General features: G+C 48.6%; 2 protein-coding genes across 2 annotated transcripts in view; one reads left to right on the top strand and one right to left on the bottom strand.

Annotated features, from left to right (window-relative positions):
- Positions 1–12,463: 12,463 nt before the first annotated feature.
- Positions 12,464–45,664, top strand: Muc5b (mucin 5B, oligomeric mucus/gel-forming). The gene is made up of 51 exons (XM_035441602.1): positions 12,464–12,517; positions 12,834–12,904; positions 13,069–13,139; positions 15,085–15,156; positions 15,475–15,543; positions 15,921–16,182; positions 16,324–16,435; positions 16,886–16,976; positions 17,205–17,311; positions 18,379–18,580; positions 19,050–19,175; positions 19,555–19,672; positions 19,759–19,897; positions 20,126–20,236; positions 20,512–20,581; positions 20,871–21,008; positions 21,385–21,549; positions 21,735–21,829; positions 22,655–22,781; positions 23,037–23,292; positions 24,461–24,516; positions 24,807–24,907; positions 25,144–25,295; positions 25,560–25,698; positions 25,797–25,910; positions 26,774–26,953; positions 27,327–27,566; positions 29,366–29,522; positions 29,853–29,981; positions 30,136–30,280; positions 30,408–30,451; positions 30,529–30,726; positions 31,135–37,815; positions 38,048–38,229; positions 38,528–38,696; positions 39,473–39,729; positions 39,991–40,177; positions 40,283–40,508; positions 40,608–40,786; positions 40,872–40,941; positions 41,084–41,184; positions 41,659–41,690; positions 41,940–42,120; positions 42,445–42,549; positions 42,680–42,717; positions 43,108–43,224; positions 43,744–43,830; positions 43,926–44,048; positions 44,191–44,236; positions 44,774–44,888; positions 45,475–45,664. Exons 1-51 carry the CDS (start codon positions 12,464–12,466, stop codon positions 45,662–45,664), a joined length of 13,197 nt encoding a protein of 4,398 aa, XP_035297493.1.
- Positions 45,665–61,657: 15,993 nt separating this feature from the next.
- The window catches only part of Tollip (toll interacting protein), a 21,148-nt gene continuing 11,237 nt past the window's right edge, over positions 61,658–71,568 (bottom strand). Inside the window, exons 4-6 of the mRNA XM_027408915.2 lie at positions 71,374–71,526; positions 69,942–70,032; positions 61,658–64,607 (exon numbers count right to left, since the gene is read on the bottom strand). Of these exons, the coding sequence (XP_027264716.1) occupies positions 64,393–64,607; positions 69,942–70,032; positions 71,374–71,526 (459 nt within the window). The 3' untranslated portion in view covers positions 61,658–64,392. The remainder of the gene's footprint in view (positions 64,608–69,941; positions 70,033–71,373; positions 71,527–71,568) is intronic.

Raw genomic sequence — 71,568 nt, 5'->3', positions numbered from 1 at the left:
GGAAGGCAGAATCAGATTTTGGATTTCTAGAGTCACCATATTCTTATAGTGAAATCCTGGCTTTCAACAAAAACATTCACAAGACTTAATGAAAACTGATTTGAAGATGTGGCTCCTGGTAGGCCAAAAAAAAAAAAATGCTCCAGTGATGGCCTCATATCCAAGAGTATATGGGAAGTACAAGCCAGTTAAGAAAAAAAAAGTGATCATGAAATTGGGAGTGGGGGTAATGATGCATGGATTTGAAAGGAGTTTGGTGGCAAGGTGGGGATTGAATATTATCAAAATATATTGTATACATGTGTGACATTCTCAAAAATTAGCAACAATATTACATAAGACTAATAAGGCTGATAAAGAAACAAGGAAATATAGGCTGTTCAAAGGAACAATGTAAGTTGTCAGAAACCTTGGTAACGTTCAGACGCTGGGCTAGTAGACAAGACTCTAGAAAAACTACCCTTCAGAAAATAGGGAGAAGTCAGATTGACAAACATTGAAGAATCTACTGCCACCAGACCCACCCTGCAAGAAATGCTGCAGAGGTCCCCAGGTTGAAATAAAAGGCCATTAGACACCAGCTCAAAGCTGGACCAAGAAATGAGTAACTCCTGTGGAACTAAACATGTGGACAAATGCAAAGGTCAGTATTGTTATAATTTTAGTTTGTAACTCCATCACTCCACGTGTATCTTCAGCAGGCTCTGGAAGACAAATGCATAAAATAGTTATAAATTATTGAGTACATAAGGTTATGAAGATAAAATTATGAAATCAGTAACAGAAGACAATGGATAGAGTTTCATGGGATTCAAGTTAATTTGGCGCTGATTTGAGAGGATTACAACTTTAGGTGCTAAAGGAAGCAAGCACATGACTAAGTAAGGAAGCATACATCTACAGAAAAGGAGATGAGAAGGGCGTCAGCAAGTGCCACCTCAAAAGTCCGACTAAACACAAAAGACTGACAGAGTGAGGAACAGCGAGGCCAGAAGACAGCACACAAGGGAAGAAGAGGGAATGCAGTGGAAAACTCAAAAGGGAGGTGCATGGGAGCTAGAGCAGTGACCAACAGAGCAGAGCACTGGCAAGCAGAGCGCTGGCACCCACTGTGAAAACCCTCAGTCCACTGTGAAAGGGGCTCTTGGAGAAGAACAGCAAATCTTGGGTTAGATTTAGCTACAGAGATGGGAGAGTAGAAGAGCTCTCAAAATTAGAGGGGAAAAAAAGGTTTTGCTACAGACTTTACAGAAATGAAAGTGGTAAGGCAAACACTATGAACAATGTATGCCAACATCTGATAATCTAGAATAAACGGGCAAATTCCTAGAAATACACAACTGGCCTGTGAAGGAGCTGGTAGGTGAATAGACATACCTGCTTCAGATCTTGTGAGGAAACCAAACCTTCTGAAGAAAGCAAAGCTCCCTGGGACCTGATGGCTTTACTGGTTGAATTCGACAGTCTTCATTTGCTTTCTCTTACTGTGATAAAACACAACGGCCGAAAGCAACCTGGGGGAGGAAGGGCTTATTTTACTTACACTTCCACATCACAGTCTATCATTGAAGGCAGTCAGGGCAGGAGCTCTAGGCGGGAACCTGGAGGTGGAAACTGAAGCAGAGACCATGGCAGAGTGCTGCTTACTGGCTTGCTCAGACTTCTTTCGTGTATCATTCAGGACCACTTGTCTAGGGGTGACAGTGTCCACAGTGGGCTGGGCCTTTTCATATCAGTCATTGGTTAAGAAACTGCACCCCAGACTTTTGCCGCAGGCCAATCTATCTGGTGGAGTTATTTTCTCAGTCGTGGTTCCCTTCTCTCAAATGACTCTAGTGTGTGTCAAATGGCATATGCCTGGGCAGCACGTCTACCAAACGTCTAAGGAAGAATTAATAGCAATCCTCCTCAAACTCTTCTAAGATACTGAAGAGGAAGGGACATCTTGGATCACCCCATGAAGCTCAACATCTAAGCTGGAAAGGGTACCACAGTACAGGGAATCTAATTATGAATTGTAAAAAAGATTTCAAAATGTTTCTATGTCTATGAGTGTATGCCTGCATGTATATCTGTACACCATATGCTTGAAGTGCCTGCAGAGGCCAGAGGAGACATCGGATCCTTTGGAACTGAAGTTACAGACAGTTGAGAGCTGTCATGTGAGTGCTGAGAACAGAATCCGGGTCCTCTGCAAGAGTACCAATACTCTTAGCTCCTGAACCATCTCTCCAGCCCACCCTACTGATGAATCTGTTTAAAAAGTTATTTGTTTATTTATTTACTTTGTGTGTGTATGAGAGAAGAGAGATAGATAGAGATGGATGGATGGATGGATAGATAGATAGGTAGATAGATAGATAGATAGATAGATAGATAGATAGATAGATAGATAGATAGAGGCTTTCTCAGTACCTCCATCCCCGTGCATGGGTAGAGTACTGGAGGGAGGAGAGGGGTTTATCACACCCTCTCTACTCTCTGGGAGCCCAAATCCTGTCAGTATGGGTTCCAGGGTGAAGAAGGGCTAGCTCTTCCCACCCCAAGGGCCCTCCTCCATATCTCAGGGCAGTCCCCTTCTTGGAGAGGTTCACAATCGCACCTGGACAGCCACATAGGAGCAGTGTCCATCAAAGTCATAGTGTTTTTCATCTAAGGTGATGTAGTGGCCACTCCCATAGACAGAGCAGGTGCTGTGGCACGCATACCTCAGTATGCATACACTCATGCGCTCCCAGGTTCTTTTCTGGCAAGTACTTCGGAGAAAGCGCGGGGGGGGGGCAGAGACAGAAAGAGAGGGGCTGTGTGTGCAGTTCTTCCCAGAGGCCAGGTGTTAAATCCCCTGAACCAGGAGTTATAGGTAGTTGTGAGCCAACTTATGTGGTTACTGGAAACTGAATTACAGTCCTCTGCAAGAGTAGTACCCACTCTTAACTACTGAGTCCCCCAAGTATCCCATTATGAATTTTGGTGTAAAAAGTTTTCCTGACAAAACACTAGCCAAGTGAATCAGGCAGTCCTGAAAACAACTACACAGTAATGGCTTCACACCAATGGACATTTGGGTCGTAATTGCTGAGGTCAAATACCTGACAAGAATCCACTAAGAAACAAAGGGTTTGTTTTGTCCCATGGCTTGAAGATGCACTCCATCACGATGGAGACATGATAAAGTTGGGGGGTGGAGGTGGGGGATCCCCATGAGGAGTTGGAGGGAGAGATGAGGTGTATGATCAAATTACACTGTAGACATGTATGATATTCTCAAAGAATAAATTACAAAATTTAAAAGAGAAGGATTATACATCGTGACCAAGAGCTTCATTCATTCATGGGATGCAAAGATGGCTCTGGAAGTGAAAAATCTATCAGAGAGATATGTCACATTCATAGGATGAAGAACAGTAACTGTGGTCGCCTTGATTGAGACAGAAAAAACATTCGCAACATTTCAAAACTACTTTCTGATTTTAATCACATACTCAACAGGGTAGGAACTGGAGGGTACAGCTCAGACATAATGGAGATCATGTGTGAAATCCCCTCAGTTAACTCAGGGCAATGAAACCCCTCCCCACATTCATTTTTTGTTTACTGTTGTGTTTGAATTTCTGGACAGAGAAAGGCAAGAAAAAAGAATTAAAAGTCACCAAACTGGAAAAGAAGAAGTGAAATTACTTGGTTGATAGAAACATCAATTTACAGACAAAACCCTTGAAATCCCATCACAGAACTATTCAAGCTGACAAAAGCAGAAGTTGAATGCTACCAAAAAAAGAGGTAGAGAAGGAAATTGAGAAAGTGATTTTGAGGTTGGAGAGATTGCTTGTGGTTAAGAACACAGGTTGTTCTTGCAAAGGACCCAGCTTCAGTTTCCAGCAGTCATGATGACTCACAATTGTCTGTAACTCCAGATCCAGGGAATAGCATACCCACTCTCGCCTTCATGGCATTGCATCCATGCAAACACCCACACACATAAAATAAAAATTTTAAGAAAGTTTAAAGAGAAATCAACTTCATTTGCACAGCATCAAGAAGAATAAAATGTTTAGGAATAAGTTTAATCAAGGAGGCTATACTGAGAATTGAAAGACCCAAAGTGGAAAACATTCACAGTTGTGGATTTCAAGACTATATTGATGTAACACTACTCAGAAAAACTTGTAATTCCATATGATCCATATCAATTTTCCAATGGTGGGGACTGGAGAAATGGTCCAAGGGTTAAAAACTTGTTTTCTGCAAGAGCAAGGACCTCATTTGAATCCCCAGTACCCACTTAAGTGTTGTGCAGGACTGATCTCTGGAGTAAGCTGGCCAGCTAGACTAGCTGTGGGAAATGCTGAGTTCACTGAGAGACCATGGCTCAAGATACAAGTGGAGAGTTGTCAGGTAGTTGCTTGGCACCAACCTCTGGCTTCCATGTGTGTGTGCACACACTTTCATGCATGTGCACACATACACTTGCAAACACACACATACGTGCACACCACACAATACTATCTTTTTTGACAAGCTGAAAAGCCACCCTAAATTCATATTGAATGTCAGGAAACTCCAAGATGGTTCTAGATATGTGGAAACAGTATGAACAATGTATACACATGTAATACAAAATGAGAAATATCCACAACCAAAACAGCGTCATGCCATCATAGGGACAGACACATAGCTAGGGGCTGGAACTGAGCACCCAGAGGCAGGGTCTCTTTGCCTACTGATGGTTGACATGTGTGTCAAGAACACTGGATCTTTTTGAAAGATGGTGCTGGAAAAACTGAATAGATAGAAATTGACAGAAGCCCAAGAGTGAAGATGGATCCTTACCTCTTATTAGTCGCACAATGGCCTCCAAGTAGATCAAGGGCATAAACATCAGAGACAATTAACCAATATTACAAAGTGCTTAGGAGAAAACAGAAAAACCCTTAAACCATTGAGTTTGGCAATGATTTACCTCCATAGCTCTTTTGTTGAGACAGAATCTCTCTATGTAGCGCTGGCTGACTCTTTATATAGACCAGACTGGCCTTGAAGTCACAGAGTTCCACTTATCTCTGCCATTTAAAAAATGTTCCACCATACCCAGCTTGTACAACATATTTATGTAAAGCAATGTTCTAAGCTTTGACTATTTTAAAATCAAAGCTATCAACTAGCTCTAAAAACATCAAAGATGTTCTATGTCTTGCAGTATCAAATATTCAGCCAAGATGCAATTCTTCATGCAAAAATAAACAGGCATACCTGGGGCTAGAGGGACAGCCCAGTAATTGGGAACATTCACTGCTCTTCTAGAGGATCAGAGTTCATTTCCTACCACCTACACCAGGAGGCTCATAACCACCTTGTAACTCCAGATTTAAAAGCCTGGACACTCTATTCTGGCTTCTGAACACAACACATACACACATGTTCACACACACACAGACACATACATACATACATACATACACACATAACACACATGTATGTGTGCACACATACACAATTAAAGTAAAATTAAATACTTAGTAAAAACCCAAACAGCCCATCTCATTAGCATGCAAATTTGCTTTTATCTTTAACACATGGTAAAATTTCATTTACACCCAGGACTTTTTTTTAAAATAAAGATACTATTATATATATATATATATATATATATATATATATATATATATTTCCTCGAGAAAGGGTCTCTCTGTGTAACCTCTGTGTCTGCCTTGGAACTCACTTTGTAGACTAGGCTGGCCTTGAACTCATGAAGATCTGCCTGCCTCTTCCTCCGGAGAGCTGGGATTAAAGGCATGCACCACCATCAGGTCAGGAATTGTTTTTCAATAAGTTTTCTTATGATTTATCATCAGCAATTATTTGATTTGTACCAATTTAATATAGCCAATGTCTCATGTTACACAGGCACAAAGATTGTAGGAACCAAAGCTCAGGGAATGAAAGAAAGGAGAGAAGTCAAATGTCATCAAAATTGAAACCTGTTGCTTTTTTCAGAGATGCTGTCTCATGTAGCCAAGCTGGCCTCAAACTCTCTATGTCACTAAGGCTGGCCTTGAACTGTTGATCCTCCTGTCTCCAATTCCCAAGTGCTGGGATTATAGGCCTGCACCATCATGTCTACTTTATGCAGTGCTGGGGATGGAACCCAGGGCCTTCTGCATGCTGGGCAAGCATTCTAACAACTGAAGCAGAGCCTCAGTCCAAAGTCAGTGGTTAAGAGCACTACCTGCTCTTGCAGAGGACCCAGGTTTGGTTCCCAGCACACACACAGTAGCTCAAAACCATATGTACCTCCAGATCCAGGGAACCTGGTGCCCTTTTCTGACTTACAAGGGTACTGTATGCTTATGATGCACAGACATACATACATACATATAAAATAAACATATAAAAACATTTATACATATAAAATAAAAATAAATCCACTTTCTTCAAGTGTGAAAATATAAGCACAGGATAGGAAAAGGGTCAATCACATGTTAAAAGATTAATGTCTAGAATATGTAAAATATCGAGTAACAAAAACAATAGACAGTTGGGAGAAACAAAGCCAAGAAACCCAAGTTAGCAATAGACAAAGGATACCAATAGACGTTTTCAAAGAAGGTGTATGATGGTCCAATGAGGACAAGAAGAGTTCTCACTGTCACCCACAGACAGGGAAATGCAAACTGAGCCACAGTGAGACACTACCTCACACCAACAAGTTGGCTGTTACCAGGGGGAAATATTAGGAGTACAGGGTTGGAAAAGTTACAGATAAGCTGCAGCCTAACACATGCCTGGTGGGAACCTAAGATGGCACAAATGCAGAGAAAAACAGTCAGGGGGGTTCCTCAAAAAGTTCAACAGAGAGACTATGCAAAATCATCCTAAGCCCAGCAACTTCCTCTCTTAGTCTTTATCCAAAGGACTAGAAAGTACTGATTCAGATACTTGGGCATCAGCATCCATGGCAGTGTTGTTACTCACAACAACCAAAGTCTAGAGCCAGCCAAGCATGTCCATCACAGATGAATGGACAGGCAGGTGTGGACCAACCACACAATGGACTTACTCAGCCTTAAAGAGGGAATAAATTCCAGTGCATGCCATTGTATGGATGAACTTGGAGGACAATATACTCAGCTAATCGAACCAGTCACAAGAGGACTCATGCTGCCATATCTTCTTCTGAGGCTTCCAGAGCATCAGGAGGTGAAGGATGGCGTCTTAGTTAGGTTTTCTATTGCTGTGAAAAAGCACCATGACCACATTATTATTATTAATAATAATTAATAATTAATAATTAATGGTATTATAAAGGAATACATTTAATTGGGCTTGCTTCTATTCCCTGTTAGCAGCTCTTACTGATAGGTATCCTTTGACTCTGGCATCTCTAACATCTTGGGGTCTCCAAGGCAATCTAAGCTTCAACTTCACAGCTTCACACAATGGCCTCTCCATTCAGGGACACCCCTGACACAGGCCTGGCCTCAGTGGCTTTCTTTAGTCACAGAGACAAATTCCATAACCAATTTCTTCTATCTTTAACTCTAAAGCCAGAACTACAAGGCTAAAGCTGCCAAGTTTTGCTGCTTACTGGGGCTGGAAGATGACCCCTAGTTCAATTACATCTTCACCATGTTTCTGTCCTTCACTGCCTAAGATTGGCTGTCCTGAAACTTGCTCTGTAGACCAGGCTGGCCTCAAACACAGACATCCACCAGCCTCTGCCTTCCGAGTGCTGGGATTTAAATTGTGCTCCATCACACCAATTGAAGCATTTCTTTAGTTCCTTTTCACAAGTTGGAAATTTAGCTGGGTGGGATCTTGCCCTGAGGTCACCACTCCCTTATTCCATTTCTTAATCCATTTATTTCCTTGAACAGAGAATTTAGCTGCATTCCACTTCCTGGTGCTCCTTTTTTCCTCAAAATTTTCATTTTGCAATTCACCCTGCTCAGCTTGCTTCTTTTCATTATAATCTTCATGAAAGTTATCGCTAGTAACCACACAACAGTGTCTGTAGTAGGCTGTTTTGAGATTTTCTCTGTCAACAGAATTCATCCAAAATTTTTCCACTTTAACCTCGGGCAGACTCATTAGACAAAGGAAAAAGGCAGCCACTTTCTTCACCAAAATATCACAAGAACAATCTCTAGGCACCATCCTCAAATTCTTCTCCTAGGAAACCTCTTAAGTGAGCCCCCACAGTGCATCAAATCACACTCAGTACCACTGTCTTCCATGCTCCTACTAGCATGGCCCATGAAGCAGCACTTAAAACATTCAACTGCTTTTCTAATCCACAGGCTCAAAGTCATATTACTCCAAACAAAAGCATACGAAAGCCTATCACAGCAATACCCTACTTCTGGTACCAATTTCTGTCTCAGTTAGGGTTTTCTATTGCTGTGAAGAGACAGCATGATCATGGCTACTCTTATAAAGAAAACATTTAATTGGGGTGTCAGCTTACAGTTTCGGAGGTTCAGTCTATTCCCGTCATGTTGGGGAACATAGCGGCATTCAGGCAGCCATGGTGCTGGGACTGAGAGTGCTACATCTTTCAGGTAATAGGAAGTCAACTAACATGCTTGGTGGAATCCTGAGCATAGGTGGTACCCTCAAAGCCCATCCCCATAGTGGCACAATTCCTCCAACGAAGCCATACCTCCTAGTAGTTCCACTCCCTATGAAATTATGGGGGCCAATGGACATTCAAGCTACCACAGATGGGTTGTCAGAGCTGGAGGAAGTGAGATGGAGAGTCCATGTTCAACTGGACAGTATTTAGTTTGGGAAGACTGGAAGTTCTGGAGGGAGATGGTAGAAATCCCTCCATAGCACTATAAACATGCTTTATGCTCCTGAGCTGTATGTTTAGGTGTGGAGAACATGGGGAATTTTATGTTAGATCCGTTTTATCACACTCAAATGTCATGTAGTTCTGCTTAAATATTCCTGTTAATCTCAACTCCACTAACTAGAGAAGAACTCTGAAATCCCCCCTTACCTGCCCTGCCCATTTATCTTGCTCCCTTAGTCTGTGCCTTAAAGGCTCCCTGAAGCAGCTAATCCCTGCCCTAGAGTCTTTGCCCTGATGTTTAATCTCTGGTATCACCATTCCCTAATTTTCAGGAGGCTGCCCATCACATATGTGTTCTCAATACAACAGGTGACTTTCTCTTGACTCCTGGATAACTGTGCTGCTATCTCAAAGGTCCCAATTTGTTGTACGATATTAAGTGACACCATGGATCTTGTCATACCCCTGCCTGGGTCAGCACCAACTCACAGCTAGGTTCATCAGTTACAGAGGGAAAGATAAACAGAACCAGGAAGCATCTGTGTGGGGTTCATGGTCGAGACCAGGGGAATCAAGGTCTTCGGAGGAGGCAGGGGTAGCCAGGCACACCCTTGAAGCCTGGTACAGGGTTGGGGGTGCATACTGAGTATTTCTCATGTGGCAACAGCTCAGAGGACCAGGATGCTAGAGTCAGTGTGACCTGTCCAACCCCAATAACTTCTCCAGTGTCACCATACAGCATCTTTGGTAACAGGTTGGAATTTGGAAACCATGAAAGCCATGCATTCTCTTTTTCCTCTTGGAGACCAGTTTTACTAGAAGCTTCTGAATGTATTGGGGACATGGGCCTGACCATGCTGAGTCAACATGGGCTCTCTGTGGTCCTGGAGAACCTTTGTCCATAGGGACCATGTTCACCCCTGAGCTCTGTGTGGCCCAGTGCCGTTCCCTTTGTCCTGGCTGGCCCTGGACTCAGAGGCCAGGATGAAGGACAGGGTCCCGCCCCAGGCTCTGTGGTCAAAACCACAGGGCTGGTTCCTGGCATAGCTGAGGCACCCACACACACACTCTGCACTCCAGGAGGCGGCTGGCCAACCACTTGCTCCCCCCACCCCTGCCAAGCAGGAACAACCATATTCCTCCTGTCCCTCTCCTCCCTGTCCACAGCTTCCAACTCCCTCAACTGTGAAGAGGTAAACTCTGAAGGCTGTGCAAACAGGCTGGGTGGCCACCGCATCCGGGATGTCTCAACAGCCGCGACCCCAACCAGCTGTCACCCTTCCATCCCAAGAGATGTGCTCAGTGCCAGAAAAAGGGAAGGACTTGGGTGGGAGCTGCAGCTCCCCCAGTTCAGTGTGTGCATCTATTGGGTGCCTACTCTGTGCTGTCTGTGGGTGCAAAGGCTACAGTGTTTTGTTTTGTTTTTTCTGAGTGAGGATGGACAGGAGTTGGCAATGTCAGCTGATCTGGGGGTGGATGAGGCTCACTGGGTCCGACTCAGTGAACACAGGGTGCCAGGTCCTGGGCAGGAGAGAGGAATGGTAATGTATCCAGCTTTCCAGGCAGTGGGCACTCCAGAGGTGGGAGTGCTTGGGATTCTCCTGCGGCGGGCAGCTTATCAGTGAATTAAGTGCTATTGAACACCAGTTGTTGTCCAGCCTGTGCGCAGGTAGGAAGGCCAAGGAGAGCAAGTTGCAGTAGAGGTCTAGGCAAGCCACTGCTGGTGACACAGAGCATCTAGGAAGGGGACATTCCACTCTCCAGACCATCTCTGGGTGTCCTTCAGCAACACCAGTTAGCAGTGGGACATGAAAGATGACATTACCGATCTGAAGACGTGGGTGGGCAGCAGACAGAACTAAGGTCTGATGTGCCATCCCAGACCCAGCACCAGGTCTCTAAGCAGGATCCATAGGCCCATGTGCCATACACATTAATGTTTCTGGCATTAAAGAAACTACAGACAAAGGTAGAAAACAGGGTCAGCTTGCCAGCCAGCCTTAGCACACCCAGGTACCTGGGGACATCTGCCATGCCAGGAGTAAATGTGAGCAGACTCTTGAAATCATTATCAAGATAAAGTCCACATGTTATATTTTATCCACCCCAACTACATCCAAGGCCAAAGCTCAGCAGCATGCACAGCTGCCCACATCCACCTCTAGAACTTTGCATCTTCCCAGGTGACACCCTATTCGCATTGCACACACACTCTTCAACCTCTGGCATCCCATCTCACTTTCTGTCTCTGCGGCTCTGACAACCCTGGGGTCCTTCCAATAGTGGAATCCTACAGGACTCTCACTTTGGAGACCAGGATCCTCAAGGTCCACTCAAGTTGCTGTGGGTATGAGAATGCCCTCTTTATTTAAATTTCTATATACTTTTCCACTGTAGGGATGGGCCATTGCTTGCTCAGCCATTGTCCAAGCCATTGGGGTACTCCTGTTTTAGCATCCATGGACAGGTCACTAGATCAGGGGTGACAGTATTAGTCATTGTTTTCTCTTTTTCTGGGGAACGTACCGAAGAGGAGAACTGCTAAACCATATAGCAGTTCTATTTTTAACTTAAGTGCCAGGATGTCCCTGAATTGGCTCCACTTGGCTGCCCACTGACTGAGCGGCGTTCCCACCTCCCCACATCCTCGCCAGAACTACCTGTGTTCTGCTGTTTGATGGTAGCTGCCCTCTTGGTGGTGAGACAGTTCAAAGACTTTTCATATGGACTTTCCCCTTTCCCAACATTCCATCTCTAGGAATTTATCTTCAGAAAAATAAGTGCAGGGGCAGTCAGTGAGGGACTTCCAGGATACTGAAGTCACTCAAACACTGCCACTCCCCCAACCTGGCCCACCCCTAGGAACTTTCTCAGACTGCTATGATCTGGTGTGCACAGCTGTAAGAGAAGGGATGTGAACATATTCTGTGTACATCTAACAGGAAAGTGGTACTAAGACATGACATCCTGCTCTTTGCGCAGCCTAGAAATGGCATTGGTGGCTTTGTTCACTGTCAAGGAAATGGCTCTCCACATTTCCTGTGGAAACCCAACCAATACAACTGAGAGAGCTGAGCCTCTGGAACTCCCCATTCAGGATGGGCTCTAGGGTCAGGAAACTCCCAGTTATTCCCTCACCCCACTGTGCCCCTGGTATGGGATTCACCAGTTCCATCAGCTGAAGCCCCAGGCAGGTCCAAGGACTTTTGGACCCTTGGCCATCTCCTTTGTCAAGGCCTAGGGTTAATAAGCTGGCCCTGGGAAGGGGTAGAGACCAACAGGGGAGGTCGGTGGCTTGCATTGGCCCAAACCAATACTGGGACTCACTTTCACCATGTGCTTGAGCTGTGCAGCAGACAGGAGCCCAGAGATGCATCCTTTCTCTGAGACTGTGAGGGTCCCCCTCCTCCATGGACCCCCAGAAACTACACAAAACAGGGACCCTACCAGATCCGTGGTCATCTGGATGGAGCACAATCAGAGTCCCCTGGCCCCCATTTTCCAGGCTGAGGGATGGCCCCTGAAGAGTGGGCCTACCCTCAAGCCTTGTCCATTCTTTTGGAAATCAGTGCTAAGCACCTGGGGTTAGCTACCCAGGCAAATACAAACCAAGGTTGCTGCCCCCTTGACCCTGATCCTTGCAGTGTCCAGGCTCTCAGAGGAGCTGACATGGGGCTGCCTGACCAAATACCCACCCCACAAGCCCAGGACTTCGATTCCAGAGTATCCAGCTCCACCCCCTGGCCAAGTGCTGGCCCTTCCTTGCCCTGTCCACTCCCTCTCAATTCTCAGAAGCTGCAGGGGGTGGGGGCATTGTGTCTGGTGGCACAGCACTACAAATCCTTCCTCCTCCATGGCCTTTTCCTGCCATGGCCCCTCCCCAAGAGCAAACACACGTGGCTGTTCAGGGAGTAGAGAGCACCTTACCTAGCCTAGGAACTGGGCACTGGGCCAAGGTCTTCTGCTATATAAGTCCAGGCCCCCAGGGAGCAAGCGCCTTGTCTCATTCCCTCCTGTCTGCCCTCTGTACTGCCCCCAGGATGGGCAGCAGGAGCTGGAGCTGGGCTCTGCTCTGGGCCTCTGTGGCCTTGTTCACGGTGTGGCCAGCAGGTAAGGCTGAAGCCCCTTGCCCTCTAAAAACCATCTTCCCAGAGAAATGACTTCCACTTGGGGAGTTTCCCTCCTGAGATGACAGGCACCTCCCACTGTCCCCAACACCATGGCCCTAGGTCTTGCAGTTCTCTGGTCTCTGGATCCTATGTCCCACACTCTAGTTATGTCAACAGCCTACAGGCCTGGCTTCGATGGAGGTGTCTGGAAGAGATTAGGTCCTCTAAACCTCAAAGTATGAAATGTGGAGGAAACCCCACAACAGCCTTGACTTTGGAAATTAACAGGAATGGGAGGTGAATGTGAGGACCAGAGAGGTCTTTCTGAGTCAGAGAGGCCCATATCAGCATTATCAGGGAGAGAGACACCTAGTTAGGACAGCACCCCCCCCCCTTTCCTGGGATCACAAATACCAATTTGATCTTCACTGAGGCTGAGGCCTCCTTGATGAAGTGAATTTTACCTCCGGGTATTAGGGCTGGAGCCAGATCAGATGGATACGATACCCAGAGCTGTAGTCTAAACCCTGGGCTGAGTCAGGTGGGCTGTGTGACCCTTGTCAGTTAAGCTGTTTTCCTTGCCTGTTTGTTCTTGAGAAAGTCGAAATACTGATACTGTCAACCGTATCAGAAAGATGGTTCCCACAGGGCTCAGCAGTAAGCAAGCAGAGCTAGCTTGAATCCCCCAAGTACCATGACCTCCCCAAGCTCTGCTCCCTAGACTAAGAGGCTGAGCAGGAAGGAACCTCAGCTCCAGGCTTCTGTATCTGTGAAAGAAGACAGACAGTGAGGGAGGGTGGTGTCCCCAAAGCCCATTCTTTGAGAACCAGAGAGGCCATGGTTGTCCCTCTTGCTTCCAAGGTTATCTGTTGCCGGTAACTGCTCTACTGGGCCATAGCCCTCCATAATGTGGCTCTCCCTGTGTCAAGTCCTGTCTGTTAGAGTGTTGAGCCTACCTGGTGAACAGTCAGCTCTCCTTTCCCACTCATGCTACTTGGGAAGGGCAAATTTAAGCCCTGTGTTGAGGGAACATGCTTTTGTGACAACTGTGCCTGGGATAAGGGTGAAAGGCTGGGCTCTCACATAAAAGTGATTTGATTTTTTTCTGGATGGGAATCAGCAACCCAGACCAAGATTTTATGTTGTGGGGCTGACAACTCTCTGGATAAATGGAAACTGAGAAATCTCAGCTTGAAGGGGACTGGCATAGAGCAGAAGTGCTTGGGGTTGGGGTATCTTCACCCATGGGGCCCTCCAGCAGATGGCACAGGACAGGCTGGGCCAAGCATACTTGGGAGAGGCTGTGGATCTGGGATCAGTGATGGACAGAGGGAGAGGTTGTACCCTCTGGGAAATGCAGTCAAGCGGGGCCCTTGAGGAAGGATTAATGCACAGGACGGTCTCTGCGGTTTCCAAATGTCAGTTGGACACGCTGGGAAAATCAAACAGGAAGCCGCTTTGCCCATGGCACCGGAGCAAGTAGCCATCTGGGTCTAAGCCTGGGGGACATGGTCTTCTGCAACAGGCTGGCCTTAAGGAGCCATCAGGCTCTGGAAGCTTGAGATGTGGAGGCTGAAGCGGGTTCCTGGGCCTCTAGCTGTTAGGCTGTGGAGGTGGCCTTGCCCAGAGGCAGTGGACAATCCAGGACACTGAGAATGGACATTCTACACCAAGAACTGAACCTCTCATGCTACAGATGACAGGCTGGGGCTGCCTCTGATCATAGGTTTCTTTCCCTATGCCCCTCTTAGAAACCTCTAAATGTGTTCTCCCTAACAAAGCCAGCCTTTATCTTCCAAGGGACTCAAGTGATGTGGCTGACAGCCACCTCTCAACAGATGATCACAGCTCTGATACTTATCATTTCCTGATTTGCTTCCTTGAGCTACTGGCAACATCTGCCTTACTACCAGCAAGACTAGGTGTCACTCCATAGGTGCAGGTGGCAAGGGCCATTGCAGGGGAGGGACTGGTCTGGAATGGCCAGAACTCCTGAGGACACCTGGCTCTTCGGTGATGTTTAGTGACTGAAATATACTACAGCTGATAGGGTTGGCATCACCAGCCCCAAGTCTGTTCAGGTTTCTATAGATTACAGGAAGGCCTTGACCTGGGACCAGAGCCAGGGCAGTGGCCGTGGCCTGATGGTTTCTTCTTGACTCATGTTTCTCTTTACTGCAGAGAGCCAGAGCCAGGTAGAGCCGAGCTTGGAACACACAGAACTCACTGCAGATGGTCAGAAAGTGTATAGCGGTACGTGGCACAGGCTCTGGGTTGGGGAGTCATATTCTGGTGGCAGAGGTAGCAGTGAGTGGGATGGGGCTCAGGTGGCACAGGCAGATGGTCTAGTCCATTCTGCCTGAAGGCAGTGCTGGGCACACACAGACAGGAGCATCCCTGGGTAGACAGGAGATGGTTTCCAGGGGTGAGTTCAGGGGTGACTGTGAAGAAACTGGATAGCCTGGAACCATCCTGTCAGTCATGGGCTTCCTGATTTCCTTGAGGTGGGCATTGAAGAGGGTGGGTGGTCAGGGAGGCTATCCCCAGTGTGACCTGGCCTTTCTCCTGCAGTTCCCACATCCTCGTCCACCCAGCATGTCACCTTTATCCCACCTATCACTGTCTTTCCTAGCGTGAGCCGTAAGTGGACCATATCTACTGCCAGCCAGGCCAAGGAATGGAGGAGGGGTGGGTGGGACATGCCAGTCTGATTGAAGCTGGCATAGAGTGGGGCCCCTGAAAATCTCTGAACAGAATCTGGAACTTGCCCTTGGGGTTTCTGGACCCCCTTGGGGTTTCTAGACTACAGCAAAGGAAAGGGATGAGGGATGATGGGTCTGGGTGTTTAGGTTTTATTCAAGCAGTTGAGGGAGTGAGACAGCAGAGAGCTGGCTTGCATAGCTATGGGTAGTTGGCTTCTCTGCTCCAAAGATATTGCCTTGGCCCCAGGAGGTTGTCCCTTGGGTATCTGGGCATGGAGTGTTGGCATCTGGTGACTCCATCTGGTTTCCCTGTAGCCGTAAACCTGGCACACAACGGAAGAGTGTGCAGCACATGGGGTGACTTCCACTATAAGACCTTCGATGGTTACATGTTCCGTTTCCCTGGCCTCTGTAACTATGTCTTCTCTTCACACTGTGGGGCCACCTACGAGGACTTCAACATCCAACTGCGTCGTGGTCTTGAGGGTTCCAGGCCCATGGTCACTCATGTGGTCCTCAGGGCCCAGGGGCTGGTAATTGAGCTGTCCAATGGCTCTGTACTGGTCGACGGACAGCGGTGAGTTGGACCTTGAGGGGAAGTATATTCAGGTCAGGCCTTTAGACCATACTCTGTCCCCACATGTATTCTGGGGAGGGTCAGAAGCAGAGTAAGTGGAGAGGACAGCCTCTGCTCATCCCTGCTGAACTTTCTGTCCAGGGTGGAGCTGCCCTACAGCCGTGCAGGTCTTCTGATGGAGAAGAGCAGTGGTTATGTGAAGGTCGGCATTCGGCTGGTCCTCACCTTTCTGTGGAATGAAGACAGTGCCCTGGTGAGGACATTCACCCACAGTTCCCTACAGCCTCCCATAAACCTACAAAGGCTTTACACAGGCCCTTGCAGCCTTAAATAATCCCTCTCAGGTCCATAGGTTCCCAGACACCCCCATAGTCTCCCACAGTCCCCCACCCCCCTCTATAGGCCCCACAATTTCCATAGACCCCACAAGCTCCCCACAGATTTCCTAAACTCTGAGAGTCACTCATGGCTCCCCACAGTCTCACACAGCCCATACAGCCTTCCCCATATCCTCACAGTTCACCACAGCCCCTTGCAGCTCTCTCACAGGCCCCGTAGTCCCTGGCCCTATTATAGGGACCCTACAGACTATTGGGGGAATATCTTCTCTGGCCCCCTGGGCAAGTGGGGTGGGAAGATGCCAGGTAGGCCCTGGAGCCAAAGCAGAAGCCCTGAGGCTGGAGTTGCTCTGTGTCACCCTCAGCTGGAGCTGGACTCCAAATATACCAACCAGACGTGTGGGCTGTGCGGCGACTTCAACGGGCTCCCAGCTGTCAACGAGTTCTACGCCCACAGTGAGTGCCACTGAGTCTTCAGGCTAGGTGGTCCCAAAGTCTAGAGAATCAAGGACATCCAGAAAGGACATGGGAGGGGGTGTTGCCGAGACACCGAGGAGGGAAGTGTGTGTGTGTGTGTGTGTGTGTGTGTGTGTGTGTGTGTGTGTGTGTGTTCGTTCCAGATAGAGTCCCCTGATAGCCACCTCAGGAAGTCTATCTCTTGACTGTGAGCTGTCTTTCCTGCAGACACCAGGCTGACCCCTGTGCAGTTTGGAAACCTGCAGAAGCTGGATGGCCCTACAGAGCAATGCCAGGACACCCTGCCCTCAGCTGTCAACAACTGCACAGATACGGTGAGCACCTTGATCATGCCACAGTTCCCAAGGCTGGGGACAGTGAGAGGCCTGCATCAACTGATATAAGACCAGAGAACTGCCTGGTCAAAGGCTGAGGAACATCTTTGGGTGACCAGACAGCAAGGGCTTTCCAGCTCCTAAACAGTCAGGGAGTGGCCTCTGAGCCCTGAGGAAGCTGCTGCTTGGGCCTGGGGGAGGCAGGCCAGGTTGACTCTCCCCAGTGGGACCAAATGGATCATATTTTGATGGAAGTCACAACCCATTCACCAGGGCACAAATGTTCTCTGTGTGTAGGTTATATGTGTGTAGGAAATGTGTGCCCACCACACAGAGGGCTGAGGTGGACACTCAAGGAGGACTCTGTAAGCAGGGAGGACTCATCCTTTGGATCTGACCCCATGATCCCTAAAGCTAGCAGAATGTCTGAGTACTACCTAAATTGTGGAGTGAATGAGAATGTTGTCAAATCCTGGCCTATCTGGGGGTGCTGGGGTAGGAAGATGTTGAGTAGCAGCAATGAGTTCATGGGGACCAACTAAGTAGGTGGGTGTTATCTTTAGTCCCTCTCTTCTGAGCCACCACACAGGGGTGCATTCTGCATTCTCCTGGGTTCACAAGTCACAAGTCAGCATGCCTTGGAGCGTTGAAGTGGGAGGTGGGAGAAACAGAGAGTCCTGGGTGCCTCCCTCAGAGCCAAGTAGAGCTCTCCACCTAGACATAGCACAACACTTGTGTAGAATAATGTATAAGGAAGATGGGTGGATGGATGATTGGCAGATGGGTAGATAAATGATGGATAAGTGGATAGATGGATAGAGTAGGTGACTGATGGATGGATGGGTAGAAGAGTGATGAATTAATGAATGATGGATGGCAGATGGTAGGTGGTTGGATGATGGGTAGATGATGGATGGACAGATGGATGAATTGATGTGTGGCTGGAAGGAACCTCCGGGGGAAGAAGGGGCTTCCTGCATGGCCTAGGAGGGTCAGGGTCCCCATTACAAGTGTAATGGCAATCCTGCTTGAGGGTCAGAAGGTGCTTAGCTCTCTGTGATCCCCAGGAGAACATCTGCCGCCACATCCTGCTTGGCCCTGCCTTTGCCGAGTGCACCGCCCTGGTAGATGTCAACATGTACTTGGATGCCTGTGTCCAGGACCTGTGCCTCTGCCCCACATGCCCATGCACCACTTTTGCTGAATATTCCCGCCAGTGTGCCCATGCAGGGGGCCATCCGCAGAACTGGAGGACTCCTGATCTCTGCAGTGAGCACCCTCACTACAATACAGTCCAGGGTCTTTCTAAGGGCCAGTCTTGAGCTTAGAGCCTGGCTGGAAGTCAAGGTAGAGGGAGCCACTTAAAGGCCATGGAGAGAGGGTGAATATCAGGGTAAGAAGAGGTAACGGGAAAGTTGAGGGGAAGACGCTGTGCCTGAGGGTTCTGGTGGACCTGTAGGTCCCAGAGTAGGGACCCAACTGTGTCCCTGGGCACAGCAAGAAGCTATGGCTCCAGAACCTTGAGGCAGGGACTCCTGCAGAGCGGTGGCCTCAGGTGGCCATAGGTAAAGAAGGATGTGTGAGAAGTGCTGGGCCCCTGGTTTCTAGCCTACTGCTTTACCTGGCAGATGGCTTTCTGGGACCTCAGTGGACATGGGAGCAGGGAGTAGGCATGGCTCCCACCGACTGAAGCGATCAGGAATCACTTCTCCTAGGTCAAGTGCTATCTCTGTTACAGACTGGGAATGCCCTTTCAACATGGAGCACCACGAGTGCAGCTCGCCCTGTGTGGACACCTGCTCCAACCCCCAGCGCTCTCAGCTCTGCGAGGACCACTGCGTGGATGGCTGCTTCTGTCCCCCAGGCAGGACCTGTGTCCTTCGCCCCTACCTCCATGGCTTCCTTTGGGTCATGGTCTCTACTTCAGCTGACCCTCTCCACTTCCAAGGGCAATGAACCTGGCTAGGGTTTGCATCCCATGGCTAAGGGTAGGGTGGAAACATTATTAACAGGGCAGAGATCTGATGATCTGTGTGCAGAGAACACGTGTCTTGAGTCCCTGAGGTCAGGTGGGGAAACTGAGGCCCAGAGGAGCTTATCCCAACAGTTCAGGCTGAGGCAGCATTCCAGACTAGGGGCCCCTTCCTCTTGCCTAGGACTGGGTTGTCTTGGAGGCAAGCTGCCCCATTCTGCCTGTGCAGGGGGCGGGGGGGGGCATCTGTATTCACCGTTCCTTCCTTCAGGCACTGTGCTGGATGACATCAAACACTTGGGCTGCCTGCCCCTGGAGCAGTGCCACTGTACCCATGGAGGCCACACCTATGCCCCTGGAGAGTCCTTCAACACCAGCTGCAGCTCCTGGTAAGCTAACCAGCCTTTGTGGAGGTATGTGGGGTGAGGCTTACCTCTTCCCACTGTATCCCTTCTGCTCATGGACTCCCCCACAGCACCTGCTTCGGGGGACTGTGGCAGTGCCAGGACCTGCCGTGCCCCGGGACATGCTCTGTGCAAGGCGGGTCTCACATCTTCACCTATGATGAGAAACTCTACAATGTGCATGGGGACTGCGGCTACATCCTTTCCAAGGTGCGGCCACAATCCTGGTTCACAGATATCAGCTAGGGTCCCGTGAGGGTTCACAGCAGGGGTGAAGGTCATGGTGAATCCCTATGCAGACAGGGAAGTCCCAGGTCCCAGGACAAGCTACCTGTGGTAAACCAGGGTACCTGAGGGCACCCTCCAGAACCCCTCCTGGTCTTGAGAAGTTGTGCGTAAGGGAACTCCACATCCAACACATCTTGGGTTTCTTGACAGAAATGTGCAGACAGCGGCTTCACTGTGCTGGTGGATCTGCGGAAGTGTGGAGTGACAGATACTGAGAACTGCCTCAAAGCCGTTACACTCAGCCTCAATAGCGGAGACATGGTGAGCACTGGGGCTCTGACTACCATCTCATTCTGGGATGCAAGTGACAGTGGTAGGGAGGCACATGGAATAATGACAAGTCAGAGTAAAGAGAGGCCTCTACTCCCTCTCTAAACCCCCGGGTAGGAGCAGCCACTACTCAGCTGGTGAGAACTCACCGCTAGGGCAGGCCTGAGCTTCCTTCCTGGCTCTTGTCACTGGGCTGGGGAGGGTATTCTATCCCTATAAGTGGCTGGATGAGTCCCCTGGGTACTGACTGTGTCACTATATACCAGGTCATCCGGATCCAGGCTAACGGTGCTGTGTTCCTGAACTCCATCTTTACCCAGTTACCCCTGTCAGCAGGTGTGTGGCTCTCTGGGACAGCAAGCCAGGGCTGGCACCTTCAGTGAACAGTCATCTTTCAGGCTAGCTCCTGGCCCCAGGCAGCTCCAGTGTTTCCCATGAGGTACCCCTGGTTCTGTGGAAATGCTATGTCTGGTAGTGCCATCCATGCTCTATCTGGGACAGTTGACAGTCATTTACAACCCAAGAAAGTTTGGGACTTTTTTAGGTGCCCTACCCCCTGTCCCAGCCAGCACTGTCACACTTGGTGGGCCAGCTCCCAGCGTACCTAACACTTCTCACCTTACAGCCAACACTACCATCTTCAGTCCGTCATCCTTCTTCATCGTGGTGCAGACAGGCCTGGGGCTGCAGCTGCAAGTGCAGCTGGTGCCCATCATGCAGGTGTTTGTCAGGCTGGACCCCTCCTATCGCGGCCAGATGTGTGGTGAGGCACCAGTGGGCTTGGGGGTGGGACTGTGGGGGGTGGCTATTGGGATTTGCGCTTGTCCTAGCTCTAGGCTGTGAAGTGAGATCCCTTGTGGAAGGGGGTTGGGAAACATTGGCTCCAGGGCTCAGTGGAGACCCCAGCAGCACCCAGCACACCTGACTTCTAACCAGCAACCTGTGGAGTGGCCTGGGAAGACAGATCCAGCTGCGCTGCCCTGATGGGGCTATCCCTGTTTCGGACTTTTCTGTGGGTAGTTGTGGAGTCAGACACGAGGAAGGGACTTTCCTGTTTTGATAATGATTAGAGGGACAATGGCCCTGGGGAAGATTGGCCAGGTTGAACAACCTGCTGACCTCCTAACTCCGGTCACTAGGTCTGTGTGGGAACTTCAACCAGAATCAGGCTGATGACTTCACAGCCCTCAGTGGGGTGGTGGAGGGCACAGGAGCCGCCTTCTCCAACACCTGGAAGACTCAAGCTTCCTGCCCCAACGACAAGAACACTTTTGAGGACCCCTGCTCTTACAGCGTGGAGACTGGTAACCATCCTCTCCAGTCTTTGGCCACTCTGACAGCCCTTCCTAACCTCCAGGCCACATGAACCCCTGGGGGAAGGGCTCAGAGAACCCCCACGTAGGCAGGAAGGCATGAGGGGTTAGGGTTGAGGACAGGGACGGGCTCTGGGAAGCAGATGAGGGGCAGCCCATGTTTCTCCCTTCCCTAGAGAACTATGCCCAGGAGTGGTGCTCCAAGCTTACTGAAAGCTCGGGAGTCTTCTCGGCCTGCCATGCCACTGTCAGCCCAGCACCCTTCTACTCGGTGAGAACATGATCTGCTGGGCCTGGGTGGGGGCATGTTTAGGAGTCCTTGGTGGTTGGACTCTCAAGGCCCTCTCACCATTACCCACTCTGGTGTTTACTTCTCAGTTAAAGGGTTCACCAACCGAGAAGCTGATAAAGAAGGTTCTGGGGGCTCAGAAGGGTTCTCAATGGTCTTAGTGCATGTCCAACCTCCCTCTTGCAAGGGCAGTGGGTGCTGGAGCAAAGCTACCTCACCCTTAAAGGCTTCTTTCTATGTTGGCCCCATTCACACATGACAGAGCACCCCAGAGCACCTTTTGGGGGGACACAACTTAACCCTAAATAGCACTCCAAAGCCCTAAACTTTAGCACATCACTCCATCCCCAAGGGTGCCTCTCCAGGATCCCACTTCCAGGACACCTTGCTGGATACAACCTCCTGAGCCTAGCTGGCTTTTGTCTCAGTATTCCAGGTCTTCTATGTGCAGCCTAGTTAGGATGACACCTCAGATACAAGTTGGACCTGCTCTTGTCTTGTGGAGACTCTTCCCCAGGGCCCCAACCTTGGGCCCCAGGGCTTCCAGCTTCTATACCCAGACCCCAGGTCTGGTCTCCATTCTGGCTGCCACTTTGCCCTGTGACCTTTGACACTGTCCTTAACATGAATCCCAGGCCACCCTTCCAAAACACTGAGTGTCAAAGTCTCTCACAGGGTGGCTCTTCCTGGGAAGCCACAGGTCCAGGCCTTGGCCGGGGTTTGGCTGATGTTGCCGGGAAAGTTAAATAAGCAATAAAGGACACTAGGAGACCGAGGTGCCTGACTTCCTGAAATCTTGTCCCCCAGAACTGCATATTTGACACATGCAACTGTGAAAATAGTGAGGACTGCATGTGTGCGGCCTTGTCCTCCTACGTACATGCTTGTGCTGCCAAAGGCGTGCTGCTTAGTGGCTGGAGAGACAGTGTCTGCTGTGAGTATGCTGTGGCCCAGCAAGGTTCCTTGTGACAGGTTGTGCCTCCCCACAGTAGCCATCTGGATCCTGTCACTCTGGCATAGGGGGCACTTGGGACCCTTGACAGCGGCAGCTATCAGTCTCCTGTCCCATGTCTACAAGAACCTTGCATGCTGTGTCAACAATAGTATCACTGGTCTACGGCAGGGAAGAATGAGGGCCGGGCCAGTTCACCCAGCCATTGATCTCTCTGTCCCATTCTTCTTCCTGTAGTCAAGTACATGAACAACTGTCCCCAGAACAAGAGCTACTCCTATGCAGTGAGTACTTGTGAGCCAACCTGCCGCTCTCTGAGTGAGGCTGATGTCACCTGTGGCGTCTCCTTTGTGCCTGTGGATGGTTGCACCTGCCCTGAAGGCACCTTCCTGAATAACAAGGGCCACTGTGTGCGTGATGAGGAGTGCCCTTGCTTCTTCCATGGGACTGTAGTGGCTCCCGGAGAGTTTGTTACAGACAATGGTGTGGTGTGGTAAGGAAGATCGCTCTCACCCATCCTCACAATCTGTGTCAGTGGGGTGGCTAGCTGCTGGTCCTTCTATACCCAGAAGTTTATGTGGCTTCCTCACTGATGGTTTCAAGACATACTTGGGGCATGCTGGATGTTGGGGGCACCTTTCAGATCCCCAGAGAAAGGGCAGAGAGGTTGTTCCGAGAGTCCTACGGTATCAGGGCAGAAGCCCTGACAAGCACTTCTCAGCTGAGGTCCTACTCCCTGCTTGGCCTCAAAGGCAGTTCCTTACAGCCTCGCTCACTCACCGTGTGAGTGAGCTTCCTATAGTACTACAACAACAGCCAGAGAAGACATAAAGAGAGGTCTGTCTTGGTTCACAGTTTTGGAGGTTCAGCCCATGATAGGATATGACTGATATGACTGAGTGGCCCCATAGCTTTGGGCTTGTTATAAGGTAGCACTTCATAATGGAAGATTGTGTAGAACAAAACTCTCCTCACAGCAAGGAAGAGAAAGTGAGCAGGATAGCGTTAAGGTCCCACTGTTTCCTTCAATGACTTAACTTCTTCCCACTTGGGCTTACTTCTTTTTTTTCTATTAAATCATTGTTATTAAAATTGTCATTTGTTTTACATGCCAACCACAGTTTTTCCTCCCATGCTTTGCTGACTCCCATGGGAGGAAGAGTGGATGGAGTTATATGGGAGGTGGGGGGAGTGGGCTATCATGTTGAGGTAGGGCCATGCTCTTCCCCCTGAATCAAGGTTGGGTCAGGCATCCCAGCATGGGGAATAGGTTCCAAAAAGCCAGTTCATGTGACAGTGACAGGTCCTGATCCCACTGCTAGGGGCCCCACAAACAGACCAAGCTACACAACAGTCACCCACATGACGAGGGCCTAGGTCAATAGCATGCAGGCTCCCTAGCTCTTGGTCCAGAATCCATGGGCTTTGGCTTCCCTTCTTAAGGGCACCACCACCTTCTAGTATTACCATAGGCTGGTGACTAAACCTTTAGTGTATGGGACTGCAGAGTCCAGGGTCTTCCCAAGGACCCCCAACAGCAGGCACCCTCTTGGCTTTGGGAGGAGGCAAGGAGGCCCAGACCCTGGTGGGGTATGGAAAGTACTGGGGGTAGGATGTAGGAAACACTGGGCCTAGAGCAGGGGTATTACTGTTTCTTACAGCTCATGTGAGAATGGGAAGTTGACCTGTCTTGGAGCCCTGATGCAGAGGAGCACAGGTACCATTCCACCCTGACCAGCCTGTACTTTGCTATGGCTGCTGTGCCAAGATGCTCGGGGGGGGGGGGGGGGGGAGCATGGGCTTTCTGGCAAGGTGGCCACAGAGCTCTTGGGATTGTGGGCTATATACTCTCTGGGATAGGTCCACACAGCCTGGATGCTTGAAACAGAGCACAAAGACATGCAAGACCCGAGCTTGCTACAGTTGTAGCAGCAAGACAGGGTCAGGAGACCATAGGGACCAGGAATGTCCTGCTCCAGGCCTCTCTCACATGTTTGTCCTCCCCAGAGTGCCAGGCGCCTATGGTATATCTGGACTGTAACAACGCCTCAGTGGGTGACAAGGGTGCTGAATGCCTGAGAAGCTGCCACACTCTGGATGTGGACTGTGTGAGTCTTCTCGGTTGCAACACCAACCTTCATCCACCATCCTAAGCTACAGGAAGAGTGGGGTCGGCGGGGGGATGTCACTGGAAGGCTGTGGCTTTGGGTCTTGCTGACCCTGGATGACCTCCTCCTAGGTACTCCCAGGACAGGGTCTCCTTAGTTGTTGTCCTGGGCATCTGAATAGGGATGAGGGAACAGGGTGTTGTTTCAGTCCCTGACCAGGCTACCTGTGCCCACAGTTCAGCACACACTGTGTCTCGGGCTGTGTGTGTCCCTCAGGGCTGGTAGCAGATGGGAATGGGGGCTGCATTGCTGAGGAGAACTGCCCCTGCGTACACAATGAGGCCACCTATACACCTGGGGAGATCATCCGGGTAGACTGCAATAACTGGTAGGTTTGGGGAACCCTCAGAGGGGGTCAGTAGGTCTCTAGAGTGACAATGGTCTGAGTTGGCCTTTACATTTCAGGGCCCTCAGCATGTATCCTGGGGGCCAAGGGCTGTTCCTCCAGCTGGGGGTGATTGGATACCCACCCACACAAGACCAAAGCTCGATGTACTCTGAGCTTAATTCCCCAAGTGGCATGTTTGTACAGAAATGGGCCAGCCATCTCAGAGGACAATACCCTTGTCTGCAATGACCTTTCCTTTCACAGCACCTGCAGGAATCGCCGGTGGGAGTGCACTGACCGTCCCTGTATGGGTGCATGTGTAGCCTATGGGGATGGCCATTTTGTCACCTTTGATGGTGAACGCTACATCTTTGAAGGCAGCTGCGAGTATACCTTGGCTCAGGTGTGTGGTCCCTGGCCCCTCTCAATGAGTCACAATTCTCTGTCTTTCCCACCACTCATTCTGAATTGTGACCAGAGTCTCATCTCTTCCCTTCTCAGGACTACTGTAGAGGCAACACCAGTACTGATGGGACCTTCCGTATTGTCACTGAGAATGTCCCTTGTGGGACCACAGGAACTACCTGCTCCAAGGCCATCAAGATCTTTGTGGAGGTGAGAGTATATTTGTAGCCATTGGGGACTGCTTCCCTCCCTCTGCGGCTCTACCCCCTGGTTCTCCAGCTGTAAGTTATTCTTAAGGACGAAATAGCAAGTGATCCAAACCTAGGACTTACAATAGCAGACTATTGTCTTCCATCCTTGAGCCAGAGTTGGATCAAGGCAAGCAGGATCATGCATCCTGCAGGTCAGGAGGATCCTTCCTGCCTTTCTGGGCTAGGGGTTCCAGCAGTCCTTGGTTTGTGGCACCATCACTCCAGTCTGCCTCTGTCTACTCATGACCTTCTGCTCTGTGTCTGTATGTCTCTGGTCATTGTATGGACAATCACTGAATGGCTCAGGGGACACCCAGGTAATTTCAGAAAACCCATCTCAAGATCCTTTAAAGGCTCTTTTTCTAGGAAAGTGTTATTTTAATGTCCTGGGAATTGTGGGTATATTTGGGAGGAATAGTACACTAAGTGCCCCATTTCTGGCAAAGGGGAGTCAGAATTCACAGAACAGAAAGCAGAGCTGCTGGTTTGGGATGTGTCTTAGTTGGGGGGGGGGGGTTCTATTGCTGCAATAAAACACCATGACCAAAAAGCAAGTTGGGAAGGAAAGGGTTCATTCGGTTTATACTTCCAGATCATAGTCCATCATTGGAGGAAGTCCAGACAGGGACTCAGGCAGGGCAGGAACCTGGAGGCAGGAGCTGATGCAGAAGCCATGGAGGAGTGCTGCTAACTGGCTTTCTCAGCCTGCTTTTTTTATAGAACCCAGGACCACCAGCCCAGGGATGGCACCACCCACAATGGACTGGCTCTCCCCCATTGATCACTCCCCAAAATTGTTGCACTGTATTTCTCCATCTGCAGAGCTACGAGCTGATTCTTCATGAGGGGAACTTCAAGGTGGTAGAGAGAAGGTCAAGTGGGGATGTTCCATATAAGATCAGATACATGGGCATCTTCCTGGTCATTGAGATCCGCAGTGGGATAGTCGTGTCCTGGGACAGGAAGACCAGTGTGTTTGTCCGACTGCAGCAGCATTACAAGGCAAGTGTGGCCGCCAAGAACCCTGCTTCTAGACCCTGCTAGGATAGGTATAGGGCCAGCAACTGACAAGGCTGCTGAAGAATGGTTCATATTGAAAAGCCCTAGTCACTGAGACCACACATAACACCAGGTTCCAAGAGTGGTGAGTTGAAATTGCAATGAATAATGGATGTACTAGACTCATGACTGATGAACCAGCCTGGCCCACAGGCCTGTGCAGAGACAGAATCTTCTAAAAAGAATACATTCAATTCACCCACCTGCCCCAGGACCCATTTCCCACATCCATTTGCAAGTTCACTGGGTACTCACAAGCTAGACTCTGTCACCTTACCTAACCTGCTCAGGATTCTCTCTCTTCATGTGTCTGCAGGGAAGGGTCTGTGGCTTGTGTGGGAACTTCGATGACAATGCCATCAATGACTTCACCACGCGCAGCCAGTCTGTGGTGGGTGATGTGCTGGAGTTTGGAAATAGCTGGAAGTTCTCCCCATCCTGCCCAGATGCCCCAGTTCCCAAGGATCCCTGCACTGCCAACCCTTACCGCAAGTCCTGGGCTCAGAAGAAGTGCAGTGTCATCAACAGTGCGACTTTTGCTGCCTGCCACTCCCAGGTAGGGCCTGGCCTTGGTTCACAGGGCTTGCAGTTGCCTGCTTCTTCCTGGTAGGAACTGAATCTTGCTGGACTAGACACACAGCAGGCCTCTGAAGACCATCTTGACCCAGTCAGAGCACACAGTCCATGGCCCTGGGTTTTCAAGTTCTAGGTCTGAATCTCCCACAAGATGGGTAGGAAATCATGCATATATCCCCGTCATGTAGTTATCACCACTATTTTGGGACCAGTCCTTGACTATAGTCTCTATCCATGGTTCTCAGTCAGGGACCTTCTTTATCTTCCTGGGTGACCCCCAGACCTGTTCAGTATGTATCAGGAACACCATCAGAACTCCCCCAGAAGAAGTGGTAACTGGCTGTCATTAGATTTCCAAAGGATACCTCCTGTTACTAAATCCAAGACTCAAGTGTACAGCTAGGAAAGCAGCTTCATAACCAGGCTTTCTGGCCATGACCAGAAAGGGCTCATGTAGGGTCATGGGTAGCCAATGCTACTCACTTGTGCTGAGCACCCCGGGTCACCACACCCAACCTCATGAGCAGGTGACCAGCAGTCTCTGTGGCTACCCTGCTCCATGGCTTGGTTCACTGTGGCCTGACAAGGCTGATTTGGATGTGCTGTTAGTGGCAAAAGCAAGAACTTGAGTCCATTCTGGGGTTTGACAGTTGGCACAGTGTGAGTGGGGGTGGGGGCTCTCCTCCACTGAATTAGACAACTCTCCCATGTTGGGCTGGTTAACCACATGTCCCACAGCGGTGCCAGTCTGGAAGTTAAACAATGCTGGATGAAAATAGTCACCACTCACTATTTTCTTGGGGCATGCTCTCAGGGGTATGGAAGTTCAGGTGGGTTCTGGGTACCAGCAAATTCAAGTGGATGGGGAACAAAATTTACTGTCCCCTAGTGATCCTCCACTGGAGTGAGGTATCAGGGTGGTCAGAGAGGGGCTCACATCAAAAAGTCAAGTAGAGGGCCACCAGAAGTCATGTGAACAGCAATCCAGGGGACAAGTCAGCTTTGGGAAGGCACACACAGATGGGGCCAGTACACTGAAGCAAGAGTACAGTGACAGAAGAGGGACCACAGTGCAACACCCTGCAGGCATGAAACACGTAGATCATAAGACCAGATCCAAGTAAAAGGATCCCAAAGAGTATTAGTATTAGTGAAGGTGTAGAGGTGGGCAGGTGAGCATGTGTGAAGGTGAGCAGGCATGAATGTGTAGGCATACAGATGTGTAGGTGAGTATGCAGACAGGCAGGCAGGCAAGCAGATATTTGTGCCGGTGTAGGCAGGCAGGTGCGCAGTCTTGTGCAGGTGAGCAGCTGTGCAAGAAGACAGATGGATGGGTGCACATAGGGACAGGAGGGAAAGTGCAAGGTGTAGGCAGGGACACATACAGACAGGTGTGAAGGTTCACAGGTAGGCAGGCACACTGGTGTACATTCAGGCATGCACATAGGTGGGCAGGTACACTGCTTTCCAGTGACATACAGGCAGGGCACAGGTGGCCAGATAGATATATAGGTATACATATGGACAGGTATACAGGTGCACAAGTGGCAGGTTGTGATATGCGGGTGTACAAATGTGCTGAGTGTATTAGTGACTGGGAAAAGTGGCGTTTGACAGTTCCCTCTTGGGACACTCTGATAGCAGCCATAGTACTAGATCGAGATTCCCAGAGTGTGGGGTTTGGACTACAGCTAGCTCCATATCCTCCCCCACATTCACCTGTTCTCTGGGCAGACATCGTTATCCTCCCTGAGTGGCACCCTGTCCCCTCCATTCCAGGTTGACTCTACCAAATACTACGAAGCCTGTGTACATGATGTATGTGCCTGCGACTCAGGGGGTGACTGCGAGTGTTTCTGCACCGCTGTGGCAGCCTATGCCCAGGCCTGCCGTGATGTGGGCGTGTGCTTGTCCTGGAGAACACCAGACATCTGCCGTGAGTAGGGGTCTGCCCATAGTACTGAAGGGTGGGCCTGTGAATGAGGTGGGTGGTAGCCTCTATACCTTCTCTCCTGTCTTGGATTCTGGCCACTCTGGTGTGCATGTGCATGTGCGTGTGCGTGTGCGTGTATGTATGTTTATACATATGTGTACACATCTATATATACATGTGGTTCTTTGACACCTGATATGAGGTAGTTGAGGCTGGGGACTCCAGGACCTCAGTTAGGAAATAAACCCAAGGAGGCCATCTGCCTAGCCCAAGGCCTGTATGTCTGAGTGTAGTTCAGCATGAGGCCTAACAGACTCTTCCCTCTGTGCTTAGCTCTTTTCTGTGACTACTACAACCCTCATGGGGAGTGTGAGTGGCATTACCAGCCCTGTGGAGCACCCTGCCTGAAGACCTGTCGAAACCCTGCTGGACACTGCCTTGTTGACCTGCCAGGCCTGGAAGGTAAGAGTGGAATGTGCTGATGGAGGCCTTCAGGCCCATACCCCATGCATGGTATCTCCAGTGTACTAGGTGTTCTCTGCCACTGATTAGGAGCTAGGCAGCTGGATACACGCTCAAGGAGATAGAAAGTCAATGTTACCCTTGCATGTTCTAGGCTGCTATCCACAGTGCCCGCCCAGCCAGCCCTTCTTCAATGAGGACCAGATGAAGTGTGTGGCCCAGTGTGGATGCTATGATGATGATGGAAAATACCATGACATTGGCACGCAGGTTCCTACAGCTGAGAATTGCCAGAGTTGGTGAGAGAGGATCTGGGGAGGGAAGAGGACAGAGACCCAGAGTGGTTGGGAGAGGGCAGGGGTGGGCTAAGGCATGTGTCAGCTAGGGGATGCTCATAGGTCCTCAGAGCCCCTGTTTTCCCTCCAGTCTCTGCACCCCTGGTGGCCTCCAGTGTGTTCACAACCTTACAGGTAAGCAAAGGCTGTGGGTTGGGGGTTGGAGGAAGGCTGGAGGCTGAGGAAGCTGAGCCAATACATATAATCCCCAGCCTGCACATGTACCTATGAGGGCCATACCTACCACTACAATGATGTTGTCTACAACACCACGGATGGACTTGGGGCATGCTTAGTGGCCATCTGCAAAGACAATGGGACTATACTACGCACAGCTGAAGAGTGCCCTGAAGTCTTGTCTACCACACCGTTCACATTCACCACTACCTTGGCGTCTGGTGCCACATCAGGTAAGACTACATCAGGTTCTTTAGAAGCCCTGGAACTCCTAACTACGATGTTAATCCAGGGAGAAGCTTGGCCACATCTGGGACAAGGGAAGATGACAAATTGTCAATGCAGGGAACTCTAGCTATAGGGATATCTTTGGTTCTGACCCACTGTATAGTTTCCCAGGCTCTGCCTGGTGTCCATGACTCTCATCCATCTACGATTCCCCAGGAAGCCTTAGCACAACTGGTAGAGCTCCCATTGGGACCAGAGAAATTTTCAGGCACCATTTGTCCTTGGTGTACCCACTTCAGTGAGGTCCTGGAACAGGTTCAGAATGGCCCTAACTTGTGTTAAGGTGACGAGTCATCTGTTCCTTCACACTGAGATGGGAGGAGGTGAGCAGGGCTTTTATCATTTTCACACAGGCTCAGCTCCCACTGTGCCCCCTGTATCCACTGTGTGTGTCCATGAGGTCTGCCGCTGGTCCATTTGGTATGATGAGAGCTACCCAGAGCCTGGTATGACAGGTGGGGACTTTGAAACATTTGAGAACCTGAGGCAGAAAGGGCACCAGGTGTGCCAAACCCCTGCTGCCATCGAGTGCCGTGCAGAGAAGTTCCCCAGCAAGGACTTACAGGAGCTGGGACAGAAGGTGAACTGTGATCCATCCTGGGGGTTGAAATGCCTCAACAGTGAGCAGAGCCCCCCAATCTGCTACAACTATGAGCTGAGGGTTCTGTGCTGTGATTATGTGCCTTGTGCTTCTTCCCTGACCTCAGGCACAAGTACCACTCACTCCCTGTCTGAGATCACTAGTGAGCACACTTTGCCCACTCTCAGTACTCAAACAGCATCCTCAGTATCCCAGTCCAGACGCTCCTGGACCACAGAAGGGAAAGAGACATCCCTGGATATTATTCACAGCTCAAGGCAAACAGTGACATTTACTTCAAAAATCAGTGCCACTTCACATCCCATTGTGTCCACAAACTCAGTCAGCAGCCTCCCTGCATCAAGCCCTACCTGGACTACCATAGTAAAAAAGACCACCTCGCACACAATGCCTAGCTCTCAGCCAAAATCAGTATTTACTTCAGATACTGGGTCCACTTCCACAGTCAGCACAGTCACAGAGAAAGTCAGCAGCCCTGTGACCTCCACCAGCTGCCAACCCCAATGTCAGTGGACAAAGTGGTTTGATGTGGACTACCCCACATCTGACAGCGAGGGAGGAGACATTGAGACATATGACAAGATCAGGGCCACTGGGGAGGACATCTGTGGACAGCCTCAGGACATCCAGTGTGTGGCCCAGAACTACCCGTACGTGAGTTTGGACAGGCTGGATCAGAAAGTGAAATGTGATGTCAACTTTGGCCTGGTGTGCCACAACAGGGACCAGGGAGGCCAATTTGGGATGTGCTACAACTTCATGATCCGTGTGCTGTGCTGCAATGTCAGCCACTGCCAGGGACCTGCCACCTCTGCAGGGTCACCCCCAACACCAGGAACTGCCACCACTGCCAGTTCCAGGTCAGTCACACACACTTCCTGGTCTGTGTCCAGGAAGCCTACCATCATCAGCACCACTGAGTCTATTTCATCCTCCCCCCAAAACACAGTCCTCACCACGGCTTCTTCCACAGCCATACCCACACCCAGGGAGACACAGACCTCACCATGGCTAACTAGTGTCTCCTCAACCCCTACAACCATGAGTACTACTTCCACAGGCTGTAAGTTTCAATGCAGCTGGACGGATTGGCTGGACAGTGACAAACCCCAACCTGGCCAGTTTGGGGGAGACATTGAGACCTACTATCATATTAGAAACAAGACAGGTATTCAGATATGCAAGAAACCTGTGGACATTGAATGTGAAGCTATCCTCTTCCCCAACATGTCCTTCCAGCAGCTGGGCCAGGAGGTGGTCTGTAATGTGGACTTTGGACTCATCTGCAGGAACAGTAAGCAGGCCAACAACCAAACCTGTTTCAACTACCATATCCGTGTACTCTGCTGTGAGGAAGACACAAGCTGTGTCAGCACAACTGGATCACTGTCTACCACCTCCGGTCAAATGACTGAATCCTCTAACACAGCAGGACCACTGTCCTCCACTCCCATATCAGCACCTGGATTTTCCAGCACAGTTTCCATGTCCACAAACAAGTGGCCATCAGAGGAGCCAATACCCTCAACTTCATTCACAACTCTAAGGCGACCCTCTTCCCCTAAGACACAGAAGATTGTCTCCATTGCCACAACCAGGACTACGGAGAGTTTCCCTATTTCTAGTATGTCTACACTTTCAGTCTCTCCCACCGGCTTTCTCCAAACATCAAAAGAGCCACACTCAGGCAAACCAAACACAACTTCACAGACAGCCTCTTCCAAAGCTCCCAGCACTGCCACGCCGACTACATCCACAAGGTTCTCTAGAACCACAACCTCTCTGTGGAACAGCCTGCCCTTTAGCACCTCAAACACATCTACCACACCCAGTAAACCCAGATCTACCTCAATGACAACAAACAACTTTCAAACATTGACCACCAGGGACATATCCAAAAGTCACTCGAAGCTGCCAACCAGCACCCATGTCACCACAACATCCTCGGCCACAGCAGTGAGTATGGATCTGGTCAGCAAGTCATACTCCTCTACCTCCCTGACCACACCTGGACCATCTTATTCTCCCCCTGGAAGCACAAACATGAGCTCAGCCACAGCTGCCTCCATGACCACAACAATTACCCATGCCAGGACTACCCCAGAGATCACTGGAGCTCCTTTAGCCAGTACCACAGCAACACTCAGCACACAGATGGTCACTTCAACAGCCAGCATGGTCACACAGTCAGTCAGCAGCCTTGTGACCTCCACCAGCTGCCAACCCCAATGTCAGTGGACAAAGTGGTTTGATGTGGACTACCCCACATCTGACAGCGAGGGAGGAGACATTGAGACATATGACAAGATCAGGGCCACTGGGGAAGACATCTGTGGACAGCCTCAGGACATCCAGTGTGTGGCCCAGAACTACCCGTACGTGAGTTTGGACAGGCTGGATCAGAAAGTGAAGTGTGATGTCAACTTTGGCCTGGTTTGCCACAACAGGGACCAGGGAGGCCAATTTGGGATGTGCTACAACTTCATGATCCGTGTGCTGTGCTGCAATGTCAGCCACTGCCAGGGACCTGCCACCTCTGCAGGGTCACCCCCAACACCAGGAACTGCCACCACAGCTACCCAGACCCTGTCCTCCAAGAACTATCCCAACACTATTCCAGATGAGACCTGGTCTCCCTCAGGCTCCATCACCAGCATCTATGCCTCAGACATGCCCACCCCTGGGATCCTGACTACAAGTGTGTCATCCCCACCCGGCACCCCTCTGACAGCCACCTCAAAGACCACTCAGCATCCCGTGAGTCCAGCATCCTCTAGCACTATCAGCAGTCCTGTGACCTCCACCAGCTGCCAACCCCAATGTCAGTGGACAAAGTGGTTTGATGTGGACTACCCCACATCTGACAGCGAGGGAGGAGACATTGAGACATATGACAAGATCAGGGCCACTGGGGAAGACATCTGTGGACAGCCTCAGGACATCCAGTGTGTGGCCCAGAACTACCAGGACGTGAGTTTTGACATGCTGAATCAGAAAGTGAAATGTGATGTCAACTTTGGCCTGGTTTGCCACAACAGGGACCAGAGAGGCCAATTTGGGATGTGCTACAACTTCATGATCCGTGTGCTGTGCTGCAATGTCAGCCACTGCCAGGGACCTGCCACCTCTGCAGGGTCACCCCCAACACCAGGAACTTCCACCACAGCTACCCAGACCCTGTCCTCCAAGCCTTGGCCCAACACTACTCTGAATGTGACCAGGACTCACTCAGCTTTCACCACATTAGCAACAAGCCTCTCAAAAACTCTACCAGGCTCTAGCCACACAGCCACTCTTGTTACATCATCTGGCAGAAGTCCCCCACATGTTTCTAGTGTCAAGGAAACTAGTAACTCTGAAAAGGTCTCCTCTATCTATACCACACTTGACATCCTGCATAAAACATTGCAGTCATCGACACCTGCCTTGACAACAAAACAAACTTCTTCACCTGGAATCTGGACAAAAATACTTACTGTTACAGCAGGCTCCATCTCCTCAAAACTTCCACCCACGAGCCTGGAGTTGACTACAGGCATAAAAGAGCTCTCTACCCCAACACCAAGGATGCTACCAGTAACTATGACTAATGCCATCACCAGCCAGGAAACAACCCACTGCCAGCCCAAGTGTAAGTGGACAGAATGGTTTGATGTGGACTCACCAACTTCAGGGGTAGTAAGAGGGGACATGGAAACCTATGAAAATATCAGAGCTGCTGGTAAGAAAATTTGCCAGGCACCAGAGAAGATTGAGTGCCGGGCAGAGAACTACCCAGAAGTGAGCATTGATCAGGTTGGACAAAGACTAAGCTGCAACCTGGAGACAGGACTGGTCTGTCAAAATGAGGACCAGACAGGTGATTTCAAAATGTGTTTCAACTATAATATACGAGTGTTTTGCTGTGATGACTATAGCCACTGCCCTAGCACAACTGCCATACCACATACATCTACCACGAACAAGACTAAAGTCAGCAAGGAAGTCACCACCATGGCCACCAGTTCATCAACAGGACAAGGACACTCAACTAAAGCTACCACCTCCTCCAACACTGCACAAAGTCTGATGACCAGCATTGCCCACACAGGATCTACACCTTCCACATACTCAGGCAGCAGCCTTATGACCTCCACCAGCTGCCAACCCCAATGTCAGTGGACAAAGTGGTTTGATGTGGACTACCCCACATCTGACAGCGAGGGAGGAGACATTGAGACATATGACAAGATCAGGGCCACTGGGGAGGACATCTGTGGACAGCCTCAGGACATCCAGTGTGTGGCCCAGAACTACCCGTACGTGAGTTTGGACACGCTGGATCAGAAAGTGAAATGTGATGTCAACTTTGGCCTGGTGTGCCACAACAGGGACCAGAGAGGCCAATTTGGGATGTGCTACAACTTCATGATCCGTGTGCTGTGCTGCAATGTCAGCCACTGCCAGGGACCTGCCACCTCTGCAGGGTCACCCCCAACACCAGGAACTGCCACCACAGCTACCCAGACCCTGTCCTCCAAGAACTATCCCAACACTATTCCAGATGAGACCTGGTCTCCCTCAGGCTCCATCACCAGCATCTATGCCTCAGACATGCCCACCCCTGGGATCCTGACTACAAGTGTGTCATCCCCACCCGGCACCCCTCTGACAGCCACCTCAAAGACCACTCAGCATCCTGTGAGTCCAGCATCCTCTAGCACTATCAGCAGTCCTGTGACCTCCACCAGCTGCCAACCCCAATGTCAGTGGACAAAGTGGTTTGATGTGGACTACCCCACATCTGACAGCGAGGGAGGAGACATTGAGACATATGACAAGATCAGGGCCACTGGGGAGGACATCTGTGGACAGCCTCAGGACATCCAGTGTGTGGCCCAGAACTACCCGTACGTGAGTTTGGACACGCTGGATCAGAAAGTGAAATGTGATGTCAACTTTGGCCTGGTGTGCCACAACAGGGACCAGAGAGGCCAATTTGGGATGTGCTACAACTTCATGATCCGTGTGCTGTGCTGCAATGTCAGCCACTGCCAGGGACCTGCCACCTCTGCAGGGTCACCCCCAACACCAGGAACTCCAGGAACTACCACCACTGCCAGAGTCTCTAACACTGCCATAAACACTTCTTGGGCTTCTTCTGCAACCCTCAGCAGCACTTCAGCTACCTCCATGTCCACCAGTACTTCCAAAGAGACTCAGCCCTCATCTTTGCTGAGTACTAGGACTACTTTGCTTGCTAGTTCCAAGGGCTGCACGCCTCGATGTACCTGGACAGACTGGATTGACCAGAGTTCCCCTACACCTGGGAATTCTGGAGGGGAGTTTGAGACCTTCACCAACATTAGAGCATCTGGAATTGCTATATGTGAAAAGCCCCTGGACTTAGAATGTGACATTGTTCGCCAGCCCAATATGCCTTGGCAGGAATCGAGACAAGTGATCAACTGCACTCTGGAGTTTGGTCTGGTGTGCAGGAACCTAGACCAGATGGGGCCCTCTAGTGCGTGCCTCGACTATCGCATCCGTGTCCTTTGCTGCGACGACTACAGCCACTGCCCTAGCCAGCCTCCCAGCACCATGACGTCAGGCCTGCCCTGGTCTACTCACACTCCCACAGTCCCTTTCACAACCACAGTGTCCTCAAGCAGTGAATCCACCTTTCAGACCAAGCATCGCTCCAGCTCCCCGGTGCCAAGCACCCAGGCATCCACATGGACCACATTTCCAGACTCAGGCTGTGTGCCTCGATGCACATGGACAGACTGGTTTGATGCAGACTTCCCTAACCCTGGCCCCAGAGGTGGGGACTTTGAGGTCTATGCAGTGTTACGTGAGGTTGGCTTTGTCTTCTGTGATCAGCCCAGGGACATCCAGTGTCGCTCTGAGAAGGAGCCAGACAAGCCCCTGGAAAGTCTTGAGCAGGTGGTCCAGTGTGATGTGCGATTTGGGCTGATATGCAAGAATATCAACCAAACGGGGCCTCTGCAATACTGCGACAACTACCACGTGCGCCTCCTCTGCTGTGACAACATCAGCCATTGCACCACATCACCTATGGCCACCTCTGCCACCATTCCTTCTACCTCTCCCCTGATGTCCAGTCACACTTCCCCAACTTTGAACACCATGACTTCTTCACCTGAGGTCACTGGCTCCATTATGTCCCACTCATCTTCCCTAGGACCCACTCACACCTCTCCAGTTTTGACCACAGGAACTTCACCGGTAGCCACAGGCCCCACTGTGGTCCCCTCCTCTACCTCAGAGACCACTCACACCTCTCAAGTTTCCCATAGCAGCCAGGTGACCTTCAGTATGCCTACTGTTTCTCCCTTGGGCCTCAGTACCCTCAGGCCTACTGTCTTTTCCAGCCAATCACTTTCCCCATCATCCTGTTTCTGCCAGGCATTTGGACAGCTGTTCCTACCTGGTGAGTAGAAAAGTCCTTGCGTTCTCCCTACCCCATGTCCCTTGTCCACCTGGGTCTGTCAGCCTTGGGAGCTATGGGCACTTTCATGAATGCAGAGTTCAGCCCATGCCCTCTCTGGACATTCCCTCCCCCTCAGGCAGGCTGCCCTTCCTACCCTATGTCTTCCCCTAACACTACCCCGCCTCTTCAGATGGGGTGTGGCTATGTCTTTCTGCATTTTTTCATTCCACAGGAGATGTCATCTACAATAAGACTGATGGAGCTGGCTGCCAATTCTATGCCACCTGTAGCCAGTACTGTGATATTGACCGCTTCCAGGGTGCCTGCCCCTCCTCTTCACCTCCAGTGCCCTCTACTCTTCCGCCTTTGTCTTCCCTGCCTCCTGGCTGTGATAATACCATCCCTCCCCGGCAGGTGAGCCTCCCTTCTCCCTCCCCCTCCCTCTGATGCAGTGTGGATACGGGTTCTCAGGGACAACTGCAGTTGGGTTGAGTCATGGTTAATTCTCAGCACCACCTCAACCCTGTAACCTATCTTAGTGACCCATCTTCCAGTGGCTCCTGTTGAGAGAGGAGCACAGGATCTGAGGTCATCGGCAGAAGCTGGCTGCCTTCTGGGATTCATAGCTGTAGGGACCTGTGGCTACAGATAGGACAGGGTTTGAGTTTCCACATGACCTCAAGGTGAACAACCTGCATATCTTCTGCCTCAGGTGAATGAGTCCTGGACCTTGGAGAACTGCACGGTAGCCAGGTGCCAGGGAAATAACCAGATCATCCTCCTAGAGCCGGAGCCTGTGGACAATGTCACCTGTGTCAACAAGCACTTGCCCATCAAAGTGTGGGACCAGGAGCCTTGCCATTTCCACTATGAGTGTGAATGTGAGCAGAGGGCAGGCATGGGTCAGCTCAGCAAGATGGGACAGGATTGAGGCATTTGATCTCAATGTCTGTCAGTCTCAAACAGCACATGTAAATGTGCTAGCCTGCAGGCATTGTGTGCAAAGGGAGACTGGGAACATGAAAGTGGCACAGACAGGGGCTGTGTGACCAGGGAAAGTTAGGGTGCAAAAAGCCACAGTGGGAGTCCTTTCTTGCAGTCCTGATGACAACTTCCATTACTGAGTGTTAAATGACTAAAACAGCAAACTCAGGGTCTCCCATCCCCAAGCTAGAGTCAGATCAAGACAGTCAAGTCATCCCTATGGAGGATCCTTCTTGACTTTCCCAGTTAAGGGCTACAGGTTTCCTTGGCTTGTGGCTTCATCACTACATTCTGCCTCCATCTTCTTACGGTCTTCTGCTCCATGGCTTTGGAGGCTGTCCTGGAACTAGCTCTTGTAGACCAGGCTGGTCTCGAACTCACAGAGATCTGCCTGCCTCTGCCTCCCGAGTGCTGGGATTAAAGGTGTGTGCCACCACCGCCCGGCTCTCCTGTCTTTTATGAGTATGCTGTCACTTGGTTCAAGGGACATCCAGGTAATTTGGGACGGTCCCATTTTAAGACCAATGTCACATTCATAGTTCCCAAGGTAGATATGGTTTGGGAGACACCTATTTTATAGATGAAGAAACTGTGTTCCCCTGAAGGGACAGTTCCAGAGGCAGTGCTGGGTATCAGGACTGGGAAGTGAGCCTACAACTGTCATCTCCCATAGGCTTCTGCAGTGGATGGGGGCGCTCACACTACCTGACGTTCGATGGCACTTCTTATACTTTCCCGGACAACTGCAGCTCAGTGCTCATGAAAGAGATCCACCCCCGCCATGGCAACTTGAGCATCCTTGCTCACAGCTACTACTGTGGGGCTACCACCAATGTCACCTTCTGTCCCCGTGCCCTCAGTGTGTACTACAACTCCATGGAGATTGTCCTTACCATCACCACCACTGCCAGTGGGAAGGAGGAGAGCCTGGTGAGTCTTTGATAGAGCCCCAAGGCCACACTGCAAGCATAAGGCCTGAGTATGGGGTGACACAAGCAAAGATGAAAAGCCCTTGATACCAAGAGCACTCTCCCCTCTGCAGAAATGACCTAAAGGAGCTGCCCTAGGGAAAGAATAATCACCTAGCTCTAGGTTGAGGAATAAACAGGAATGTCCCTGGTGTTTGGCAAAGCAGCATCCACCGCTGCCTAGCTGGCCCCCTGGTTACTGTTTCCCTTTGGACATCCCTAGATCATATGGGACCAAATGTGGATAAGGTCAGGTTCCAGCAAGAATGGTGTGACAGTGTCCTTGAGTGGCACCACCACGATGAGTGTCAACATTTCTACCATTGGCACCAGCATCATCTTTGATGGGCACATCTTCCAGATATGGTTACCCTACAGATACTTCAGCAACAATACTGAGGGCCGGTGTGGTGAGTAGGCATGGCCTGGCTCATTCTGCATCCATAAGTGGGGGGAAGGAATGGGTCTACGGCAAACAGCAAGAGGCTGATTGTCATCCCTACCCTATTCACCAGGTACCTGCACAAACAGCCAGACAGATGACTGCCGCCGGCCAGATGGCACCATAGCTTCCAACTGCCAGGACATGGCCAAAGACTGGCTGGTGCCTGGGAATAGCAACAACAGCTGCTTAGCTCAGCCTAGCCCTCCCCCAAGCACCACTTCCCAGCCCCCAGTGTCCAGCACACCCACCTCTACCCCATGCCCTACTGCGCCCCTCTGTGAGCTGATGCTGAGCCAGTGAGTCAGTCTTTAGGGTGGTGGGCCTGGGCAGCAGTCCCCTTGCCTAGCCTCCCTCCTGGGCCCTGAGCTCCCAGTCCTGACCATTTACTGTCACAGGGTCTTCGCCGAGTGCCACAGGCTCATCCCTCCAGATACCTTCTTCAATTCCTGTGTCAGTGACCACTGCAGTGCCAATTTTACTGGCATGCTCTGCCAAAGCCTGGAGGCCTATGCAACACTCTGCCGGGCCCAGGGTGTGTGCGTCACCTGGCGCAATGCCACTGGAGGGCTATGTGGTGAGTTGGGAGCATCCAACTTAGTCAGGGCTCCAGTCTCCTTGGTTCTTCTGAACCTGTCTGATGACACTCTCTGTACCCACAGACTTTTCCTGTCCACCCACCAAGGAATACAGGCCTTGTGGGCCCCTGCATCCGGTATCCTGCAGCTCCAGGTGAGCGCCAGCTAATAGGGAGTGTGGAGGGAGCAGCTGGCCTCCCATGTCTGAAGGGTCTGAGCTCTGGGATCCCCACAACTGGCTCTTGGAGGTGCCACCTCATTTCTGATCCTATATTTGTTGCTCCTCCTCACACTAGGACACTGAGCGTTTCAACTGGCACACTGGCAGAGGGCTGCTTCTGCCCTGAGAATCAGCTCCTCTTCAATTCACACATGGACATCTGTGTGCTGGAGTGCCGTAAGTGCCATTCACCTACCATGGGGCAAGCCCTGTCTGTCGTCCTACCCGTCCCCCATAGGGTCCTCGCCTGCCAGGCCAGGATCCAACACATCCGCAGACCCTCTTCTGCCTGACTAATATGTGAGAGGACCCTGGTGAGGTCATTAGTCCTGCAGGTGTCTAAAGGCCTCCTATGAGCCTGCCACCATTCTGTCTAAACTCTGCGGCTTGGAGCTGCTCAGAGGAGCTGCCTCCCTTCACCGAATGAAGTGCCAGACTTTCAACATCCAGCCTCATCACTGACTGCCTCAGGGACCTGGGACCCTCAGAATTCTCTAGGGCCTTCTGTTCTACCCTGGGAGAAAATGTGAGGTCTTGGCTTGGGGTACAGGTAGCCAGGGCTGAGAGCACAGTTCTCTCAGCCTATGACCCCCTTCTGCCTGGCCTTGAACTGCAGCATCTTCAGTAACAAGCTTACTCATTTATTTCCAGCCTGCGTGGGACCTGATGGGCTACCCAAGTCTGTGAGTGGTGCTGCTCCCTGACCCCAACTTGAGCTAAAGAAGAGCAGGAAGGAAGTAGGGAGGGTGGCAGACTCTTCACAGCCCAAGAGGCTGATGTGGGGATCCTGGGCTTCCTCCCTGCTATTACCCTGGACAGCAGAGGGCTAACCTGCTGAGGGCAAACAATGACTTGAAGTTGAGTTCAGGCAGACAGGCCAGGGACTTTAGGACCTTCATGGCCTTCAGAGATCCTGACTTGGCCTGTTTCAGCCTGGAGAAAACTGGACCAGCAACTGCCAGTCCTGTGTGTGTGACCCCAGCTCTGTGTCAGTACACTGTGAGCCAGTGCAGTGCGAGAGCCAGAAGGAGCTCCCAGAGTGCACTGAAGCTGGCTCTGTGTCTGTGACCAGGCCCAAGGCTGACAATCCATGCTGCCCCGAGACAGTCTGTGGTAAGCACCTACAGGGGACGTAGGGGAGTCATACTCTAGCTTAGCTACACTGGGCCATTCAGGTGGGGGATGGTCTCAAGATGCTTCAGCTTTTGACCTAAAAATAAGGCTGGTGACCTCTGGTCTGACCTAACACCAGAGAACTGGTAAGGATCAAGGGGATGAAAGGGTAAGGGAATTTGACGAAACCCAGAAAAGCCATGAAGCATACTAGGTCCTAAGGAAAAATGACACTAGAAGCCACCAGTATTTCCAGAAAGGAGAAGATGGGGGCTGAGGGTGGGGTAAAATGGGCAGCATCCTGACAGGGCCATGTCTCTACAGTTTGTGATGCAACCACCTGCCCCCAGAGTGTGCCCAAGTGTGACCCAGGGTATGAGCTGATCCAAACCCATTTGAATGGCAACTGCTGCCCCAACTTCACCTGCCGTGAGTAGGAACGGGGCTCAAGCATGGAGGAGGATGCACTGAGGCTGGTTGTAGTGGAGTTCAGGGATGGGGAGGAGCAAGGGTTTCTGTCCCACTGCCCAGATGCATACTCAGCCCCCTTTCCTTTCAGGACCTTTGACGTGCACATACAACAAAACCCTCTACGGGGTAAGAGCTCAGCCCGGGCAGGGCGGACAGCAGGGGTAGGCCAAGGCGGGTAGGAAGTCCATGTCCCTCAGTTCCTGATCCTTGTCTCAGCATCCTTGCTATAAAGGTAGATCTGAAGAGGGCATCTGGGCCCTTAAGACATAGGAGCTAAGGCCATGTGTGTGTGTATGCGCACACACACACACATGCTATGTAAAGCTTCTGGGTCTCCCAGCTTACTGCTGTCCCTACCCACTGGACACCTGTGTTCAACTATGGGAACAATTACACTCTGGGGGAGAAGAACTGGGCCCATGGGCCATGCTTGGACTCAGCTAAGAGTCCTGACCTGATATGAGCTCACCCCCTGCCCCCATCTTCTCTCAGTGCCACTCTTCTCATCTGCTCTAGGTCGGTGCGAACTTCCCAGGGGATGATCTTTGCCAAACATGCACCTGCTTCTCTGTGGGCAACCAACAACCAAAAGTACAGTGTAGAGAGATCCTTTGTACCACCACCTGTCCCCGGGTGAGCCTGTGTCCTGGCAAACACAGCCCATCATTAAGAGTCCTTTAATTGACTATAATTTTGAGGTCTTGTTTGTTTGTTTGTTTGTTTTCTAACGGGAAAAGTAGGGGGATGATGAGGACTGGAGGACATCCTGAAGGTTGATGAACTGACTAGAAACAGGTCTAGTATGGTACCAGTAGACTAGCAGTTCTCAACCTGTGGGTCACAATTCCATTAGAGTCAAATGATCCTTTCACAGGAGTCACATATCAGATATCTTGCATGGCAGATATTTACAATTCATAACAGTAGCAAAAGTATAGCTATGAAGTAGCAACGGGATAATTTCATTAGGAATGCTGAGAACCACTACAGTAGACAGAGAGGCTAAGCTGCAAGACCTGAGAAGGGGGTACAACACACAGCAAAGACATGACCTCTCAGCAGTTCCTGCTAAGGAGGCCTAGGGCCCCTAGAGTATACTCAGAAGGTGGCTGGGATGAATGAGACACCTGACTACCTCTCCTGTCCCCACAGGGCTTCAAGTACATGCCAACGCCACAGCAGTGCTGTGGGCAGTGTGTACAGAATGCCTGCCTCACGCCAGAGGGCCAGGCAGTGCAGGTAATAGTAGAGGGTGTAGGAGATCTTCCCCTGAGCAGGTCTCAACCACAAGTGGATCCCGGTGTGGACCTTTTATTGTGTGTTTTGCTTTCCAGCCCAATGAAACATGGGTGAACAGTCCTGTGGACAACTGCACTGTGTACCACTGTAAGGTTGAGACTGGAATCCATATACTGACTCCAACCCCCACAGCCTGCCCTGATGTGTCCAACTGTAGGGTATGTGCCTGGGAGGCCCTGCCTTCAGGTGGTCCACCCTCATGCCCCTGGAAGGTTCTAACCTAAGAAGTCTGTGTCCCTATGGCTGTACCCTATCCTGGCTCTGTCCCAGTCCTAGTCTGTTCTATTTTTGGCCCTGCAGGGAACCCTAAGGAAAACAGGTTGCTGCTACTCCTGTGAAAAAGAGGGTAAGTTGAAGATATCTCTCATCTAGCCCTCCAGCTCCACCCAGTTCCCATCCAAAAGCAATTCAAGTTTCTCCCACTGGGTGGCAGATCCCACCAAAGTCCCAGTATAATAGAAGGGGCCTGTCACCCAGGAAAGGTGTGTCAGTTACTTCTTTCATTCCTGTGGCAAAATCAACTTAAGGAAGGAAAGCTGTATTTGGCTCGTGGTTTGAGTGTATAGTCCCACTATGGCAGGGACCCATGGCAGCAATAGAAGCAGATGCTCATATATGTCTGCAGCCAAGAAGCTCACTTTCTCCTTTTCATTCAGTCTGATACTCCAGGCCATGGGAGGTCCTGTCCACACTCAGGGTGCATCTTCCCTTATAAGTTAATTTAATCTAGAAAATCTCTCAGAACTTTGTCTATCAATTAGGTGATTGTAGGTCCTGTCATGCTGACAGTCAATATTTAACTATCACGGAGGGTCAGCCTTATCGTGTTCAGGATCTCTGAGTAAACATCTAGGGTCTCTGTACTGACCTGTCTTCTTTGCAGACTCAAGTAGATGCCGAGTGCATGTAAATACAACCATCCTGCAGCATAACGGCTGTGAAACAGAGGTGGCAGTCAACATCACCTTCTGCGAGGGTTCCTGCCCTGGAAAGTCCAAGTGAGTGGGTGCCTTGCCTCCCCAAGTATATAGAACCAGTTGCTACTTTATCACCTTGGGTCTTACAGAGATTGTCTCCTTCTTGGGGTCAGGAGGCCACGTATACCTGTGTGCATAAAACATATGGCCCATCTTCAAGTCAAGCCAGGGGCAAACCTGGCTTAGCTATACAGAATAGGGTTTTGGCTGGGGACTTGTATCTAGGAATCTGAGTGTGTCTAGAGGGACAAGCAGCGTCAGATCCCTCTGTGGTCCCCAGATGGCCTCAGGCTGTGGTAATCTGTGAAAAGGAGTGGTTAGAGAAGACAGGAGGAAGAGTCCCAGGCTGGCTTCAGGGCTTAGGGTGGCTGTCCAGATGGGGAAGTCTCAACAAAGTCAGCAGGATGGAAAGGGAGGAGAATCGTAGGAGGCTATGCAAGATGAAGTAGGGTTTAAAGAGAGGCCAGGAAGGGCAAGGCTGTGTGTTCAAGAAAGTAGCCATGGTAGACAGTCAGACAGCTTCCAAAAGCCCACAGATGACCATGAGTCACTATCCTGGATCACGGAGGATCACGGAGTTGAAATGCTGACCTTCCCATGCCTACAGGTACTCCATGGAGACCCAGACCATGGAGCATCAGTGCACCTGCTGCCAGGAGAGCAAGGTCCATGATGTAGCTGTGACCATGCAGTGTCCTAACGGTACAGTCATCCAGCACACCTATACCCACATCGATGAGTGCAGCTGTGCCCTGGCCTGCAGCTCCCTGCCCATGACTTCCATGAATACTTCCTAGAGCCCAGTGCTGGAAGGCAATTGCATCCCCCAATCCCTCAAGTCCCTCCACTTGGAGCAGAACCTGCACAACTGACCATGAAAACCTTAGGCAGGCATGCTCCATGCGGCCCACAAGAACCCTCTGTGGCCCCCACTGCCTCTGCTCCACTTGGTGAAACCAGCCTCATGGAGGGTAATGGGACAATTAAGATCCACTTGAGGAGGGGGCCAGGTGAGGATTTGGCCCTTGGAGGACCCTCTTGGCTGTCTTGGCCTCATCTTCTGTGATGTCATGGAGCAAAACAGAGAGCCTGTGGCTGTAGGGCTCCCCACAGTGAGCCTGTGTGGCCTTTATCACATAAAGAAGCCCTCTGCCAGTTATCTCAAGTGCACAATGGCAGATGGGACTGTCCAAGCAAGACAAGCTACCCAGAGAGCTATGACAGGAAAGATCGCTGCCTGCTGGAGGGGCTGTGGGATCTGGGGCTAGAGAGGGGTGTGTGCTCACCCTGTCCTAAGCTGCAATAAACCCTGGCACTGTGTGTCTCCTCCTGGTGTCTTTTCCTGCCCACTCTGCATGGCTCCCTGTTTATGGTTTGGAGTTACCAGGGATGAAGTTAGAGTTATCAACAGGCACATGAGGGATGAGAAGCTGGCTAATAGGAATAGGGGAGAGGTACTCGGCCATTGGCTGGACATTGAGAACATGGGCAGGGCAAGGTCAGCCAGGGAACCACACACCAGCCTAGCTGCCACAGAACCCAGGGGCAGCATCAGGGCATCCAAGACAGACAGAGGAGTCTATGGGCTGAGGAGGCCATCCTAGCACCCACAGTGCATGGTGGCTTAAGGGTGCTATGCACTGCTCAGACCCCAAGGGGCTGCAGCTGCAGCGGTGCTGGGACCCAGGTCTTGTTCTGTCTCCTCAAGTGCACTATACTCAAAATACCTGCCAATTATTGGTTTACCATACAAGTGGCTGTCCTTGGCTCCTTTCTTTCCCTCCCTCTATCCAAAATGGAGAATATTCCATAAGCATGGCAGGAGTCATGGGGATCAGGGCTGGGAAATGTGGGGCTCTATGGCTTGGGTTCCAGAGGTGGGAAGGGCAGGAAGGAAGCCTGTCAAGAAGGATCCGTGGTGTAGGACAGAGAATTTCCTGTCTTGACTGTACAGAAAGGGTACAAAATGACTTCCAAATGTATAGAATGTGGTCAATGGTGGGGCTATGACCTAGGAAGATAAAGACACAGTGGCTAGCTATGGCTCCAAAAGCCTCTGAAGATGTAAGTAGAGGGGTCCTACTATGGGCTGTGGGCTATCCTGCTCCCCAGAGTGAATGCAAACAAACCCAGTGTCGCAGACCTCCTATGCCTAGTGTTAGGTTCAAGGACCAGGCTCCTCACAGACCTGCCTTTCACATGCACTTGCTGAGGTCTGTCTGGCAGGCAGCCCACTGGGAAACATGGCCCAGAGACTGAGGAGATAGCAGGTGTGCTGTGGGCCAGCAGAAGGCTGCTGGGGCCAGCTTCTCTAAGCTCACCTTTGATCTCATAGTGTGGCTTCCAGGACAGACAATTCCATGCGCCTGTCTTCATGAAGCCACAGCAAAATGCTATTTCTTCAACCTCAGTCATCTCAAGTACCATGACTGAAATCAGGAACATTGCCTGACAGAGACTCTCTATACATGTCTCAGGACACTCCTGACGGTAGTCATAAATATGGTGTGTGCTGTCACTGTTCCACTTTACCAGTCAGGAAATAGAGGCACAAAGAAATGAAGAGCCTTGCTTTAGCAGGAACAAGGCCTACTCCAGCCAGAGTGGTAGACTCAAGAATCTGCTCTGGAAATAGAAGGCCTGACCAAGACCCAGGAAAAATCACAGTAAGACACAATGAGTAAACACAGCTCTCTAGGTCCACTTTAAATACATGCTAAGAGGGATTTCTGCCTCCTAGGTGGGAGAGTGGGCATCTCTTCCCCACAGACACTGACAAAAAGAATCTGCAACCAATAAGTGGATTAAGCTGAAAGCAGACATTCTTCTGAAAGAGAGAGACATTAGCAATACACCAACAATGACAGGGCAGCCCAGGAGTCCACATCAGGAGGCCCAAAACCCTTCCTTGTAGGGAATGTACAGTTAGCTCCTAAATCACCAGGCCTCTGGGTCCCTGAGTGAGGCAGATTCAGTAAACAAAAAGGGATCAAGCACTAAATACTCTGGTTTGCAGTTAAGGTAGTGTGGTTTTAAAGAAATGATTTAAGATTATTGGTGACATACCTGAAGTTCCCCTGAAGGAAAGAACTGAAAGGGAGCTGGGTGTGGTGGCATGAGGGGGCCAACCTGGGCTATATAATGAGACCTGGTATACAAAAAGAAAGAAAAAGAAGGCTGCCTAGAGATGAGTACCGGAACGTTCTTGCTGGGGCTACAGTCATGAGGCAGGAAGGGTACTGTTCAGCCTGGGGAAAACTGTATCCTGCATGCTTCTGAGTTCCCACATTTCCACTCTGAAGCTTTTAAGAGATCTTGGCTGCAGGGCCCTGTTCCCATAGGTAGAACAGTAGAGGTCTGCAGTTCACAAAGATGTTGGTGAGTTGTCTCCAAAATATAAATAGGGGTAAGAGAGAAGGTTCCATAGTTAAGAGCACTTGCTGTTATTCTAGACCACCCAGATTCGATTCCTAGCAACTACATGGTGGCTCACAACCATTTGTAACTCATTCCTGGTGATCTGACACTCTCTTCTGGCCTCTGTGGACACTAGACATGCATGCACATGGCACACAGACATACATGCAGGCAAAACACCATACATACAAAATAATAAAAAAATTGAAAAGCATAAATGAGGGCTGGGGCATAGCTCAACAGGTAAAGAAAGGCACATGTCACACAAGCCTGGCTACCTGAATTCAATCCCTGGAACCCACATAAAAGGCAGGAAAGAACTGACTCTAAAAGTTGTCCTCTGCCCTCCACATGCACACGATGGCATGCACATGCCCACACTTACACATACACCATATACTCACACACAGTATTAACAAATGGAAGTTAAAACTAACTGAATGGGGCACTGGGGAGATGGCTCAGTTGGTAGGATTCTTGCCACATACATGAGCACGGGGATTTCAGTTGAATCCCCAGAACCCACGTAACAGCAGGACGTGGCACTGTGTGCTTTTAGTATCAGTACTGGGGAGGTGGCATCTTTCCCTGCCAGTGAACTTGTAGTAGTGGCCACACCCTCTGGGCGTGGTTTCAGATGCAGATGTGACCCTTTTAAGGTAGAGGAGCTGCAGGAGTGCATGCTCTTGGGTTGCATAGCACTGGAAGGGCAGAGACTGCATCTTCTGGAGCAGGAAGGCTGCAGGGGTTATTTACGCTTATCTGTGTAAGTCCTTCCCTAATAAACACCTATCTAACATTTATTTTGGGTCTGGTAGACTCATTTAAACCCTGCCTTCACCTAAGATTGACCACTAACCTTCATATGCATTTGTATCGGCACACACACATACACACACACTCACGCACACACTCATACCTGCACATACACACACACACACACACACACACACACACACACACACACACCAAAAATAAAAATGAGGGTTCATCGTTGTCGCTGCTCAGAGTCATCTGACACAAGCAACCTGCATGCAGGACCGAGTTTGGTGGCGGGATCCGACACACTGAGGCCTGGTGACAGCTCTGCCTCCAACGGGGCCCAGCGGGACCCAGCACACCCGAACACTGCCGACGCCCGGGTAACAGTGACACTTCCATCCACGAGAAGAGGACCGACATCAGAGTATTGGATCTGTTTGCATCTGCCAGAGAGAACCTTGGTCCCACACCCTCTAAGAGAGCAAGAAACTCTTGCTACACCCACCAGAAGAAAGGATGAGAAGAGGACAAGGTAAAAGCACATCCAACAACAGAAAACCCAATATGATACCACCGGAGACTAGGAACCAGCAAGACCTGAACATCATGATGCAGATGAACCAGAAGAGAATGACCTTAAAAGCATCTTCATGAAAATGATAGAGGGCCTCAAAGAGGATATGAGAAAATCCCTTAAAGAAATGGAAGAAAAAACAAACCAAAAAATACAAGATATCAACAAATCTCTCAAGGAAACAGCTCAAGTCCTAAAAACTGAAATAGAGACAATAAAGAAAGCACAATGTGAGGGAATGCTGGAAATAGAAAAGCTGGTAAATGATCAGGAACTACAGATGTAAGCATAACCAACAGAATACAAGAGATGGAAGAGAGAATCTCAGAAGTTGAAGACACACTAGCGGAAACAGATTCATCAACCAAAGAAAATCTTAAATCCAACAAATTCCTATCACAAAATATCCAGGAAATATGGGATACCGTGAAAAGACCAAACCTAAGAATAATAGGTATAGCAGAAGGTGAAGAAATCCAACTCAAAGGCACAGAAAACATATTCAACAAAATCATAGAAGAAAACTTTCCCAACCTAAAGAAAGACATGCCAATGAAAATACTAGAAGCCTACAGAACACCAAATAGACTGAACGAAAAAAAAAAAAAAAAGGTCTCCTCGCCACATAATAATTGAAACACCAAACATACACAACAAAGAGAAAATTTTAAGAGTAGCCAAGAAAAAAGGTCAAGTAACCTATAAAGCAAACCTATCAGAATCACACCTGACTTTTCCATGGAAACTCTGAAAGCCAGAAGGTCCTGGATAGATATTCTACCTACACTAATAAGAGACCATGGATGCCAGCCCAGACTACTATACCCAGCAAAGCTTTCAATCAGTATAGATGGAGAAAACAAAATATTCCATGACAAAACCAGATTCAAACAATACATATCCACCAATCCAGCCCTACAGAAAGTACTGGAAGGAAAACTGCAACCCAAGGAAGTTAACTACAACCAGAAAAACATAGGCAATAGATAATCCCAACTTACCAACAGCCAAAAGGAAAAAGGGACAGAATCCCACACATAATCTTACCACCATCACCAAATCAAAAACAAGAATGAACAATAATCAATAATCATTAATATCCATCAACATTAATGGTCTTAACTCCCCTATAAAAAGACACAGATTAGCAGAATGGATAAGAAGACAGAATCCTTCCTTCTGCTGCATACAAGAAACTCACCTCAACTTCAAAGACAAACGGTACCTAAGAATTAAAGGTTGGGGAAATATTTTCCAATCAAATGGACCCAAGAAACAAGCGGGGATAGCAATTCTAATATCCAAAAAATTGAACTTTAAACTAAAATCAGTCAAAAGAGATGAAGAAGGTCATTCCTTACTCATCACAGGAGAAATACATCAGGATGAAGTCTCAATTCTGAACATTTATACCCCAAATACAAAGGCATCCACGTTTGTAAAAGAAACATTACTAAAACTCAAATCACACATAAAACTGCACACACTCATAGTGGGAGATTTCAACACCCCACTCTCACCACTGGACAGGAACACCAGACAGAAACTTAACAAAGAAACAAAAGAACTAATAGAAGTTATGGCACAATTGGACTTAATAGATATCTATAGAATATTCCACCCAAATACAAAACAATTTACCTTCTTCTTAGCACCACATGGAACCTTCTCTAAAATCGACCACATACTTGGCATCATAGCAAACCTCAACAGGTACAAAAAATTGAAATAACCCCCTGTGTCTTATCAGACCACCATGCTTTAAAATTAGAATTCAACAACAACATGAACTATAGAAAACCTACAAACTCATGGAAATTAAGTAACAACCAATTACACAATTCATGGGTCCAGGAAGAAATAAAAAAAGAAATTAAAGATTTCCTAGAATTCAATGAGAATGCAGACACAACATATCCATACCTATGGGATACTTTGAAAGCAGTGCTAAGAGGAAAGCTCATAGCGCTAAATGCCCACATGAAGAAACAGGAGAATAATCACACTAGAGAATTAACAGCACAACTGAAAGCTTTAGAAAACAAAGAAGCCAATACACCCCGGAGGAGCAGACGCCAGGAAATAATCAAATTGAGGGCTGAAATCAATAAAATGGAAACTAGGAGAACAATACAAAAAAATCAATATAACAAAAAGTTGGTTCTTCGAGAAAATCAACAAGATAGACAAACCTTTATCCAAACTTACCAAACAACAAAGAGTGAACATGCAAATTAATAAAATCAGGAATGAAAAGGGGGACATAACAACAGACACAGAGGAAATCCAGAGAATCATCAGGTCATACTTTGAAAACCTATATTCCTCAAAATTTGAAAATCTAAAGGAAATGGACAATTTTCTGGACAGATTTCACTTACCAAAATTAAATCAAGAACAGATAAGCAACTTAAATAGACCTATAACCTCTAATGAAATTGAAGCAGTCATTAGAAGTCTCCCAACCAAAAAAAGCCCAGGGCCAGATGGCTTCAGTGCAGAATTCTACCAGAAATTCAAAGTACAGCTAATACCAATTCTCCTCAAAGTATTCCACACAATAGAAGCAGAAGGGTCATTACCAAACTCTTTTTATGAGGCTTCAATAACCTTGATACCCAAGCCATACAAAGACACAACTAAGAAAGAGAACTACAGACCAATATCCCTCATGAACATTGATGCAAAAATTCTCAATAAAATATTGGCAAATTGAATCCAAGAACACATCAGAGAAATCATCCATCCCGATCAAGTAGGCATCATCCCAGGGATGCAAGGATGGTTCAACATACGAAAATCCATCAATATAATCCACCATATAAACAGACTGAGAAAAAAAATCACATGATCATCTCACTAGATGCCGAAAAAGCCTTTGACAAAATCCAACACCCCTTCATGATAAAGGTCCTGGAGAAATCAGGAATAACAAAAATATACCTCAACATAATAAAAGCAATATACAGCAAGCCAACAACAACATCAAATTAAATAGAGAGAAACTCGATGCAATTCTTCTAAAATCAGGAACAAGACAAGGCTGTCCACTCTCTCCATACCTCTTCAATATTGTCCTTGAAGTTCTAGCTAGAGCAATAAGACAACAAAAGGATATCAAAGGAACACAAATCGGAAAGGAAGAAGTCAAACTCTCACTATTTGCAGATGATATGGTAGTCTACATAAGTGACCCGAAAAACTCTACCAGGGAACTCCTACAGCTGATAAACACCTTCAGCAAAGTGGCAGGATACAAGATTAACTCAAAAAAATCTGTAGCCCTACTATATACGAATGACACATTGGTGGAGAAAGAAATCAGAGAAACATCACCCTTTACAATTGCCACAAACAACATAAAATACCTTGGAGTAACACTAACCAAAAAAGTGAAAGACCTGTACCATAAGAATTTTGAGTCTCTAAAGAAAGAAATTAAAGAAGATACCAGAATATGGAAAGATCTCCCATGCTCTTGGATAGGCAGGATCAACCTAGTAAAAATGACAATCTTGCCAAAAGCAATCTACAGATTCAATGCAATCCCCATCAAAATCCCACCACAATTCTTCACTGACCTTGAAAGAACAATTCTCAACTTTATATGGAGAAACAAAAGACCCAGGATAGCCAAAACAACCCTGTACAATAGAGGAACTTCTGGAGGCATCACCATCCCTGACTTCAAGCTCTATTACAGAGCTATAGTCCTGAAAACAGCTTGGTATTGGCACAAAAATAGACAGGTAGACCAATGGAATAGAGTTGAAAACCCTGATATTAACCCACACACCTACAAACACCTGATTTTTGACAAACAATCCAAATATATACGCTGGAACAAAGAGAACATCTTCAACAAATGGTGCTGGCATAACTGGTTGCAAACATGTAGAAGACTACAGACAGACCCAAGCTTATCGCCCTGCACAAAACTTAAGTCAAAATGGATCAAAGACCTCAACATAACCCCAGCCATACTGAACCTATTAGAAGATAAAGTGGGAAATACCCTTGAATTAATTGGTACAGGAGACCACTTCCTGAACATAACACCAGTAGCACAGACACTGAGATCAACAATTAACAAATGGGACCTCCTGAAACTGAGAAGCTTCTGTAAGGCAAAGGACACAGTCAGCAAGAGAAAACGACAGCCCACAGACTGGGAAAAGATATTCACCAACCCCACATCTGACAGAGGGCTGATCTCCAAAATATACAAAGAACTTAAGAAGCTATTCTCCAAAACACCAAACAATCCAATTAAAAAATGGGGTACAGAACTAAATAGACAATTCTCAATAGAGGAATCTAAAATGGCTGAAAGACACATAAGAAAGTATTCAACATCCTTAGCCATCAGGGAAATGCAAATCAAAACAACTCTGAGATACCATCTTACTCCTGTCAGGATGGCTAAAATCAAAAACACCAATGACAGTTTATGCTGGAGAGGATGTGGAGAAAGAGGAACACTCCTCCGCTGCTGGTGGGAGTGCCAATTTGTACAGCCACTTTGGAAATCAGTATGGCGACTCCTCAAGAAAATGGGAATCAGTCTACCACAAGATGCAGCAATTCCACTCCTAGGCATATACCCAAAAGAAGCACATTCATACAACAAAGACATCTGTTCAACGATGTTCATTGCAGGACTATCTGTAATAGCCAGAAACTGGAAGTAGCCTAGATGCCCCTCAACTGAAGAATGGATAGAGAAAATGTGGTATATTTACATAATGGAATACTACTCAGCAGAAAAAAACAATGGAATCTTGAAATTTGCAGGAAAATGGATGGAACTCAAAGAAACCATTCTGAGCGAGGTAACCCAATCACAAAAAGACAAACATGATAAATAGTCACTCATATGTGGATTTTAGACATAGAGTAAGGGATTACCATCCTACAATCCACACTGCCAGAGAAACTAGTAAACAAGGAAGATCCTAAAAGAGACAAACTGTCTCCTGGAGAAGGGGAAAGGGTCACCATCCCCTGAGCAAATTGAGAACATGGGAAGAGGGGGGAGGAAGCTACGAGGGTGAGAAGGGAAGAAAAGGAAGGATGCAGAGGTCATGAGGAAGCAGAAAGGCTGAATAAGGTGTAGATTAGAAGAAAGGACATATAATAGGTAGGATTTTAGTTGGGGGGATGGTAGAGGAGGAAGGGAGGGAGAAGGGAACTAGGATCGTCATGTAATTCAATCTTGTTTGTAATTCAAATATATAAAAAATAAAAAAATAAAAAAAATAAAAAAATAAAAGTGAGTCATGTTGATCCTTTGCCTGAACTTACAATAAGGGTGCTCTCTCCTAAGCACCCAGGGGAGTCTCAAGGGTCTACCTCCTAGCAGGAAGGTAAGCACTCCAGGAAAAGGCACTTGGCAACTCTGCCTTGTATACCTGGGGGATCTGCCAAAGGCCCTGCAGCGGGAACAAGGTGGACACTGTTCCTCCCACAAACAGTACTGGGGAATGGGGATGACAAGGAGGTACACACTACTCTTGTGAGCTCACAAGCATGGCTGGGTAAGGTCTGCTTTACCAGGGGCAGGGAGGATGCTTGGGAAGGAGAGGGACATGTCTTCATCACCGTTCTACTGCTATGAAGAGACACTATGACCAAGGCAGCTATTATAAAAGAAAGCATTTAATTGGGAGAGGCTTGCTTATAGTTTCAGAGTTGGTCCATTATCATCAAGACAGGAAGCAGACAGGCAGACTGCTAAGCTGGAGCAGTAGCTGAGAACTTTACATCCTGATCCATAGGCAGCAGGCTGAGAAGAAACACAGGGCCTGACAAAGGCTTTTGAAACTCAAAGCCCAGCCCCCATGCCACACTTCCTCCAACAAGACCACACCTCCTAATCCTTCTCAAATGGTTTAGCAACCGGGGACCGAGCATTCAAACCTATGAGCCTATGTAGGCCATTCTCACTCAGAATCACCTTATAAAGCTAGGAGGAAGGGGAAGCTTAAGGAAGGAGGAGCCCCCAGTGGCCCTACAGGAACAAACGAACAAGTTCAAAGGCTATGAAAGAGCATGCCAAGCACCCACAAGAAGATTGTCAGGAAGCTGGATATTGCCTTTTTTGAAACAGGGTCTCTCAACTTCACCAAGTAGCTGGGCTGGCCAGTGAATCCCAGGGATCTGCTGTCTCCATCTCCCCAGTACTGATACTAAAAGCACACACTACCATGTCCTGCTCTTGTGCAGGTTCTGGGGATTCAACTGAAACCCCCGTGCTCATGTATGTGGCAAGCATCCTACCAACTGAGCCATCTCCCCAGTTTAACTTCCATTTGTTAATACTGTGTATGAGCATATGGTGTATGTGTAAGTGTGGGCATGTACATGCCATCGTGTGCATGTGGAGGGCAGAGGACAACTCTCATTTCTCTGCCAGCCACTGAGATGAAGAGACAAGGAACTTGGGACATGGGGAATGTGGTACTGCCTGAACAAGTATAGGACAAATATGGGGCATAGAATAAGGTGTAGCTGTCAGAGAAAAGAGACATGGTCCCAGCACCCCAACCCTAACACAGGCCTGTGCTCACCCGATGTTCCCAGGGAGAACTGTCCTAGCTCTGCTGCGTTCTCACACTTTGTTTATTCTTCCACTAACCTGCTGCTGATGTCCTGGATCCAGTGACATCTAGCTTTCTGTATCTCCACAATATCTGGTTGACTGTGCCCTGCCTCCTGGAACCTCCTTCCCAGCTCGTCCACTATTCAGCACAGTCCAGATCATCACCTTGCTGAGTCTACTCTGTACCTTAACGGCCAGGTGGGGACTCTCCCTTTCTCCGGCATTTCAGCTGTCCTGAAGCCTGAGGCACACAGTGACATGGTGAGTCATTTAGCCATCCTGTGATGCAATGTGACTTCATGCTCTTTGATGTCCCTTTGGATGTGACTGCTTCTGCCCCACTCTTGCCCTACTCCTGCCCAAGCCTTGTTGGTCCTATGATCCTGTTGTGGCTTGAATGTGAAGTATTCTCTACAGACTCGAAATATTCTCTATAGACTTGTGTTCAAATACTCAACCCCCAGCTGTTAGCACTGTTTGGAAGGTTGTGCAGTCTTTAAGAGGTAGATATTCAAAGAAAGGCATTGATTATGGATCTTGATGTTTTACAGCCAGACCTGCTGCATTGTGACTAGATTCATATGGCCAGCTTCCCCATGCTCACTTATGCCACCCCTCCACAATGGCCTTAAATTACTTCTTGTCAAGTATTTGGTCACAGCAATGAGACAAGTCTTTTCTATTCTCTCCTGGTGATCTCATCCTTCCTTGGTACTTGGAATGAACTTGTCATTATGTCTTTTATGGGGAGAACCAAAATAGTGAACACTGGTGAGAAATGGATACCATCTCCAGGTTCGGCTCTTAGCTGTGAAAACTTTTAAAGAATATACAGAAAATCCAGACAGAGAGACTTTGGGATGAGGGCAGAGAGCAGATGCAGATACTGCCAACAGACCCCTGTGCTTTCATCTACCCCAAGGGTAAACATTTAGGAGAGAAGATGGGCTTAAAACTCCCCCAGAAAGCAAGATGAGAGCATGGTAAGGTCCAGGCAGGAAGGTAACAATGATGCTCACAGCATACGTGAGGGTTAGTAAACAAACAGAAGACTGAATGCTGTAGAGCAGGGCTTGTCTCCTAACATGTTTGTATAAATTCCAGCACAGTGTCACCATGCTTTTCCTAAAGTGTAACTTATCTACCACGAAGTGTGTACATGAGTCCCAACAACAATAGTCTAGCCAGAACAGTGAAAAGAAAAGTGATTGCAAGAAAGATTAAAGTGGTCCTATAGACAACATGGGCAGGGGAGAGATGCAGTCCCTGTATGTGCAGAGAATCAGAGTACAGTAACATGGAGGCTAAGGCAACTGAAAGGAGGATGTCTGTATAGCAGCTGGAGTCTTCTGGGCACCTAAGTAAAATATGCAGGGAAGGAGACAGAGAAAGGACAAACAAAAAAGTGCTGAGATGGGTACTTATAGTAGGGTGTGCCCTGGGGGAGTGGTGAGAAGAATTCAATCTCTGTGGACCCTCCTTTACACTTTGACTTTGAATCCGTTTACATATATAGAACAAAACCAAAACTAAAACCAAGTAATATTTGAAAGCCAATATCAATAAATGTACCTATGTCACCAAATGCACAGCACATAAAGAAGTGACTTCAAATGGCTTACATGCAGTGATTGGATAAACCCTATTGAAGCCATGTGCCCCAAGAGCGCTAACTGCAAGTCAGCCTGCAAAGGACCCTGATGGAGAGCCATGTGTCCTGAGTTCCCATACTGTTCATATACTACCCGGCCCCTGAACTTTCTTTCCTGGCTCACACCTGGGTTTTGTGGGGTCAGAAAAATGAGTTATGTAAGACAAGTGAGGGTCACCTGCTTCTGAACTTTCTATCCCAAGGGTAGCCCTACTTTGAGCTCTATGCTCCAGGCTCCAGCATTGCAACTAAATGCCCTCAGTTAAGGTCTACACAGGGACCTCTGCATCTTGACTCTGGGCTCTAGGCTCTTGATTTACCTGTTTTGGCTTCTGCTTGGCCTGTCAGCTGTAGTAGTTCTTATTAAACAGACCAAATGGCTATGGGGGCACACCAGCTGCTGAACATCCAAAGTCATGGGGTGGACAGAAGCAGACCTAGCTCCTGGCTCTACAAAGTCTACCTAGCATGGGCACAGTGGTATGCCACATGATCCTGGTGTCCCGTCTTTGCTCTAACACTCTTGATCTGGTATTCTGGCCCCATGCATGCACTAGAATACACATGCATGCACAGCTCTCGGGAGGCTGGAGACCCAGCACCTTGTGACATCTCTAAGGATGTTTCTCAAGGGAGTCCTGTCTCTCTTTCAGCTTTGTTTCCATGTCAGCCTGAGGCTTGCAAATGGGTAAGACTCGGGGCTTCCCACTAAGGAGGTTGGCCTCAACCTCTGCTGTCCAGTACATGCTTGGTTCTGAGTACATGTCCTTGTCAACTTGACCTTGAAAAGTATATGGTCTAGGACCAGTCCCCACAGATCTTGCTGGCCACACCTCTGAGATGCCCTTGGACCTAGAACTTATCAGGGCCTCTAGCAGAGGTCTGTCATTTCTCTGCTAGCTCACAGTCAATCTGTTGAAGAACCTGACCTTACAATGCCTCTTCAAAGACCATCCCACATAGGACAGCCCATCCCTGGCATGTTCTCCACTGCTTTCTAAGCAAGCATCCTCCAAGACCTGACAAAGAAAAGGTCTCTCCTCTGTTTTTGGTCTCTCCCCTCATCCATAAAGCAGTTCTGGGGTCTATACCAGAGCACTGTTCACAGCTTCCAGGAGCCAGCAGCACACCAGGTCAGTGCTGAGTGTATTTGCTGTATCAGCAAACTCTTGTATCCACCACGCTGTACCCCCACTAGCCAACCAGGTCCAGTAACTTGAATGAGGCCCACTGAGGCACATGTACTTTGTCCTACTTGCTTTCAGTTCTAGATAGGACTCTTGGGTCTAGCCTCTTGATCCTAGACACTGGGCCAGCATTCAGAATCACCTTGTCCTGAATACAAATAGTGGCATATTTAACCCCACAGGGAGGCCTATGGGTTTTATACCATGATATCACCTGTGTCCATGGGCCAGGGGACTATGCCAGCAGCACCTCCTCATATTCTATCCTGTCCCAACTCAGCACTGGTGACAATCTCAAGAACCTGCAGATGGAGCACCTGAGGCCCTTGTTGCCATTGACTGGGCAGGAACCAGGTTCTTCCCAGAACCCCGGTGCCACCATCTATCCTCTAAGACAATTCCTCAGAAGCACACCCAAACAAGGGACTTGGGCTGGTGAGTTGTTTTTTCTGGATTTTTGAGACAGGGTTTATCTGTGTAACATAACAGCTTTGGCTGTCTTTGAACTCACTCTGTAGACCAGGCTGGCCTCAAACACAGAGATCTGCCTGCCTCTGCCCCCCAAGCACTGGGATTAAAAGTGTGTGCCACCACTGCGCGGCTATTAAGGATGCTCTCCCAGTAGAAGTGAGAGACAGTGACAGGGACTGGGGAGGCACCCAACCAAGCTGCCACTTAAAGAGAAAGGCTCTGCTCAGCCAGATCAGCAGGGACATAGTTTGTTCATTTGCAGATCATAGCAAGAATCCATCCCAGCCAGTCCTTGGCTTGAGGACCACTTAGGGGAGGAGATCTAGGCACTTCCAGCTCAGCATGTGGGGGCAAAGACTCCTAAGGAAGTTCCTTCCCCATCTTTCACATTACTGTTTCCAGACATGAAATGCTATGGCTTTGTGCAGTTCACACAAAGTTTGTCCTTCGGGCTTCTCTGTAATCTTGTATCTTGTCAGTGTTGTCCACCACGTCCTTTTGACATGCTGTCTCCCTCCCCAAACCCTGAGACACTATCTACTCACACAGTACCTCCTCTGCCTGGCTCCATTTTCCAGCTCATTATTCAGTCTTGACCAACCTATATAAGGGTATCTGGCCATGAAGTTCACCCTAAGGCTTGGTTTTTACCTCTCAATTTTCAACTCAGTTCTTGCCATTGTTGTGTGCTTTTAGTAGTCTGCTGATTTTTGCTTGCTTGCAACATTTTTTAATCCTGTTTTTAAAATCTTAAGGAAAAATCAAAACAAAACAAAACAAAAAAACCCCAGCATACATGCTTCAGCAAGGATTTCAAAGCATTGTTGCTTCTGCTGCTCCTAGCTGACAGCTTGCTTCTCAGTGCTCCTAACTTTCCATTGCACAGGCAGTCAGTCAGTTTTGGATGCTGGTGGACCTACATCAACTCCAGCTTCTTCAGAAGGAACGCTCTTTTATTTCTATGCACTGTGGACAGATTCTGGACTACATGACTGTGGATCACAACCCAAGACAGCAGGAAGAAGCTAAATCATGAATTCCTATTGTTTATCCCTTGCCTTCTTGTCCCTGTCAGATCAGCTTTTCCCTAGCTTGACCTGGGGAATGAGGATCTTACTCTTCTAAGACCCTAGCTTGACAATAGTCCCATCCTTGAGCCAAGGCCCTGTCCCGGCTGCAGGACTGCTATCAAACACCTTGCACCTGGGGCTTCAGGCCTATGTCCATCCACACATGCCCAGCACTGTGCCTCATCTCCAGGAAAAGCAGCAGAGGCCAAACCCTCCTGACCTGCTGAAATGCAATGCAATTTTCACTCTACCCTGAGGTTATCCCCCACTTCCTGATGAGCACTTAGAGAAGTGTCATTTGTCACAGAAAAGCTTTTGAGAATAAATGTCCCTTATCAGCATCTTGTCCAGTGCTGACACAAACTTCTGTCAGCTGTTCGGGGCACAGAATTAAGGGCTGAAGACCACACTTTGCAGAGTACTGCTTTCAGGGTGATGCTCACTCCCAGGGTGTCCTTCCCCAGGGCGCTCACTGCTAGGGTGCCTTCCCCATCTACTCATCTACTTCAAAGAGTGCAGACAGAAGAGGTCACACCAGCTGCTGCCCAGCACATAACTTACAGCTATAAGGAAACAAACATCCGACATGACCACGACCTCCCTACCTGGCCCTGTGTGAAGAGGCGCAAGCTAGCTGTGTGCACCCTACCAGCCTTCAGAGTTTAAAGACAGCTTGAGAAGAATATGACATGGGGATTGATGACCATGTGGGGAGACACAATGGGCCCTCTGAGAAATGGTGGGCACCCAGAAAAGGAAAGGTTAGAAGTACAACAAAGTCAGAAGTGATACTGTAACTGCCAATAACACAACCAAAGCACTCGCCTGCTGCCACCCCTGCAGAGCCCTGCTTCTCACTGGAAACACCCATACTGAGTGCCTGGTTCATACAGAGCCTCAGGCTTGTCTTCTCAATCACCTTGAGTGCTGCTCAACACAACCCTGTAGTGGGTCATGAACACGGGAGTCTATTGGTTCCCTGTACTGGCATATTGTGGGCTTTGTTAAAAACAAAACAACAACAACAACAACAACAAACCACTCAGGAACAAAAATGGTAAATATTTCCTTAGAGGACTTTATTTTTCTATTATATATAGACCACTTATTAAATTAGAAGGCTGAAAAGTAAAAATATATCATATAATCAAAGAAAAATCTGGACATGGACCCCATCCCCAAGATAACCACAGACATAGAGTTCTGAGAACCATTTCCACCAACCTCCAGACAGTGCATCAGATGACACCAGTATCTGTAAAGAGTGACCTGGGAGGGAGAGGGCAGAACCCAGTCACACAACACTTCTCTCAATTGGGTAGGTGTCATTCACATGGTAGCCACGTCAGACCACAGACGTGCAGCAGGTTACAACTTCAGCCAACCAACATGTCCAGAGAAGAAATTAGCCTGGGCTATACCCAGATGCATGCCCACCCTAGATTGGGCTTGAGGGCAGGGGCTCCAGTGATCACCTTGTGAAACTTTGCTACCACTCTGAATTTTCAAACTTGGCAAGAGCAGCAATGACACCCAGTGAGAGTCTAGACCCCACCGAGAAGCCTGTCTGTATCTGCTATGGCCTCTGCCTTTGAGCTACTCCTTCCAGGTGTATCAACTTTTCATCTCAAGAAGTCCCAGGATGGGATGAAAGGCTAAGCAAGTCATGCTCTGATGCCTAGGCAGGCACTGACAAGCATGCTTCTTCTCTTATACTAGATGGGCTCTGACACAATGAAATTCCAAGACAAGACAGCACAAAACTTACAAGAGTGGGGTCTCAGGCCTTATAAAATGTGATCTTTCTTCAATCTATTAAAAAAATAAAATGTTCATGACAAAGGGAAGAGTCTGTATTCAGCTCAAGTCTTAAATCTGTCTTAAAACCATCACTCTTCCCCATTTGAGCATGTACAAGTTAGTGAATGCTGCCTCTGAGTGCCATGGGGGCTGCTCAGGAGTTGGCAGCAAATGGTGATGCTCCCTCCAGAACCTCACATGAATGAAGTGGTCCTTGCTCAACCCTTACCTCCTTAAGGCAGAAGCTGATGCATACCTGAGACCTAGAGACAGGTGCTGAGATTTCTGCTTTGCAGTGTCTCAAGTCTGCTGGTTACACTAAGGGAACCACTTAAGGAGGTTCCGTCCTGCTTGACTCATCCACCCTACAAGAGGACGTCTGCTTACCAAGCACAAGTCTAGAATGGAGACTTCCTGTGCCTGGCTGGATTACAGTGAGTGGTTGAATCTATTTAACAAACATTGGTCTTTCTTCTCCATTTTGCAGTTAAAAGGTTTAAAGACCTACAACTAAAGAAAAGTGCTTGTTACCACCATCCCATGCCCACCATCACCACATACTGCCTTTGGGCTTACAAAAATAAATACTTAGGAACAATACATTTGACAAAAAGCACCCACATGGATGACAGACAGAAAATAGTATAGTTTAGCTAACATCAAAACTTAATCTGTATTTTTAGAAGGGAAAAGACCAAAACTGAAGCACTAGCTTTTAAGTCTTTCACAAAGTCCCAACTGCTAGAAGTTACCTTCATGCCCATATTGGTGGATCATATATCCAAAGGCTGGGTGAAAAACAAGAAGCAACTTAGAAAAACAAGAAGCAACTGCAATGTAACACCACAAACATGTGGCAATGCTCTCTAGCTTCTTAATTTACCTATATAGTTTATCAATTCTAAGAAAGTTTTCAAGGCTCCGAATCTCAGGACTAGATGTCACCATTCGGTCCCTAAACAGATCTACAGCCAGGTCATGGGCCCAAAGGTTTTCAACCCAAAGTATCTACTAGACAAGTACACGCACCTCTACCTCCATTAAGGTTTAATTTAAACATGGGATTTTTATCACTCAAGCCGAGCTACAGTATGGATCAACAGAGTCTACTGCAGGTCAGTAGTATCACAATGTCTGAATGCCTTTTAGTAGTAAACACATAGTGCCACACCTGCCCATCTCTCTCCTTCACTTGACTCTGGGCTGTGTGAAGACAGTCTATCAACAAGAGTGGCCCCTAGAGTAACTCCTATAGTGCTGGTACAAAACAGAAGGAGGTGGAAAGCAACCTCTAGCAGTGAGGGCCAAGGTGAGGCCTGTCCAGCCAAGTCTGGACACCTTCTGTGTTCCCATTGGATTCCTGTGGCTGAGGCCTAGCCAGACACTGACAGGTAAACTAGACAAGAGGTCAGACCTGCTGGATTATGGCTGGGAAGCATATCTTACGGGCCCAGGACTAGGTGAGGGCCTGGGTTCACATACGAAATCAGAAGGAAGGAACTTTTAGCTTTAAAGTTCTAAAAATAACCTGCAAGTAAGTGCACATGAGCTCAGTGCACCTTCAACAACCATCTCAGTTAGGCTAAATAACTTCATGACATCCACTGACTCAGAAAGATGCTGTACAAACTCTAATGTCCTGGCAAGGGCAGTTGCTTTCTGTAAGGATGCTTTCCAGAACAGGGTGAGGGAGGGAGATGCAGGTCCCCAAACAACAGGACCACTGGTCTGTGCAGTAACAAGGCCATGCCACCATCACCCAACTAGAGACAAGGAGGGAGCTGTCCCCCGTCAATAATGAAGAGGACTGCCTGCCTAGAACCAAAAATCCACATGCATCCCCGAAATAGGTGGGAAAGGGCGGCACAGATGTCCAAGGAAGGGGTACGTGGATGGTCTTTCATTGGAATCTTTTGGGGATGGTGACCCTGGGGAGCCTTGGGTGGGCAAGTCCAAGGGTCAGTGGTGTGAAGCCAAGGGCCACAGATGGGTCTAGGACTCTTCACCCATTTGCAGCAAGGAATTGATGGCAGCATCCTTATTCCCTCTCTGGGCTTCAAGCACAGAGCGAATTACTTCCCTGTCCATGTTGGGAAACATGTCCTGGATAGCCTTGAGGTCCTCCTCATTACAGCGGGGCTGAGGAGCCACGGCTGGTGGGTGCATGGCCACAGGTACCATGCCAGGACTGCAGACAGCAGGCATCCCTGAAAACAAAAGATGAAGTTTGGTTAAAAAACAGTGGGGTCAGCTGGGTTGGTGGTGCATGCCTCTAATTCCAGCACTTGGGAGGCAGAAGGTGAATCTCTGTGATCAAGGCCAACCTGGTCTACAGAGTGAGTTCCAGGACAGCCAGGGCTACAGAGAATCCTGTTCCCAAAAAACAAAAACAGTGGGGTCACAAAGCAGCAGTGCCAAAAAGAGAAATAATGCATTTGACTTGCCTCAAAGGGAAAGGCTACCTTGAATCTAACTTGAAAACAGACCTAACAAGGATGTCCATGGCAGATGAGCAGACCTCACCACTGAGGTCTGCTCTCCTGATGTATTTTCTTTCTGAACAAAAATTCAAGTTGCATCTTTCCAATCAAAAATTACAGAGAGCAAAATGAAAATTCAGTAACCGTATATGCTTCTCCAAGAACTCAGGAGAGTTGTCACAAATATGAGTCTTTACTGAGAATGGGGACAGCAAAGTATTAAGCTTGTTTCACCCCATGCTCCAAAGTCTGTTTGTGTCAACATTTTAGAATTTACTTTCACAGCCTAGCAAAGACATTACAGTAACAATGCATGCATTGGTAAGGTAAAGCTACATACAGGCCCTAAACATTTACATTTCAGAAAGGTTACTAGCCTTTCACAATGAAGATAATACACACATCAGAAAGTGCATGTTTTCAGCAGCCTAAGGGACCAGGGGAGCCAATCCTTTTGTCACATGAGCAACAGAAGGCTGGAAGGCTTCTGGTGGAGGGCTCAGCACCGATGCTACATGGCTCCAGGCACCGTGCTAGATAAAGGTGCATAAACTGAGAAAAGAGGTTTCCTAAGTACCCTCTGGGCCAGGCCTTTCCCTTTGTGCCTTTGTCCTGACTGACCTGGACAGGTTGTAACCACACACCTCATAAGTTGTCAGACTAACACCATGCTGCTTAGTCTTTCAGTGACAACAAAGAAGGGGATGAAATGCCACCTTCACTGAGGATAGTGGCAGCAGCCTGTTCTTAAAAGGACTCAAACAACCTCAACTGGATGGATAGAGTCTGTGCACACACACACAGCCACTGGAACAACACAAGGAAAGGTACATGACTATAAACAGCCCAGGCAACTCCCTTTGAGTTCTGCCCAGACTGTTCCAACATTTTTTCAGGCTAGCTGGGTACCGGGAAGAAAAGACTGGGAACTGCTGTAATACCTATAGACCAACTGCATGGGTCAGCATAGGAGAGCTGTCTACAGTCATGTGCTCTCATAAACCAGCTCCCTGGGGAGCAGGCCAATGCATACAAAGAAGTAAGACTGGCCCCGGTGTCTTCATTCTCCAGAGTGAATACCATATTCCCAATCCAAGTTTGACCTATCAACATGACTGAGTGTAGACTAGTTTCTCAAAACTTCCTTGAATTTGTGAGAATAGATGTGAGGTGTCCAGTCAACTTTGTGAGCAAAAGATGGACAGGAGCCCTGCAGTTTTGGGCCCTAAACAAGGTCCTCTCAGGTTCAAGTGTGTACAGGGAGGTGCCATACAGATGGAAATGAACCCATAGCCCACTCTAAAGCACCATGTTCAACAAGGGCAACTAAATGACATCATCTTGTGATACGACAAGATCCTTCCTCTTTATAAACAGACACAAACTGATGGTATAGGACCAATTCATTTCTATTAGCAGGACACTTAGCTGCAATGCATACACAGTGGGCAGGCACAATTCAGTTAAACAATAGTCTCTTCACAAATAGAATGCCACAAGGAAAAAACACAAGCAAGGAAGTTTTTCAATCAAGAACTGGTACCACAGCAAGGTAGCACAGACAGAATGGACCCCACAATGGCTTCACCGCAACAGCTCAGAACCAACAACCAAAGGTCCCTGAGGCTTCAGGTGCTGACTACATGGGCTCAGGAGCAGGCTGCATATCATGGGATATTTCTAAGCTCTCATACTAGAGGATTCATAAACACACAGCTAACTCCTGATCCTTAACCTTCAGCCTCAGCTCAACAAAGCAGCTGTGATTTTGAATCTAGAACTTCAGTCATAGAGAACAGGGTCTGTGTCTCCTGATATGCAAAGACAGATGGCACCTACTGGCCATGCACTGCTCCCTGGGCAGATGACGGGAATGGACCAATGGGTAGTGAGAACTTGTGAGTCTCCTCATTCCCATTTTATTGCTAATGGACTTATTTCACCCTACTATCAGATGCTTGTGTGCAGTCCTTTGTCAAACATGGTCTGATTATATGTACCTAGCACCTTGAATAGTCAAGCATAAGTCTTTCCCAAGAAAGCAAACTCTGCAGGTCAGCTATAGAGCTAATATGAAGCAAGAAGCATCATGTGACTTGACCTTACTTTTGAGAAGCCAGAGAGCAACAGTAAATAAAAATGCACTGGGTGAACTGCTGCTCCTGCTTCTGTAGCCTGAGATACCCTGAAAGCAACCACACAGAAAGCGACCAGATGGTAGCCCCTGCCAGTCTCTACACAAGACACCCCAAGCAATCTGATAGGATGGCTCTGTCATCACAAACATACAGGAATTATAAGAACCAAAGTTGGGTATCAAGTTTCAACGAAGCAGTATGCTTATTAACCCTCTCAATGATTAAGATAAATATAAAACAAAAGACAATACAAGAACTTTTCTAGAACTGATTCTCCATTAGTGGAAGCCAGGGTTAGGGAGAAGTGGCTAATTCTAGGGCAGAGGAAGGAAATGCCACAGGTTTTCTGTGTCAAAGTCAGGAAGTTCACAGAGCATGTAAGACATCAAAAAGCACACAATTCAGATGGAAGGGCTGGTCAGTCTGGGGTCACTGAATAACAAAACAATATAGAAACAAATTATATCTCAGAAAATAAAACAAACCTCAAGCCCACACTGCTACAGCTATCAGTGGACAAATGACAGGCAGTGACTGTGACCTTGACTATAAAGCCTTGAGCAGATATGAAGAGGTTCTCAAGAGACTGAAAAGGCATACTGTGTCACTTCACCAAACACTAAGGTGTGAGCAGCAGTAAAAAGAGAGCAGCTTTCTAAACATTATCTGGGTAAACCTAGCCAGATAGTAAACAAGGAAGCACAAACAACTGCAGGGCCTGTCACAGGTTCTGGGAAGACCTCCACTAGCCCCATGGCCTGGGCTCATTCACAAAACAAGAGGGAATGAACCTGGATGCAGTCCTGCAGCAGGTTCCCCTTGGGAAGCGTCCTCACTTCCAGGAAGCATGCTTACATGGGGACAGAGCAGACACCGGAGGCTGTCTCCAAAGGAAAAATATCCTTTTATTTCTGTGGCAGCTTTTCTGTCAGTAGGAGACTGTTCCTAACTTTCAAATGTACATCAAAAGCAAGGATTAAAGTATATTTATAGAGGAGCCTTCCCTAACATACACATTCTAGAGTAGTCTAGAAGCATTACAGAGAATCAAGGACAAGAGCCAAGAAAGAGTAAACTGGTCAACAACTTTAACCTTTTGTTTAGAAGTAGTTCTGGTGGCAGCTACTGGACAGAAATTTGTCTCTGTTGCCTCCCTACCTATCTGCCACCACCCAAAGATATGCTCAAGTCCAACCCTGGTGCCTACAGATGGCCCTTACTTGGAAAGAGGGTACCCTTGTTAGGATGAAGGAGCAGAAGAGCCTTCCCTTTTCCAGTGACCATAGAGGATAGAAACACACAAAGAGACTGGGGAGATGATGAAAACAGACTGTGAAGATATGTCCAGAAACCAAGTAATGTCAAGAGCTGGAAAAGGTAGAAAGGGCCCTCTCTGGAGCTTCAGAGGGGGCTGTGGCCCTTGTTTTGGACTTCTGGCTGGGGGAACAGATTTCTGCTGCATGATCCCATCTGTGACCCTTTGCCTCTGCTACAATGGCATATGCTCTGTGCTCAATGCATTCCACTTGTTTCTTCCTCCTCAGACTTCCAACTCACGACAGCTCAATGACAAATTCTGTATATACCACTGTTGCACTGGACAGAGCATCAATGGGAACGTAGTTCAAAAAGAAACCCAGGAGCCACTTTGGGAACCCAACCTCAGACCCCAGGATCCAGTCACAGAACTGGACAGGTCTGGACTCCAGAGAGCACACATCCTGAGACCCCATTCTCTGATTTCTAATACTCTCTTCTTGAACAACCACACTGTTTTAAGGTCCTGGATTCATGGCCCATTTAACTGGTTTGCCCTCTACTTCAGGCTGTATGTTCTGGTCTCTGCCGGACTGGTGAAAACCTACTCTACTCAAATACCTCTAGGCCCGGAGGCCTGTGGACTTATCCTCCCTCTCCTTTGCAGAGTGCTGTCCTTAATTCCTGCAGACAGATTTGTCTCAGGCAGAAGGCCTAAGCTCTGTCAGGACTGTTTTCAGGCTATGTGTGAGTGGATCTCATTCCCAGGTCATGCACTGACTTCCCTAGCTCAACTGGCATATGGGCTAAAAGTAAGTCACTCTATTCTGGCAGTGTGGGATCCTCAGACCCCACACTGGTGAGCCACAGCTTCTCTGTGCTGTCCCAGCTCAGAGACAACACCCAACCTGAGCACTAGCAACCAGGAACCATGTGGATCAGGTCCCACTCAGTACCTCATATTATCTCTTGCCCTACAGACACAGCCAACCCACTACCTTAGCCTTTGATCTCCTTGTGGGTAACAGGACCACCACGGTCTGCTTGGACTTCAGTTCACTGGATCCTGGCAGAGAATAGGGGGGGACTGCAGGCCTGCCCTAGTGTCTACTTTCAGAGACATAGTCTTTCCGGCTGAACCAGGAAGCAGGTATGGTCTCACCTGGCTTGCCCTTATCCAATGGGAGGGCCAATTGGGCACCAGGTACTATGAAAGCCACAGGAAGATTGGAAAATGTAAAAAATAAAAATAAAAAAAATATACATAAAAGCCACATCTTGACTTTATGACCCAATCAGATGTTAATTTACATGGGTAAATATTTTCAATGGAAGCCATGTTTTTTAAAGATGCAGTATGCCTTGTTTAACAAGAACTAGGTTTTCTCATTCCAGTGACTTATATATGAAAATGTACACAGACCACATTTCTACACCTCTAAAAACTTCAACTCACCTCACATGTGTCAGCAACTAGAGAAAACACCATTTCCTATGTATGTATAAATAATTCAAGTATGACCCTGGAGTCGGTTTTAGAAGACTCTTCATTTGCAGTATCCATCTTCAAACAATTCTACACTACCCAAGCTTCACAGGATATTGGGCCCACCCTCCTCCAGTCCTACTCTGTCTCAGGATTGCCTACTGAAGAAGCAGCACACACCTGCAATGGGCACATAGCCGACACCCTGCTGGTACACAGTTGGCATCAGGACCACAGGCTGAGGTGGCATCATCATGGCAGCTGGGAGGGACTACAACAACAACAAAAAAAACAGGGGGGTCAAAAAGGACCATATCATACGCAAATCTTATTACTTCCAGTCTCACAATAACAATCCTAGCCACAGCCCAGCCATTAATACCCAAGAACAGAGTCCTCAGCAAGAATGTAGTGGCCTTGGCTACTGGTTCCATATGCACCAACACTCCAGCACACCACCTTCCCTTGGCTGGAAGACTTGGGCTAAGACATGCTATAGACTCACAGACCTACAGCTACTGAAATATGACCTAGAATAGGACTGGGCTAGGGAGACAGCTCAGTTAGGAAAGAGCTTGGTGTAAAAGCATGAGAACCTGAGTTTAATCCCTAGCACCCATATAAAAAGCCAGTTTGGGTGGCACGTTTCTATAATTCCATGGCTAGAGAGGCAGAGACAGGAAGATGCCTGAAGCTCATTGGCCAGTCAATCTAGTGAAATAACTGAGCTTCAGTTACATTGGTAACAAAAGTTAGGGTGTCAACCACTGGACTCACATGAGCTGCCACCACCACCACTCTTCACACAAAGCTCACTTCTGGGTCTGTTTTGGAGACAGCACCAGTATCAGTAGCTTCTCACAAAAATACTGTTTTGTTTTGTATAAATTTATTTATTTAATGTGTCTTAGTGTTTTGCCTGCATGTATGTATATGCATCATATGTGTGCCTGGTGCCAGGGAAGGTTAGATTAGAGCATCGGACTCCCTAGAACTAGAGTTACGTTTGGTTGTGAGCCACCATTTGGGTGTTGGCTCCCAAAACTGGGATGTTCCACAAGAGCAGCCAGTGCTCTTTTCTGTTGAGCCACCTCTCCAGCCGAAGCTCAAATAATCTTGAGCTGAAGGTAAGCTAGTACAAAATGGACCTGTGCTACATAAAGTGCCTATTAAAGACAGGTAGTTGGGCGGTGGTGGCATACGCCTTTAGTCCCAGCACTTGAGAGGCAGAGGCAAGTGGATCTCTGTGAGTCTGAAAACCAGCCTGGTCTACAAAGTGAATTCCAGGACAGCCAGCTGTTATACAGAGAAACCCTGTCTCAAAAAACAAAAACCAAAAAAAAAAAAAAAAAAAAAAACCACACACACCAGAAGGAGAAACATGCAGAAAGGTCAAACTGAGGAGGCCTGTGTACAGGGTGTTTTATACTCCCATGTTCTCACAGGCTTAGTAACAACCAAAAAGAAAAGGCCTGGATGATACAAAGGAGACAGTGGAAGTCCAGACCCCCATCCCTGCCTCCCATGACTTCGCAAGGTTCAGGGAGCCATCACTCCCTCAGAGAGGTGCCACAACCTTTTTGAGTGTGGCCTCTCTAGACAGTGAACTCACCGTGTAGGACATGACCAGGTTGATCATGCCCTCCTTGTCATCACCCTGCCTCCCACTCAGGCTATACCACTCATCCTCCACTTGGCCTTGCTTCAGGGATTCAGGGATGGTGATGTGGGTCCAAGCTATGCGGTCGTCCATGGAGAAGGCTCGCTGAGGAGGACAAGAGTGAAGTGACTTCATCATAGCCCACAA

This window comes from Cricetulus griseus, chromosome 3 (genome assembly GCF_003668045.3).
Source record: "Cricetulus griseus strain 17A/GY chromosome 3, alternate assembly CriGri-PICRH-1.0, whole genome shotgun sequence".
NCBI lineage: Eukaryota > Metazoa > Chordata > Mammalia > Rodentia > Cricetidae > Cricetulus > Cricetulus griseus.
This window is presented reverse-complemented; position numbering and strand designations above follow the sequence as displayed.

Bases quoted from the DNA above. Each gene is read 5' to 3' on its own strand.
- Muc5b (XM_035441602.1), top strand. From the start codon at position 12,464: ATGGGGCTGCCTGACCAAATACCCACCCCACAAGCCCAGGACTTCGAT. The intron at 16,183-16,323 runs GTGAGTTGGACC...CTTTCTGTCCAG, and splicing joins GTACTGGTCGACGGACAGCG to GGTGGAGCTGCCCTACAGCC. The intron at 18,581-19,049 runs GTGAGCACCCTC...TCTCTGTTACAG, and splicing joins GAGGACTCCTGATCTCTGCA to ACTGGGAATGCCCTTTCAAC.